Raw genomic sequence first — 70536 nt, 5'->3', positions numbered from 1 at the left:
TGAACTCAGGTTGCCAAGCTTGTGCAGCAGGTCCCTTTACCTGCTGAGCCATCTTGATAGACCCATTTGACTTTTTTTTTTAATTCCTTATTTTACTTATCAAGATTCCCCCAAGGTTCTTCCAAGTTGTAACATGTGTCAGTCAGAGTGCCTTTCCTTTGTGCGGCTGAGTCATCATCCTTGGGGATATGCAGACCACGCCTGGTTTATCCATTTATCTTTGAGGGGAACCCCTCAATTTTGAATGCTTCTCTTGGTTCCTCCCACCCCCCAGTGAGCTGATATAGATCTTCTCGTGACTCCCAGCTACTGCTCATCTCTGCCTCCGGGGACCCCACAGCTTCAGAGCTGTTTCCTTCCCAAAGGGATCAGTGGATTTGAAGAGAGGTCCTGAATTCCCTTCAAAGCCGGAAGTTACGCTGAATGTTCCATAACTTCCAGACAATTTGCCTTTGTGACTTAAGTCTTTAGGCTCATGTCAACCTGCTCATCTCTTTTGGAAAAGAAATCAGCCTAAACTGGGATGATCTGTAGCTGCTCTGGGCACAATTTCCCTTATCTGGACACTTTACTCATGCAGTGTAAGAACGAACGCCCTCCTTTGGCTATCTATCGATTCAGTCATTAAACATGTTCTATGGGTTGTCTGGTGAAGGCAATGAATGCAGTATCTTGGAACTCGACCTTTGGACCCAGACTTCCTAGGTCAGGATTTAAGTTACACCCTTTACCACCTGCCATTACCACCTGTGGGCTTCCATTTCCTTATCTGACCCAGCTCATTGGGCTGTTGGGAAGATTAAATGAACTGGTGGGGTGAGGAGGTAAGAGAGGTCTGGCCCTCTGTAAGTGTGCCGTTTCACTGCACAGGCAGGGCACTGGCCTGGGTGCTGAGAACGGCAGCCAGCCAGGCTGACCAGCAATAGACCCTTCGTGGTTTGCAGTCTACTGAAACGGCAAGGCTGGTAAGCCATTACATGACAGCTTGGATTTAGGCCCAGTCAAATGTGTAATTAAAAGATACACTTTTCATGTAAAGGCTAACCTGCGCCTATTGCACTCCAGCAAATCCTGAGATCAGAGAATTACAGGGTTGCAAGAAAGTGTGAAAATGGAGGCTCTAGTCTTTCTCATTTACCCACTCACCCATTTGTCAAAAATGAACACCTGTTAGGTTTTTACAGTGCAAAGACCTTAGAAAATGTCAGTGAAAGAAAATAGAAGAAGAATCCTTTCCCCAAGGGCGGGCAATACACTATAAACATAAGCAATCCGATTAAATAATGTATGAATCAAAGAAATGCAAATGTATTATATAATGACACATTATTTAGTTATGTGTGTGCATGTGTGTTTCTGTAGTGTATTCATGTACTACATGTGCATATGTATGTTTGTGTAGTGTGTGCATGAGTGTCCTGTGTGTGTGTGTGTGTTGGGGTGCCTGTGCCCAGGCATGTGTTTGTAGAGGTCAGAGGTTGATGTCAGATCTCGTCTATCACTACTTTATTTATTGTTTTTGAGATGGACTCTCTCACTGATCCTGAAGCTCACTGATTGGCTAGGCTGGCATCAAACTCTTGTGAGCCTCTTGCTTCTGCTCCCACTAACTCCCACGATGGGGTTATAGGCACACCCAGCTCTTGACCTGGGTGTTAGCTGGGGTCTCCCTGCTTTCAGGGCAAGCATTTTACTCAGTCCTGGAAGGGAGTATGCTTAGCTCAAGCTAACTTGATTCTTGATAGATGGGGTTAGTGTTTTGTGTGAATGACTTGAGACTGGTGGTTTGAGCTACTAAAAGCAAATCCTGGAGGTTAGAATTGCTTCCTAGGAAAGGCAGCTTCTGTCTTGGAACTAGAAAGGGGATCAGCATTGACCTAGCTGAAGAAAGGCAGTAGGGGCGTCCTAGTGCGCCCTACGCATGCATAGACAATGTGGAGCCCCACCAGTTCAGAACTACTTTGCCCTGCATAACATATTTTTTGTGTTCAGAATATAAGGGGAATGTCTTATATATTTTAAAAGTATTTATTATGCATTTAAATAGATGTATGTATGTATATGCTCATCCATGAGGATGTGTGTCTGTGCATGTGGAGACCAGAGAATAACTCCGGGTATTGTTTCTCAGGTGCTTTCACATTCTTTGAGGCAGGGTCTCTCTTGAGCCTGGAGCTCACTGGTTATTCTAGACTGGCTAGCCAGAGAACCCCAGAGATCTCCCTGGCTCAGCCTCCCTATCCCTGGGATTATAAGCAAACACCACTGTACCTGGCATTTTTACATGGTTTCTGGGAATCAAACACAGGATTTCATGCTTGCAAAGCAAGTCCCTTTACTAAATAAGCTATTTATTTAGCCTGAACATCTTAAATTCTTTTAAAGATTTAAAGACTTTTAACATCCCAAGAAGCATTGTGTCCTCTAAGAGGCAGGTGAGTCTGAAGTCTGGGATGATTTCCAATAGTTGGTTAAATAAACAAAAGTTGATCAGAAACTGTTCAAGGACAGAGTTCTGTGTCATACTTCCCTTCCTGCTGATAGTGTCACCCTTAGTCAACTTTCATTGGCTGCAGATACTCATGGACTCAATCTATTTATCTGGCTTGCATGTCTCCATATTATTCTTTATTAACAGTCCTTACGGAAGGAGATAAGAGACGTGAAAATGCCTGAGAGTTATCAAAAGTTATATAAGCTGCCATTACTTAATGTCTCCCAACCACCCACTCATGGGAGTAGAGAGACCTAGGGATTAACTGAACACACTGCTGTCTTAGGGCAAATGGTGGATTAAGGTCGAAGGGACACACAGCAATGCTGAAAGAGCCTGCCCACCCCCACCTCCCATCCCATTTCTACCTGTCTCAATGGCTAAGAGATAGTATCCTCAAACCTGGGCAGGTGCACTGTCATGAGTAATATGTATACACCTTTCGATGCATCAAATGTAAGTTTCTGGTGGGTTCACATTAGGAGTAGAGATGTGGGTTATATACATGCTCAGCTTTAGCAGAAACTGCCAGACTCGACTGTCTTCCAGATTGGCTGCATAACATTAATGCTGGTTAGTTTTAACAAACGGGTTAAAAATGCAGGCTGTGTTCAACAGCTGCCCTGATTTTTGATAAATGGTCCTTTGTGGGCAGAGTTCCAGGAAGAGACTTCTACAGAACATTCTGCTGCCTAGACCATCTGGGTGAATTTGGGTTACATTTTAGAGGGTGTATTTATTACATTAAGGGAACCCCGTAATTGACAAAGCAGAATTAGAACTCCACAGTTTATGTGTAGTTGGAGCTTTAGCCAAGGGAAGAAGAACCATCCAATTGAGCATACTCTATTGGGAACCTTAGATATTAGATCCACCTCCAGCAGGTCATTTTGGAAGCTTGAGTCTAGGACTCTTCACAGTCATCCCTGTGCTATCCTTTCTTCTTCCTTCCCCTTCCCATCTCTCTTTTCTTTTTCATTTTTTTTTTTTTTGCAAGTAAACAAAGTTTAAAGAGAGGCGGAGGAACAGCTACCTGTAGCAGGGAAGGACTTGAAAAGGGGTTGCCCTTTTTGTTTTGGAAGATTTCTTTTTTAAAGTCTCAATCTCTCTCTCTCTCTCTCTCTCTCTCTCTCTGTGTGTGTGTGTGTGTGCACGAATAGAGGTGATCATGAAGATCAGAAGCTGGTGCCACCCTTGGAGTTGAAGTGTGTGTGTTGGAAATTGAGCCACCATCACCATCACCATTTTTTCTTTCTTCTTTCTTTCTTTCTTTCTTTCTTTCTTTCTTTCTTTCTTTCTTTCTTTCTTTCTTTCTTTCTTTCTTTTTCTTTCTTCCTTCCTTTCTTTCTTTCTCTTCTTTCCTTCCTTCCTTCCTTTCTTTTTTATTTAATTTAATTTTATTAATTACACTTTATTCACTTTGTATCCCCCCATAAGCTCCTCCCTTCTCCCCTCCCAATCCTCCCCTCCCTCCCCCTTCTTCACTAATGCCTCTCCCCAAGTCCATTGATACGGGAGGTCCTCTTCTCCTTCCTTCTGATCTTAGTCTATCAGATCACATCAGGAGTGGCTGCATTGTCATCTTCTGTGGCCTGGTAAGGCTGCTCCCCACTCAGGGGGAGGTGATCAAAGAGCAGGTTAATCAGATTATGTCAGAGGCAGTCCCTCTTCCCATTACTATGTAACCCACTTGGGTACTGAACTGCCATGTGCTACATCTGTGCAGGGGTTCTAGGTTATTTCCATGAATAGTCCTTGGTTGGAGTATGAGTCTCTGGGAAGTTCCCTGTGTTCAAGTTTTCTGGTTCTGTTGCTCTCCTTGTGGGGTTCCTGTCCTCTCCAGCTCTTACTATTTCCCACATCTTACATAAGATTCCATGCACTCCCTTCCTTCCTTTCTTTCTCTTCTTTCCTTTCTTCCTCTTTCTCTCTTTCTTCCTTTCTTTCTTTCCCTCTTTCTTTCTTTCTTTCTTTTAGATAGGATCTCCCTGTAGTTCAGGCTGGTCTGCAGCTCACTGTGTTTATTCCATTTGGGCCTTAAACTCATTACAATCCTCTGGCCTCCATTTTTGAAGGAACTATAAAGATGGTTACCATGGTTAACCCTTCACCATCACCAGAGTCTTTGATGCTGACCCCACACCGCTTTGTCAGAAGGTAGCACAGGGTTTCTTTGCATTCTATGCTCCCATGGATTCACAGCTACTCTGCCGTGGTCCTCCATCGGCAGCTGAAAGTTAGGAGAAACATGCTACACGTAAGAAGATGCTACTAACAGAGAATACCAGCATGAAATCCACAGGTACAACGTTAGGGGTTGGTGTCCCTGATCACCAAGGGATGGCCCCTCACAAGGGCAGCTTTTGGAAGCAGCAGTGTTTCTTTACTTAATCCTGGCTTGTCTCCAAACCATGTGCCTCTGACACTCCTGCCCCTCTGTCTCCATTCTCCTAAGGTGCACCGCTTCTTTGCTCAGTGGTCTTTCTTCCTGGAGGATTGTAATTACTAACTGTCTTATTTATAATGTGGAACCTCAATGTAAACCATCTGGCGGAAGTCAGCCAACATGGCTGAACTCTAATGTGCTGTGTCAGGCGAACTTGGCTGGAGTTACAAATAAGTGGCTATTGGTTTTTAGAGCACATATCTCGGATATGATTAATGACAGCAATGAGGAATCTTATCAGCCTCAGAGTTTATTACAGAGGTGAGAATGTTGACAGGTGGGAGTGGCTTATCTTTATAATTTCAGCAATGGGGAGGTTGAGGCAGGAGGATCACAGCAAGTTTGGGGCCACCCTGGATTACAGAGTGAATTCAAGGCTTACTTGGGCTATAAGTTAAGCTCTTCATTGATACAAAACAAAAACAAAATAATACAAAACAAAATGAAAACTGAGCATATGAAGGAGTTGGAATCCACACCTGAAGTTTGGTACCAACAATCTATTTTGTACTTCTGAACAAGTTACATTACTTTTCCTGGCCTATTAAATGGGATATAGAAAGTAGATTACATTCTAGGTCTCTTCCGGGTCCTCAGTTTCGTAACTCCGTGCTATCCGAAGAGAGGTGGCCTCTTACTTACCTTTTGTAATAGAGACCTTGGAAGAATAAATATGGCCCTTCTGCCTTGTTTCTCCATAATCTGTCCAGAGCCTCCAAACCTGACTTACAGCATGCTTTTTTTTCTTCTACAAACCATTAATGCCAACAATACTTTAAGGCTATTATACAGGAATGTGGAACTCTTTTTCCAAATAAATTTTTATTATGTTAGGAATATTTCTGGTCCACTCGATGTATATCCTTAAGGAGTTGGCCACACACTGAGAGTGGTAAGACATACCTGAACCATACTAAAGAGCGAAAGGTTTACGGAGATAGGGAGAGTAGGGGATAGGCAGAGTCAAGGGTCAGGGCTCATCTCCCTACTGAGAAGTCAGAGAAGCTTCATGGGAGATGGGCCATGTGCCTGATACTGCCAACTGGATACCGCCTGCAGTTTTGATGGGTAAAGATGTGTACGCTTTTCTAAGAAAGCATTAGAAGATGTAGGGGGATGGTGGAGGATAAAAAGCAAAGAGTGGCTATGATTACAATGACCTATACCCTGGCTTTTTCAGAACATTCAGTTTATCTTTTCTGTCCTAAAGTGATTAATGAGGCCATTTTCTTATTCCCAAGAGTGGCACAGTTTTGGGTGGTAAGTTCTAGACTCAGTATGGCTCTAAGGAATGCCATTGCAGAGGCCAGAGACGCTTCTGGCTAATATCTGAGAGGTGAAAAAGGAGAACTAGAAAAATCCTACATTTCCTAGCGTTTTGGACGGTCAAACTCATGTAAAGTGTGTGTGTGTGTGTGTGTGTGTGTGTGTGTGTGTGTATGGGGGGAGTGAGGGGAGAAATAGTGTTGGAAGAAGTTGGTTTCCCAGACCGGTAAACCCAGGTACTTGGGAGGCTGAGATTGAAAGACTGTAAGTCAAGATTTTCCTGGCAATGAAGCAAGCTCAAGAGCAGCCTTGGTACGTATGAGACTCTCTCTCTCAAAATGCAAACTAAAAAGAGGACCAGAAATTTAGCTTAGTGGTAGAATACTTGCCTACTAAATGCTAGGTCCTAGGTTCAATCCTTAGTATTGGAAGAGGAAAAAAAAATCATGGTTGTGGATAAAGGTTATACATTTAGTATGAAAGCAGAACTGTAATGGGCTCTGCCCCAACTGAGCCTAACCCCAGATCAGCATTTTTTTTTAAGGGGTAATACTAGTCAGCACTGGATCCTGGGACCCTTGGATTCTTGCCTGTTCCCCACTGTTTAGAATTGACTCACGTGTCTCCAAATTCACACCCACTCAGAACCCATGAGTATGGCTTTAGGGTCTTTGCGTGTATAATCAAGTTCTGGTGAGATCATGCTAGGATCGGGTAGGCCCTAAGTCCAGTGTACCAGATGCATTTACAAGAAGAGCTGGAAAACCCACAGCAGGAAGGCTGCACAGGAGCCAGGCATTGGAGCAATGTGCCCATGAACTGCCTATGGCCACAACATTTAGTAAAACTCCCCCATTTTGGTTAAACAACAATTCCCCAAACCAAAAGAATTTGGCTTCCAGAACTGAAGTAAGGTGCCATGCTCTTGCCTGCCCACCCTGTTGACCCCCCCTTGTAATGGCTGCCACAGATGTTTATATATCCCCTGGCTTTTTTCTTTTTTTTTTTTTAAATCTATCACCCAGCTTATGCCTTAGCTACCTGTAGCAATGGCCAAACATGAAGAGGGAATTAGTCCCTTTTCCATGTTTCCTTTCCTGTCCTCTAACTACCCCAGCCTGTAAGTAAAAAGGGACTCCCTGGTTGCTCAGAGACTGGGTGGAGGGTTTTCCCAGGACTGAACTGCCACTCTACCTCATGACTTGTCTCTCACGGAGCAGAGCCACGGGGCTTCAGGGACACTCTTCCTTTTATCCTGCTTCTTGGTGAGAAAATCCTCCTTTTTCACTCTTCTCAGCCATAGCCAGCAATCCTCTAAAATGCCTGGCCACTTGCCTTTTACTCACAGAGTTATCAACCTTGTGACTGAAAGGTTCTGTTAAGTCACTATGACTTAACATTAACTCACAATGTTAAGACACAATGACTTAACTTTCTGTTAGGTCATAGTGTTATACTGTATTATTGTCTTGGCCAAGGTACCCCCTTGACAATGCTTACTGCTGGCCAGAGGAAATTATGCCTGACTGTCAGATTCCAAAGAACCTTGAAAATTTTCTCCAGCTCAGTGGAGAATGGGCCAAGGCCCTTAACAGCCTCTGTGGGTCTCTCTATGCTCTACCTTTCAGGTCCTTCTGGTACAGCTGTCCAGGTTCCCCTGCCACTTTCTTAAGCTCTATCCCTCTCTTCTTAATAAGACCACCTTTTTGATTTACCTTTTTTCTTGGACTCTCATCCTGGAGATGAGACTTCTCATCTGCGTCTGCCACTGTACCACTTCTAATGACAGCATCCTTTCCCCTGCCACTCTTCGAGGCCACCAGACTCCCCAGGCCTGGCACTAATTTTTAACCTACCAGCCTCCTCTTCCAAGCCCCTACCCAGCTCTTCTTGCCTCACCCCGTTCTCATTCAACACCTCCTCCTGACCAGGTTTACCCTATTCTGCTCTGTGAGGTCGCCTTCCCTGAAGGCGCTATGCTTGTCCGTATTCCCCTTTATGTCACATGTTCAAGCAGAAACGTGTTTGAAGGCCTTTGTCTCCAACCCAATGCCTGTCACAAAGTATGTTAATATCTTACCCAGTTCCTTGAGCTGACATGACATGACATTTGTCACCTTGACCTCCACCCTTTCTCTTGTCGACAGGGAGTGTATCTGGATGTCAGCTCATGCACATACCAACACTCTTCATGCCCAGGCAGTGGCATGTTTCAGACATCCCCTGGAACAACCATGCAATTCAGATGAGTTCCCAAGATGGCTGCCTGCCCCTCCCCCCCGGGCAAGAATGGAAAAGGCTGCACTTAAGACAGTCACTTATGAAAACAAATCAAAGAGCTTACTCAGGGATCTGGTGAAAATCCAGCTTTCTTTTTCTCCTGCTCACCCGAAACCATGGGCGAATACACTGGTTTGACCCCTGATGGGAGAAGATTACATCTCCGCCTTCATTTTATCTCTCTGCTAGTACCCGCATTAGGAAAAAAACTCCAACCATTAGAGGAATGCCCCTCATACTCTTCAAAGAGACTTTACAAAATAGCCTCTAAGGTCTTTAATAACAGAGAGGAGGACCTTAGACACAAGCAAGATCAGGCAGAATACCCAGTGCTGGCAGGATTCGTCACGTCACGGGGTAACGCAAATGGGGGTGAGACACCTTCCCCACTTAGGACTAGCCCACCTAGAGGCCTGCTTTAAATGTGCTCAAAGGGGCCACTGAGCAAGAACCTGCCCTGGCCTACAGCTGGTGTTCACTCCTGCTCCTAGGAGGGGAGAAAGGGACCCTGGAACTCAAACTGTGCTTCACAAGAAGCAAGTTCCTTTCGCGTCTCCAATCACCAGACTCAAGCTTGGTGAGTTTGCTGAGATTGACAACTGCTGACAACTGACTGGGCCCTGGCAGGAACAGCGTCTGCCATCACCACCCTCACTCCATCCAGGGAAACTCTGTCCGTAGCTGGTAAGACTATCTTTCTTTCTTTCTTTCTTTCTTTCTTTCTTTCTTTCTTTCTTTCTTTCTTTCTTTCTTTCTTTCTTTCTTTCTTTTCTCTCTCTCTCTCTCTTTCTTTCTTTCTTTCTTTCTTTCTTTCTTTCTTTCTTTTTTAATCTCATGCAAGAGTGAATTGTTCAGTTTTACCAGAATTTGCTGGATCTGTATGGGGGACCCCTTCCTCTGTGATGGGGGTAAAGCCATTCCTGCCAAGGCTAAACAGACTGGTCAGTGACTGTGTCATCTTTTGGATCATCCTCTTCCCTGTTCCCAGTTTTCCAGCCACTCTCCTGGGACATGACATTCTGGAAAAGCTCCACGCTTCTTATCTTTCCACCACAAAGTCCCTTCAAAGTAACTTCCTTCTTACTATTTTACTGTCAGCCTTTATTGGGTCCCAGGATACCTTCACTATTCTTTATTCTTCAGTCATCCTCTGGTCTAGGATACTATCTACCAACACAGTTGCTACCTGTCAAACCTCCATACTGATTAAACTGTAGGGATTGTAGGACCCTTTTGTGTGGGTTTTGTTGTTGTTTGTTTTGTTTTTAATGTCAGGCCCAATACCCTTTTACCTCTACTGGCCTCAGCGAACTTAAAACTGTAATTATCAGAGTCCATAAAGCCTGCATTTCGGGACTTACCAACTCTACCCACAACACTCCTGTTCTGGCAGTCTTGAGGCCAGGTGGCTCTTTGTCACCTAGTACAAGACTTGCCTGATTAACTAAGTTGTAAATTCCCCTTGCCCTGGTGACCCTCCATCCTTACACCCTTCTATCCCATCCGTGTTCCCCCTCTCACCTGTCATTTCTGTCCTGAGTTTCACAGATATGTCACTGTTCCTCCTCGTCTGTTTTTGGTAAGACCTTTCTGCATTAACTTGGACAGATCCTGACATCCAAATGTCCATTCAGCTAACCCTGATGGTCTTCCCCAAAAGGATTCCATGATGGCCCTCATCTCTTTAGCCTGTACATTCTCCTTGTGATCTGCTAGGCCTCAAACTCCTTTCTGCACACTTCCAACAGGCTGTCTTCTCTGCAGACCCTCTTTATGACCTGTCTCTACAATATAGCTCCAATTTCCTCAGTTTCTGAGCTGACCAGGAATACCCAGATAGTCTTCTCCCAGGTACCCTATCTTGGCTTCACTGTAACCCCCCTCTTCCAGAGGCAATACCCCAAAGCTGTAAACCATAACCCAGAACATGCTCCCTCCATCAGAAAACAAAACAACAAAACTAAATTGGATCTTTTATCCTTTCTAGGCCTTGTGGGTTACTTTCTTTTTTTTATTTTATTTTATTTTATTTTTTTTATCAGTTACATTTTATTAACTCTGTATCCCAGCCGTGTCCCGATCCCTCATTCCCTCCCAGTCCCTCCCTCCCTCCCTCATCTCCACCGTGCCCCTTTCCAAGTCCACTGATAGGGGGGACCTCCTCCCCATTCATCTGATCCTGTTTTATCAGGTATCTTCAGGACTGGCTGCAAAGCCCTCCTCTGTGGCCTAACAGGACTGCTCCTCCCTTCGGGGGTGGGGAGACCAAAGAGCCAGTCATTGAGTTCCTGTTAGAAATAGTCCCTGTTCCCCTCACTTTGGGAAACCAATTGGTTACTGAGCTACCACAGGCTACATCTGAGTGGAGGGTGGGTTACTTTCTTATATGGATTTCCAACTTCAGGGCCAAATTAATTTATCAAATTACTTATAGTACTCTTTCAGAACCCCTGAACCTCTCCAAACCCATCCAACCTACCTTTTCCAAGCCTAAAGACACCCTTCTGTCTGCTCTGCGCCCCTCCAAACTCTTTGTTCTATTTGTACACTTCTCTCGTAACTTAGCCTTAGATCTCTTATGCTAATGGAGAAACACGCTCCAAATAGTAAACCACCTGACTAACACAGTTAGATCCAGTAGCATAGGATTAGGACTTTCACTAAAAGACACTCAGACACTCCTGTCTTAATGATAAAAGCCCTCAGACTCAAACTCTGATTCTTCATTACTATTTCTGCCTGCAGCAGTCTCCTTGGGATCATAAGCTGCTGATCTATTTTCTTTCCCTTTCACGTTCAGTAGACACATGCACCCTTTTTATCTCTCCGCCTCCCCCAGTCACCTTTCAAAGGTATAAGACTCTCAATCCAGCCACCCTCCTTCCTGAAGACTTTAGTCCTCCAAAGGACTACCAGTCTTCTCACTTTTAGTTACCTGTCAGATGCTCTCATCGCTGAGGCCTCTAACTATGTCATTGGTGGGAGCTCCTTTTTTGTAAGAATTTATCCTTTATTATTTGTAGTTGTGTGTAGGCCTGTATGTATGCATGTGTGTATGTGAGTACAGGTCCCCGTGGATTCCTGAGGCATTTGGATTCCCCAGGGCTAGAGTTACAGATGGTTATGAGCCACCTGATGGTGGGTTCTCGAAACCAAACTCTGGGCCTCTGGGAAACAGCCAGTGCTCTTAGCTACTGAGCCACCTCTCCAGCCCCATGGGAGGAGCTCTCTTAAAGGATCCCAACAAGCTGTAGGCTCTGACACTGTCACCCCCACCACCTCACGTCAGCATGAAAACAAAGGCTAACATCTACATCAATTCCAAAGACGCGCACCACACTCTAATTCTCACGCCACAACTTGACAAGGGACAGAGGCTTTCGCACTTCACAGAGCACCGCTTCGTTAATGTCAGCGTCTTTCGGGCTGCCTTTCAACAGTCATCCACTGCACAGGCCACCAAGGCATTTCTGACCAGACAGCCAAAGGCAACTCTGGAAGCTGACACCCTTATTAGACAGGTAACGTTGGCCTCCGCCTCACATTCTTTCAGTCCTCTGGTGTCTGCTCACCCAAAGCCCATCTTTTCCTTATCCACTCTCTTATCTTTCCAGCCCTTGTCTTCTTTCAACCTAGCCACCTCCCACGTGTGTATGAGTGGTGTTAGGGGTAGTGGTGGTGGGGGTGGTGGAATCCAGTCACCCTCAAAGATTCTAGAGAATCCCATTGTCCCCCTTTCTCTTCAGGAATCAGCCCCCCTTTTCACGTGCATAATCAGTCCCGTGTCGGTATCAATTTCTGCTCACCTTCCTCAAGACCTATCTCTCCTCCCCCACCTTGTCACAGACCTTCCATACCAAGCTCCCTTCCTCACTCACCGAGCCTCAGGGCATCTCCTTGAACAGAAGCAGCAGATGGACTTCCCCCACAGGCTGCCCTCTTGGTTTGGTGGTGTGGTATCTGCTCTGCTGGTAGACTCTTTCTTGGGATGGACAGAGGCTTTCCCCACTGGGTCTAAGAGGACACAAGGGGCTGCGCATGTCCTTCTATTTCAAGTCTCTCCTTGCTTTGGCCTGTCTTCATCTCTACTATCTGATAATGGACCCGTTTTGTTTTTGTTTTTGTTTTTGTTTTTGTTTTTCCTAAGGTAACTCAGCCCTTGACTACCTCCTTAGGCATCATATACTCTCTTCACACTCCCTACAGACCCCAGTCCTCAGGCTAGGTGGACCATGCCGATGCTCTTCTTCAACAACACTTAGCTCATGCTTGAAGTCAAACTGCCCCAGCCAGCTCTTCTGCCTGTTGTTCTCCTTCATCTTCAGGTTCTCCCCAGAAGAGCCCGGTGACCTCAGTCTCTCAGAATTCAAGCACAGCTGGCGAATCACTGCCTTCTCTTTAGCACCACATCCCCGTTTCTGGATGCATGTTTTGCTTTACATCTAACCAGCCACATTCTGCAATCATTCGCCTCACATATACCTCCTAAACCCATGCTCAGCTGATTCTTCTGGGCAGGGATCTTACCAGGTAAGTGTGACTTCTCCAAGAGCTTTGCTGGTAAAAGACAATTCTAACTGGCTCTACTACTCTGAGCCCAGAAGGGCTCCAGATCTTAACTTTAAAACTCTTAACCCTTCTAGCGACCTTCCCCCTACTTATACCTCTTTCCTCACAGGTCTGACCTCTCCACGCAAAACCTGCCGAGCCTGGAGCCACCCTGACTAACCAGCCACCTTTGAACACCCAGACTGAACAAATTTTAGGACTGACGAATCCACAGGACCAACTTCTCTGCACCCCACGCTACTGCTGGCCACTCCCAAAACACCATGACACGCCTTTGGGTCCTCTGCTTTGTCCTTCTCCCCTACTCCCTGTCCTATCCCGAAAGCTGGATGCCTCTTATAAACCTTACTCACCGCATCCTCCGTGATACCAACTCATCCTTGTTTTCCAACTGCTGGGTCTGCTTGTCCATGCAAACCCAAAGGTCCCTAGCAGTCCCAGCCCCTCTGTCCACTTGGACAGATACACCCATGAAGCTTCACCTTACCTACTCAGTCAAGTCCTTCGCCGGCACCTTTCCCATTACTCAGATTGAGAGGCACCTCCGCCTCTTCCACCCGCTGACCGCCTCCTACTCTTTCCACAATCCCGACCGAAGGGCTATTGCTTTTCTTCAGCTCGTCAGCTCAACAGGCATATTCCCCATCATCACCCGCCTGACGCCTGTGATATATCCTGATAAGGACCGCTTCTTCGAAGCGACCCAACGCCCTTTATGGGGACCACTCTTTACTGAGACTCTCCTCATGTCACAGGCCCCACTCTGCATCTCCCGCTTCTTCAAGGTCTCAGCGCATGCCGCTTTTGTAGGCACCCTCTCTGCCTCTCTCTGCAACTACACCCTACACCTATCACCTTCTGCCAGTCACGAGAACCTAGATCTGTCCACCATCCATCTATTCAAACAGGCAATGAGAAGACCCGATGCCAAATGGAGAAACCCACTCCGCTTTTCGGGACCCCCCTCCCTAATCTTCTCGAAACCCTCTCCCTATCCCTGTCCAACAGACACTAAATACTGCCATACCTCCCCAGCCACCCCCTGGATGCGCTGTCCTCGCTCTCCCTCTGGAATCTGCAATAAACTTACCCTATATGAATCTGACAACTTAACCCACCCCATTACTGTGTCGGTGGACCCTATTCACCTCAAGGTCAAACTCCAGGGACACGGAGACCCCTATCCACTCACCCATTATCAGCCCCTCACAGGAGCTGCCCTGTCTGGACAATATTCAGTGTGGGAAAATGAGATCACTCTTCAGGAAAACTGGGATGTCACCTCAAACATATTCTCACATCTTCTTACCTTCTCCTACGCCTTCTGTCTCAACTCTTCAGGAGTTTTCTTCCTCTGTGGAACATCAACTTATGTTTGTCTCCCTGCCAACTGGTCCGGTGTCTGTACCCTTGTCTTCCAATACCCAGATATTGAACTCCTCCCCAATAACCAAACGGTGTCTGTCCCCCTTTTTGCTTCGGTTCATCCCTCAGACTCAGCTTTTCGCGGGAAGAGGTCCCCTCACCTCCTCCCCTTCCTTGCAGGCCTGGGCATCTCCTCTGCCCTTGGTACAGGCATAGCTGGCTTGGCCTCCTCAACTTTCTATTTCCAACAGCTTTCTAAGGCTCTCTCGGACACCCTGCACGAAATAGCCGCCTCTATCACCACCCTCCAGAACCAAATAGACTCGCTCGCAGGGGTTGTTCTCCAAAACCGAAGAGCTCTGGACCTCATCACTGCCGAGAGAGGGGGCACCTGTCTCTTCCTCCAGGAGGAGTGCTGCTTCTATGTAAACCAGTCTGGCATAGTTCGAGATGCCGCAAGGAAACTCCGAGAACGAGCGTCTGACCTCGGCCAACATTCCGACTCTTGGGGACTGTGGCCCGACACTGGACACTGGCTGCCCTGGCTGGTTCCCTTCCTGGGACCTCTCCTCTTCATCTTCTTCCTGCTGACATTTGGGTCTTGTCTCCTAAACTGCCTAACCCGTTTTGTGTCCCAGAGACTCGGCTCCTTTGTCCAGGACACCGCCAGAAGGCATGTGGACAGCGTCCTCCAAAGTTCCCAATATAAGAGACTGCCCCAAGACTCCCCAAATGAGAACCCCATTCCTGTGTAAAAGGGAGAAGTTGTGAGAGCACCAGCTCTGCCCTCCTTTCTATCCGGTTAGTAGAAACAAATTCAGGAGTGTTAGTCATGGCCACAGTGTTTGTATCAGTGACAACTCCAGAAATTAATTAGGCTTCCAGAACTAAAATTACTTATTTTTTTAAAGCTTTGAGCCTTTTCTGCCTCATCAGTCAATACCTTCACCCCGAGATGGCCATGAGAGATGTTTTTCTATCACCTGATGTTCTTTAATCCATCACTTAGCTACTCTTAGGAATGGCCAAGTGGAGGCCAAAGAAGAATGTTTTCAGTGCCCTGTCTGTAAGTGGATAGTGGGCTCTAATTTCTTATACTAGAGATCCCTGATTCCCAGGCCAGTGCTGCCATGAAGTGGTTTGTTCCCTTGTCTTTCTTGCTTTCTGGCCTCAGACAAAAAACATCAATGTAGCAGGGAGCTTACAGAAGCTGGAAGGGACCAGCACGGGTCCTCTATGACAGCTTTCACAGAGAGTAAGACCCTATTGTCCCCTTGACCTGAGACTTTATCCTTCAGAAGATAATAAACATCTGTCACTTCCAACTGTCCCCAAAAGCAGCAGTTTGGTGTAGCAGGCCCAAGACACACTAATCAACTCTGCGCTGTAGCTGTGGTAGAATATTCTGGTAGAGCTGACTGGGAGTTTGTGAACCCAGTCGTGGAGAGCACAGTTCGGGGTAGGATGTAAAACTGAGGTGGGCTTGGAACTTGGGATGGGCAAGAGGCCCACAGGGAAGGGAGAAAAGGATACCAGAGGCCCAGGAGGGACGAGAGGCCAAGTGTGTAGGGGGAAAGAGTGGAAAACAAGGGAGGCTTTCCAGAGGTAGGAGCTAGAAGCTCACGCTGGGATGTTATCAGAGTTGTTAGGGGCAGAGCATGGGGCCCTGGCAGTCCTGTCAAGCTAGGTTTGGCCACTTGTCCTCAATAGGACAATTATTGTCACAATTAATAGCAAAAAGCAGAAAAAGACTTATTCAATGTGGACACATTGGGAAAAGGAACAAAGAGGTCTGTGGAACTCTCTCCCTCCCCACGTCCATGCTCCAAGTTTAGGTTTAGATAGAAAGCAAGAGGTATGAATAACAAGGCAGTCCTGTGCAAGGCACAGTCTCTCCTGAAAGGTGGTCTGACACGTGAAATCTCTTCCTGAGAGGCAAGCTCCTCCAACCAGCACTGGGCCCCACCCCAGCCTTTTTCTTCAACTAGCATGAGACTCCTGGGGAGATCCATTTTGTACAAGTCCTCCTCTTAGAACACCTTCACTCCTGCCAGGACAGTGACAGGAGCTGGGGTCAGGTGCTGACTTGGCATTGAAGTCACCGGTGAACCTCCTAAGACTGAGAACCTACAGAAAACTGCAGGGGGTTAAACATTGCCTTGCAGAGGCTTGAAACGTGTGCCATAAGGAGGGAGGTAGAGGAGATAACTCTTTCAAGGGCTTCAGGATGGGGGAGGGGATTGGCAGCAATTTAAAGTGTGAAACTGGGCAAAGAGATTTTATTAGGTAAAGGAGGTACCAGGATGTTTGTGGAAATGGGCTGGAAGAGGGAAAGATTATAGACGTCAGCTGACACAGTGATGGCTAGTGGATTGCCTACAGTCTAGCACCCAAAGGCACAGGTAGGACATGTTTCAGCCATAGTGCGTTCACTGCTCTGCCTTCCCTGGCACCAGCACTGCACTGCCATCCTATTTGGCCACCCTGGGCCTTTAGCCTGATGGAAGCCTGGCTCTGGAGTGACAGTAAGGGCAACAATGGTGCAGACACATGGGTCCAAGCTGGTGTCTTCAGGTCAAGCAGCATGGGGCAGGCATCCCCAGGAGCAGAACAACAGGACCATCTCTCAGCACTTGGGTTTGGCTGAAGTCAGGAGTCACAGTGATATGTGGAATTTAAGGCAGAGCCAGGAGAAGAGGCAGGCTCTTGAGAGGTAGAATAGGTTAAGAGGTTCCCTCAACATGGGATCCTCAACTCTAATCCCTGCCTGTCAGTACCTGCTATCATAGGAAGCCTGGTTAACTGAGGCACTTCTGTCGCACCTCTTCATTTTGTCTCGGTTTCATAGTCTGTGTCTTGGGGAAACATGCCTGAGGATGAGTCACAGGTCAAGAGTCTATAAATAGTACTGTCCTTGGAAAAGCAAGGGATTCTGGGATTATAGGGATAGACATGTGCAGTTGTGAGGGACTGTATTTGGAACTATGTAGGTTCAGAGGCCTTTGCGGTCTCTTTTTGTTTGTTTTTCGAGACAGCGTTTCTTTATGTAGCTTTGTTTGTCCTGGACTTGCTTTGTAGACCAGGCTGGCCTCAAACTCACAGACATCCACCTGCCTCTGCCTCCCAAGTGCCGTTATTTCAGGCATGCACCACCGTGCCCAGCCAATGTATCCACTTGAGTTAAAATTAGCTGGCATGCGGATGCTTTCATTCTCCCTCCACCAGTGTATTTCACTGAGCATGCGGTTAAGTATCCGTGGCTGTGGCCTTTGGAGGAAGTAGGCCAGTCCAGAGACCAGAGCCTCATTGTCAGTAAATGGTGGACCCAGAGTTGGCACAGACCTCTGAGCCAAAGTTAGAAGCTGTGCACACTGCATGCTCAGCAACTTCCTCTTTCTAAGCTAAGCTTGGATTCCAGTTGACCCGGGGCAGATGGCGTGCTGACATCTCCAGGCCTTCAACAGTCTGGAATTTTTTTTTTTTTTTTCAAGATTCCAGCAGAATCATCACCCTGAGTCTCCCGGCCTAACCCTGGAGAGAATATCTACTCCGCAGGCAATCTTCTGTTTCTGGGTTCCTGGGCTCCTGCCTTTCAAAGAAAGAGAGGCTTCCTCTGTTCAGGGTGTGTCTAAAACACAGGGTTCTAGAGCTGGAATGTGTACGTTGTCCCAACAGGCCTTCCTCTCAAGTGGAGGAGCAGGGCCGGCCGCCGGATTCCACATCCAGGAGTGAGTCCTCCACCATCAGGCCCTTCTATGTTGTGCGTGGCATTGTTGGCGGTGTGGAGAACAGACTCCAGGCTAGGTCTCTGGGGTTAATTCTCAGATGCACAGGCCTGGGGGAGGAGGTGAGGTGGATCAGGAGGTCACAGATGACCCTATCGTGAAGGGACTGGGAGGCTGGTGGCCAGACACTGCAGTGCTATTGCAGAGGGAAGCCACTATCCTCCCCAACGTCAAATGTCTGCAGCCTTCCCAGGGAGCACAAAGCAGCGAGCAGCAGAAAATGTGGCTCTGGTCACACTTCTGCCTTCCAGATCTCTCCAGGTCATCTATTGGTAAACCAGCCCATCTAGACCCCTGGCAGCAAGGCCATCTTAGAAACGTGGCCATTGCAATACAGTGAGTATAAGATAAACATCGGGTACACAGGCCTTCGTATGGAGAAGTAGGAAAAAAAATCCCCCACAAATTTGCAGTTGGGCACAACCTAAATTCTTTTCATATTTTGATTTTTAATATTTATTTTGTGTGAATTTCATATATAAGCTCTGTATTTACATATTTCTCTTTTTCCTCCTTTCACAAATCTTTTTGTTTTCCCTGCCACACACACACACACACACACACACACACACACACACAGAGTCCTCAAATTAATGGCCTCTTATACTTTTATAAAAAAGATGTATATATTTTATGTATATTGTCTGCATGTACATCTGCACACCAGATCCCATTATTGGCAATTGTGAATTGCCATGTGAATGCTGGGAATTGAACTCGGGACCTCTAGAAGAGCAGCCAGGGCCCCTAACTGCTGAGCTATCTCTCCAGGCCCAGCCTCTTACTTCTTATTATTGTACTAACAGTTACATATATACATATACATTTATAAACACAACTTGCTGAGATCATTTCATGATGCTCCTCTGTGTTTAAGGATGACCTCTTGGGACTGGATAGCCTATCAGGGGGCTCATCCCTGGAAAAGACTGAATCTCTGTCTCCTAGCAACCATTAGTTGCCTGTAGTTATTGATGTAGGAGCGGACCCTTGTGAGAACTCCCCCATCCATGCTGTCATGTCAACAGGTGGTGTCATTTTTCAGGTCTTGCTTAGGCAACCATATTGTTGCAGTTTCCTGAGTGCCACTTCCCTGTCGCATGGAAGACACGGTCTCCCAGTCTTCTAGTTCGTATAATCTTTCTGTCCTGTTCTACTGTTCTCCTTGTTCTCTGAGCCTTAGAGGGGTTGTGTCGTAGAAATACCAATTGGGGTTGGGCACCCCATGGTCGGTTGTTCTTTGCCATTTGACAAGCTGTGGCTTTCTGAAATAGTCTCCGTCAGCTTCAAAGAGAAGCTTCTTTGATTAGAGACAAGAGCACCATAATAAATTTTTAAAGAAAAAAACCAGAAATTTTCAGACTCCAAAGATTATAGTCGTATTTACAAGAACCTTTTATAATTAAAAAAAAATTCCCCAAGAATATTCTTAGTCACTGATAAGTTGAATTTCTTTCACCAATGCCACTGTTGTGAATTTGAAATGTTTCTCCGTCCATTAGGAGGTGGTATATGAATACTTTTATTTTTAAATCACAGAAATAACGTATTAGCCGAATTCTGAAAAACAAGACCAAATAGTTGCCTGTAATCCTGTCACCATCACAAGTCATTTCACTTTTTTTTTCTTTCCTGTGCACAAACATCTTGTGAGTGTAATGGCCACAAAACTGTGTTTTGTTTTGTTTTTACCCAACAGTATGTGAATCATTTCCTTTGTGATTGCCTAACAGACAGAACCACAGTTTTTTTAGGGGCTATGTAATATTTCACATCATCATTTCTTCATTTCCCCTCTTCTTGAATATTTACATAGCTTCTAAGTATTTGCTACTACAAATAATGATTTAAAAAAGCTTTATTTGTATCTCAGGTCTTCATGTCTCAAATCCAGAAGTGGAATTGGAATTTCATATGTATTGGTTAGACTTTTTTTTTTTTTTTTTTTTTTTTTTTTTAATGTGTGTGACATATTGAGCTCAGGCTGCTCTGGAATCACCATATAGCACAAACTGGCCTCAAACTAGTGGCGATATCCTTGCCTCAGACTCTTGGCTGCTGGGGTACACTCGTGAGAATCAACAACTGCTGATCAACAGTGGAGCCACACTTCCGTTGCCTTTGTTGAACGGTGGTCTGGTATCTACTTTCATAGTGTTAGGACTCACCTGGAAACTACGAGGGCAGCTACCCAAGACTGGAAAATGGTGCCTTCGGCCTTGGAACCTTTACTGTCCTCTTCAGACGTGCCCGCTGCTGAATCTCGGATCCCTGGGAGCTGCGTGAGACTTTTGACCTGAAGCTTGGCAGGCACAGCATCTACAGGGGTTCTCCGGCCCCCTGAGCATCTCATTGCCGGGCCTTGCTGCTCAAAAATCTTCTCTACATAAGGCAGGGAGGCCCAGGCACTTCCGATCAGCTCTCAGCTCTGGGTTAAATCCTAAAGCATGTAAGGACAGAGCCTCCCACAAGTAGGCCAGACGGAGCAAGGCAATACTAAGTTAAAATAAAACATCTTGGGCTCCAATTCATTGAAGGAGACGGAAGGGATGGTTTTAAAAGAAGTCTTCAGAGACAGGAAGGCTATGTAGCAGAGTCACTTGGGCGCGCCTGTTGTGACATCAAGCCCATCTTGCTGTGACCTTACAAACCCAAAGAAAATGACCCAGGGAGCTTGCTTAGCAAAGGGTTCTGTTCGTGCTACTATTGTCTTAGTCAATTCAGGACAGAGTGGACTTGCATCTTCAAGAGAACATGAAGAACACACTTAGTCCTTCGTTGTTTTCAGAGGAGAACCAAAGCAAAGCTGACTAGAAGGGAGGATCTTGAGTGTTTACTCCCTCGAATGTGTCCTAAGAGCACAAAAGGTGCACCCGCTGATAGGTGTGTCCTTGATTCCAGAACACCCTTTTCCAACGACCACTCCAAGGTCCAAGCATCCTGCTTCCAAACTGACATTCCTGGTAACCGCCCTCCCCCACCTACTGATCCCCAGCCTTAGGAATGCTAAAGCTGGCTGACCAGTGTCTGCAAAACCACCGATCCTGGGGACAGCCCCTGCTGCCGATCTTGCAGCTCTCTCTGTTCATATCCCTTCTGCTGTCTCTCCCCAGGGACCTGACTGCCCCTTGTAGATGGTCAACAACCCCTAGGTAGTACAACTTCCCCGGACACCCCAATGTCTGCTCTCGCCCCCGTCCGGTTGCTTGGAAATGTGCAGCGGGCAGCAACGTCACATAGGGAGGTGGGTGCCCGCTGCCCGGCGCACCAATAGCACGGCCACGGTCGGCCTCTTCTTCTCCAGCCATTGGTGCTTCGGGCCGCTCGGCTCCACCCCTGCCCGCCATGGCGTCAGCCGCCGCAACCCGGGGGAGGAGGTTCCCACTTTAAGAAGTGAAGTTTTCCTCCCTCACCCCCTCCCCCTCCTGTCCACCTCCTGCCGCCTCCCGCGCCCCGCGGGGCCGCGGATGGAGCTCCGCCGCGGCGGCGTGGGGAGCCAGGCTGCGGGCCGGAGGATGGATGGGGACTGCCGCGATGGCGGCTGCGGCAGCAAGGACGCCGGGTCGGAGGACTACGAGAACCTACCGACCAGCGCCTCGGTGTCCACCCACATGACAGCGGGAGCGATGGCCGGGATTCTGGAGCACTCCATCATGTACCCAGTGGACTCCGTGAAGGTGAGGCACGCGGAGGACTGTGGGGAGGGGGAAAGGACCGCAGGAGAGCAGCCGCAGCAGCAGCGCGCGCGTTTGCATCCCGCGCGGCGCCAGACCGGGGGCAGCGCCGTGAAGCCACGCTGCCGGTTCCCCGGGACGCGGCGACAGGCCAGGGCTCTCTCCCGGATTGGGCGCGTGCAGCCAGGGCTCTGGGGAGTGCATCGTGACGCTCCTTCCGCGATGCCCTGGGGGGGAGTGTACCCCAGAACCCACCAGGGAGTCCCGTGCTTCTGGCCCCCACCGCGGTCGCGGGGGACAAGTGCTGAGCACTCTGTGTGCGGAGGTGGCTGTGGCTTTGCGCCGTCCGACTGCTGGGGCGCTGCACGTGCGCGGCTCCCGAGGGAGCTGGCGGCGGGAGAGCGCTCGCCGAGCTGCTCCGAGAAATGTACTCTTTCCCCCAACCCCTCACCCCCGTCCCCTTTTCCCCCGGGCCGGGCGCCCTCTGGCCCCGGCGCGTGCCTGCTGCTCTGGGGTCGTTTAGGGGCTGGGGATGAGCCAGCGGCACCGTCTTTTGGGGTACTAGATCAGCCCATCCAGTTCTACTGGGAGGCAGTGGGACCTACAGGGTCATTTGCTGTCTTTCGCTTGCTGCAAGGTGGACCTGCAGGCTTGTACTATACGGCTATGGCTATGGGTTGTGTAATAGGCTTCCAGTTTGACCTGGTCACTTCCCCCAGGTAGTTTCGCTTGCGCTTCTGTCAAAAGGCGACTTAAGCCGGTGAGATTTGTTAGCCGGAGAGCTGCCTGTGCTGGACCTGGACGGGCCCTGCGAGAGATGCAGGAAGTACTACCTGTACTGACATTTCACTTTTAGAAGCGGAACTCATCTCACTGGGGGGGGGGGGGGGGCATCCCTGGGAGTTAATTTATGAATAAACCGAGGCGCAAGGGAAGAGAACAGAGGCTCTTGCTCTGACGCTTAGCCACTCGAATTCAGGGCTGCAGCTCCAGTGTGCTTTGGGGGAACTTGGGGACCTCATTGAGGAGCAGTTATTTTGTAAGGCAGGGAGCCAGGGCTGTACACGCAGAACAGTACCTTATGGCTGATGCTGGCCCCACCTGAGCAGGTGTGAATATTTGGGTTTTCTCAGAGCTGGCAGTCAGTGGCTGCACAGGCCGAGTCCAGTGAGAGCAAATCCTGGGCATAAGGCAAGGCCTGACTTCCAGCTCACTGCCAGACCTGAGTCATCACTTCTGTCCCTCCAGTGCCCTACTGGGGCACTGCTCCTTGCCTGCCTCTCTTGAGGAGTGAGTAGGGGAAACTTGTCCTAGATTTTAAAATCACCTCAGAAAGGGCTGGGACATATACTAGATGGTATTAGTATAGGAACGAATGGATCAAATGTAATGGCATTTTCTGCAGTCTAATGTGTATTGATTGCTTAGAGAGGGGAGAGCTAGGAGCTATTAATTTGAACAGGCCATAGACTTAGAGATGGCGTTCCATCAAAGGAACCCTTCCACCTGTGAGCCCTGGTGCCTCTTTGCCGTGAATTCTGGTCCAAGTGTCACTTTAGCTTACTTTGAAGGTTAGAGACAATTACTGATGCCTTTTAAATTTGTTTTGACAGTCAAGGCGTTTGTCTCCTCTGTAATACTCTGTGTGCTCAGTTCTCCCACACTTTTCCCTGCCTGCTCCGATTCATGCTTCATGTGTGTAGTCTTTTCCAAAAAAAAAAAAAAAAAAAAAATCCATTTCTAGATGGACAGACATAGGGTGTAAGTGTGTGTGTGGGGGGGGGGAGCGAGAATGTGTGAGCTGTTAGTGTGTGTGAGAGGGCATGTGTGTTTGCGAGTGTGCGAGCTGTGAGCACACACTGTGCGTGTGTGAGAGTGAATGTGCAAATGTTGTGTGTGCGGCTATCTTGACGGTCATAGCAAGTATCCACCTTCTGGGGCTCGCTTGCAAAATGAAGTTTTCGTTGCCAGTCAGCAAGCTCTTCTAGTTCTGAGACTCTGATCCTGGCTGCCCGCAGTGACGCTCTTGGCTCTGCAGTTCCTCGACTCATAGGCTTGGGTGTGAAGTTCCTTCTGTGTTCTTCTGCAGCTTTCTTTGGGTAGCAAGGATTTTTTTTTTTTTTTCTTTCTAGTTTTGAGCAAAGGCAAAAGGGCACAGAGAAAGTAAGTGGCGCAAGCTATCTGACCTGTAGGCAGCCGGGAGCCAGTGTCTACTCAGCGCGTCACAGCTGTGTGGGGTGTCAGGGACACAATTATGTCCTAGTCATGGAAACGTTTCGCATGGGAAGACCACAGCTGCGTTTCTCTTAAAATATTTTGGATGATGAAGAGTGAGTAATTGAGTCTCGAGGCCTGAGTTGGGCTCACAGCCCTTCAGCCCACTTGCTCTCTGCCTCAAGCACTGATGTGTGCCTTTGTTTTGTTGTGGGGGAAATGGGCCCTCCTTCACTTTTAACCCATCCCCCTTTCTACAGCACTCCTATTGTCCTTTCATGGTAATTATTATGACTGAAACCAAATGCGTGTAAATCATACCTCGAAAAGAGAAAAAAGGTTGTTTGTTTGTTGTTTTTTTTTTTTTTTTTGAGAGACACTCCTTTATTCCGATTTGACCTTGTCATTGTTAAATGTGAGTGTTGAGACAAGCTGCTATTTTTCAGATTTGCTCCCCTAGGATGTGTGAGCTGTGGAATCCAGGGCAGGTCCTTTGCAACTCAAAGCCTGCTGAGCTCCTTGGGTTCGTGGTCTTAGGTACAGAAAGAGGACTTACAGATGTATACTGTTCTAGTAATGAACTTGCTTTTTCATAAGATTCTGTCACCTCCTAATGCCACTTCAATGCCCAGTGTTTTCCAAACTGTGGGTTTTGATCTGTCAGTGGGCCGAGCATTTGGGAGACAGATTGGTGACAGTATTTTTTTTTATAAGCAGGTATGGCTTGGATAGGAAGAAACACTGATGAAGTTCTGTCTGGATCATGTTCCCCAGAGAGGTTGTGAAAAAGCACTCTGGCCAGGCCAGATAGTGCATGCATTGAATCCTCTCTAGCACATGGAGGCTGAGATGGGGGAGGAGGGGATGGAGAATGTGAGGTCAGCCTGAATTTCATAGTGAGTTTAAGGCCAACCTGAGCTGCCTAGCAAGGCTCCATTTCCACACAAATTCTGAGCATTGTAGAATTGAATGCACCATAATTTTTCTCCCAGCAGCAACAGCCTGCAGTTAAGTTCCTATTGGGAAGACGTGCATCATTTCCAACCTCTCTTTCTTTAGTCTTCACAGCTTGTGGTATATGTGAATGCTTCATTTAAAGAGCCGGTGGGACTGCCGAGCGCCCCTATGATTACAGCAACCAATAGAGGGATACCAAGTCAGGATCTAGGGTTGTCTGGGTGTCTGCAAACTCTTGTCCAACCGTGCTTCTCCCTAACCTGGGCTGGGCAGCATTTCCCTTGGAGCCTCTAGATGGTGGGTAGTGCTCTGGTAGCCCGAGGGGTGGAATGCTAGGGTAGCCCGAGGGGTGCTATGGTAGCCCGAGGGGTGGAAGCAAGAGCCCATGCCTAGGAGTGCTCAGGACTGTAGGGAGCATGCCAGGTGGGTGGAGGAGGAAATTCCATCCAGATTAGGCAGAGACCATGCAAGTCAGCTTGGTAAGCACCGGGAAGAAAGGAAACAGGAAAGATTTGAAGTGGGGAACTTCCGCTGACCCTTTCACAGCCCTTCTTTGAGTGGCTTGTCAGGAAAGCCCTGCTCCAACTCCCCCTGGGTGAGCCCTCTGCCCTCCATGCACCAGCTAGCTGACACTGCTTACCGTGGCTCCTCAGGTGGCCCTCGTGAGCGTCCGTGGGGCATGGCCTAGGCACGGGCACAGGCTGGACTGCCTTCGGGGACGCCACACAGCCCGTGAGTTTTTCCGCTTGACTGGTAGGGAGTGTTAGCAGCTGCCAGAGCCCCTCTGCCACTTCCTCATGCTTCAGAACAAAGTGTAGGACAGGTGAGACCAGATCAAGAGGTCATGAAGTCCCAAATTACTGTATTCCCTGGAGCAACATAAAGAGTGCTTTCTCCCTCCCTCCGTCTTCCTTTCTCCACCCTTCACTGAGACTCGCTTTTGCACTGGTGGACATCCAGTCAAAAATGGGCGCTCATGAACTTGAGTTCTTCCCTTCTTTCATGACAACTGAATGCACGCTGATGCCTGCATCCCATTGCAAAAATGGAACTTGACCCCCACACACATTCATTTTCCTACCCAGGAATGGAAGGACAGGCTGGGTTGGAGCACAAAGATTGGAGGATAGCACCCAGAACAATAATGAGTAGCAGAGGGGGCTTGGCATTTAAAAATAAACAAAAAACCCTTTATTTTTATATTTTAACATAGACTTTAGTTAGCTAGTTTATATTTAGATAGTCTCTATATAGCCCTGCTTGGCCCAGGACTTACTATGTAGAAACAAGCTGGCCTAAAACTCAGAGAATAGCCTGACTCGGTCTCCTGAGCGCTAGGATTAAAGGTGTGGGCCGTTACACCCAATGTCATAGTTAGGGTTACTATTGCAGTGATTAAACACCACAACCAGAGAAACTTGGAGAGGAAAGGGTTTATTTGGCTTTTCCTGCCACAGCACTGCTCCTTGTCGAAGGAATTCAGGAGAGGAACTCAGGCAGGGCAGGAACCTGGGAGGCAGGAGCTGATGCAGAGGCCATGGAGGGGTGCCATTTACTGGCTTGCTCAGCCTGCTTTCTTATCGACCCCAGAACCACAGCCTAGGGATGGCACCATCCACAACGGACTGGGCCCTTCCCCACCAGTCACGAAGTAAGAAAATACCTTAGAGCTGGATCTTACGGAGGCATTTTCTCAGCTGATGTTCTCTTCCTTCCGATAACTCTTGTGTCAAGTTAGCGTAAGACTGAGCCAGCACGCCTGGCCACTTTAGCTTTTTAATATGGAGTGCCACTTGAGGCCTTTGACTTGTTTTTTTTTTTTTTATTGTTTGTTATTGTGTGTGGGTATGGTGTGGGAATGCGGGTGTGATCATGGCAGGGTGTCCCATGTGGTTGGAGGTCAGGGGACCGCTTTGTGGAGTCAGTTCTCTCCCCAAGGGGATGGACCTTTCAACATCAAGCGCTTTATCTGCTGAGTCATCTTGCTCATTGTGCATCTGGAGTGTGTGTGTGTGTGTGTGTGTGTGTGTGTGTGTTATTGACTGCGTTTCTTAAGCCACACAGGGGCAAGTGTTTGGGTCTTAACAAGCTTTTTTATTGTTTTTTATTGGCCAAGTCTTTGTCACCTTGACCACCTTTTCTTGGAAGAGGCTTTTTGTCTGCTTTGCAATGACCTACATCAGGCATCTAATCCCACTTTGCTTTGCTTTGGGCTTTTATATGTATGTATGTATGTATGTGTTTAAAGATTTTTAAAAAGTTATATGTATGTGTACATGCCTGTGTGGGTATGTGCACGTGGGTGTAAGTGCTCATGGAGCCTAGAGGCATCATTTTCCCTGGAGTTGTGAGCCACCCAACATGCATGCCGGGAACCATACTCATGTTCTGTGCAGGTCCTGTCTCCAGAACCTCCCTGCCCCACCTTTCCTTTAGAGACATGATCGAGACTGACCTGAAGGTCACTAGGTAGCCCAGGCTAGCCTCAAACCCATGTCCCACCGTTGAGTGCTGGGATTACTGGTGTGGGCCACAGGGCCTACTGGACTTTCGCCTTCTGGTTGCAGAGGACTGCTTTTCTGGGATCATTGGGTCAGTTACCTGGCCCTACCCTTCTCTTCCCTTCCCCCTTTTTCATTAAGCCAGTAGGGGCCCTCTCTGGAACCCCAGTGCTTTTCCTATCTTCCTTTTAACTCAGTCTTTCCTTTTGGGGGCACTGGTGTGTGTGTTTGTAATCTGAAGCAGTCTGGCCCCTATCCTTGCTGCCCAGGGACATGGCAGCCCTGTGGTATGGCCTTGCTATTTCCTGCTCTGTCTTTGTTGACCTCTCCGAGGCTCACCTTAAACTGGCCTTTTCTGTTCTTGGAGTTCACATCCCAGTGTTTGGTTTTACACGGCGGAGGCAAAGGTCTTAGATTTCCTGAGTTCTGATTTCCTGAACTATAGAGGGAAAACCCTAATTTCCATCTTGCTTTCTCTTTCCTGGCCCCACTGCCCATTGATTGCTTTGCCCTCATCTGTTCAGCGGGACTCTGTGGGAGTGTCTGGTTGACATCTTTGTCAGTTGAACGTTGCTACCTTCATTCCCATTCTTTTCCCATCTCCCTTTGCTGCCATCATAGAAGGCTCTCTCCCTTCCTAGTGGTCACAAAGTATGAGGACCTTTTCCCTATCTGCCTGTCAATGGGCCCCAGTTCTCATCTGTGTAATCTTGAAATAGTTTCTTAGCCTCTCTGGGCTGTTTCCCCACTTGTAGAAAAATGACACTCTTCTCGGAACTGGAGAGATGGCTCAGAGATTAAGAGCACTGACTGCTTTTCCAAAGATCCTGAGTTCAATTCCCAGCAACCACATGGTGGCTCATAACCATCTATAATGAGATCTGGTGCCCTCTTCTGGTGTGCAGGCGGAACACTGTACACATAATAATAATAATAATTAAAAAAGACACTATTCTCTTGGTCGGAGGGTGAGGTCTTTTCAATGCTCAGGACAGCATTTGGTACAAGGGGAATGTTCTCCAACAGTGAGCCTGCTTCTTGCTCCTCCCCCTCCCCTTCAGTAATGTGGCTATAGTCACTGTTCCTCCTCCAAGGACTTGGACACATGACAATCTGGTTCTCTCCAGATCTCCATGGATATACCACCTGACAGTGCAGGCCATTGTGCCTGCTCCCCATTCTGTGTTTGTGAAAACACATAGGTACATGCATGTGTATGAACCTCATTGGCCTGGGACTTGCTGAACTTGCTGATTCATCTAGGCCCCAGGGACCTGCCTGCCTCTGCCTCCCCAGTGATAGGATCACAAACACACCAACATACCTAGCTCTCTTCTCTCTTCCTCTCACTTTCTCTCCCTCTTTCCTTCTTCCTCCCCTTCTCTCTCCCTTCCTTTCCCTCTCTTTTCTCTCTCCCTCTTTCCCTCCCTCTTCCACCCTCTCTTCCTTTTCCCTTCCTCCTTCCCCTCTCTCTTTCCCTCTCTCCTCTCTCCCCCATTTTATTTTTTTATTTGTTTGTTTGTTTATCGAGGCAAGGTCTCAATGTGTAGTTCTGGATGTCCTAGAACTCACATGTAGATCAAGCAGACATTTACAGACATTTATAGAGATCAGCCTGCCCTTTCTCTGCTGGGATAAAGGCAACAGGTTCTGGAGATCAAATACGGGTCTTCACGTTTGCAAGGCAAGTGCTTTACCAGCTAAACTTTCTCCCTAGTCCCAGTCTCCCCTTCTTCACACCCTGAGGGCCAGTGCCCCTCACCTCCCAGGGTCCTTGTTCTGACCCTTCCTGCCTGCCCTGCCGTCTGATGTCTTGCTCCATTACTGCAGCTTCTGTCAGGCCCTCAGTTTCTCAGCCTTTGCTTCTTTTTACTTAATTCTGGAACACTCCTCTGCCTACTGGGCAGCACTGCCCCCACTGGCCCCTTTGGGCTCTGAGCACTGGGTCTGTCCTCCCCAGGCCCCATCACTGTTTCTGAACACCCATATGCCTCTGCTTTCCTCACTGCCACAGGATGCCTCTCTCCCTGGATTACAGAGAAACCAGGACTCCAGATGGGTTCATCTTCCAGTCAGTGACCTTCAAGTTCTCTTGCTTTCTAACCCCCATTGTGAGGGAGCGGGGGTCTCTTGTTCCTCCTGGGGGAGTTGATAGTGGCAGGGAGGGGTGATGTGAGAACCACCCAGATACCACAGGATCGAATCCTTACTCTACACCTAGGGTGCAGGACTGAATATCTGTCACCTCAGGTCCATTCCCTGCTGACTTGGAGTTGTTAATCCCAGACCCACTTTGTGTAGGGTTACCAAAAGAAAAAAGTGACAATGTGTATAACATGTCCCCTGCTGGGAGGGTCTCAGTAAACTATGCCATGTCCCCTGCCTACTCAGTATACTGGATTCCTCCCTTCCTTCCTTCCTCCCTCCCTTCCTTCTTTCCTTCCGTCCTGTTTTTTGAAACAGTTTTTCTCTGTGTAGCCCAGGCTGTCCTGGAACTCAGAGATCCACTTGCCTCTAGCTCCCAAAGGCTGGGTTAAAGGTGTGCACCACCATTGCCTGATTGGCTCTTAGTAAACTGTTCATGAGGTAGTTTCGCCTTCTTCGGGTGACCCATTCCAGGGTCTTTAGCTCCTCCCTCACCCATTGGATCCTCTGTAGACCTGTTGTCTAAAATAAGGAAGCCCATCTGAAACTCTTCACCTGGGCCCTGTGGACCCCCAAAGTGCTACTTTCATGTTTTCTCTTGTAAACAAACAAGCCCCAGTTGTCCCTTTTCCTCCTTTGAAATAACCAGTGAGGGTGTTGTTTTTCGGCCTTTCCTTCTTCACCTCTTTCTTTCTTCTGTGTCTGTCTTTTGTTTTGAGACGGTGTCCCTCACAGTCCAGGACATCTTTAAGCTCACTTTGTAGCCAAGGATGACTTGATGATCCTGATCCTCCTGCCTGTATCACCTGAGGGCTGGGCTCACAGGTCCTCCGCATGGCTACCCTGGCTTTTGCACCCACCACACTATGGATTCTGTCAGTGAGCCTCTCTTTGTTTTTTGTAGCTGACTTTCTCTTGGGCCTTGCGTACTTGTCCTGTATAGTCCAGTCTCTCAGACACACAGGGAATAATATTAAGGTCTTAGTTTCCATCAGGCCTGAAAACTCCCCCATCTCTGCCTCTCCATCTCCAGTCCTGATTCTCAGGAGTTGAAGCCCCACTGCCCTCGCAGACGTCTTGCATCTCTGCTTGGCGCCAGCTACACAGCGTGTCTGGACATCTTTTGCTCTGTTGGCTCATCCTCCCTTTCCCTCGTCTCAGTGCTCTTCTGAGAGCCTGTCCCCAACTCCTTAGTGTGGTACCTTCAGCTTCTCCCTGACTCCTGTTTGTGCATCTTCAATGTTCTCCTCCCTCCCTGCTGCCATGCTTTAGGGTATCCTGGACTCCCTGGACTCCCTACCTCTCCTCTATTTTGACTTACTATTTTTCGTTTTTTTCCTTCTAACACACATTACCATTTGCTTGTTTATAGGGTTTAGATTTTATTTGCAATTACAGCACTCTTTATTGCTGATGGACTCCCTCATTAGACTTTCAGCATCTGGTATGTGGGGTTTGTGTCCCTTCAATCGCCATGTTTTCATGACCAGAATAGGTGTTGTGAAGCATTTGGTCCATTCTGCAGAGACTACCCCTTCATAAGTGTTCTCGTGCACCTGGCCTCAGAGCCCTGCAGGTTTATCCATCTGAAATCAGAAGAGTGGCAGCACCAGATGTATGTCACATCTGGTTAGTCACTATGGCTATGTCGGGGCTGTCCATGGTTATTTATGATAGTCAAAGTGAGATCCTGATGTTAAGATAAGGTTGGCTCCCTTTGGTCATCTAGCTGGTTTTCATGGTGATAGAAAAACCCTGGGGGATGGACACCTCAGTCTGGTGACCCAGGTCTCTCTACACCTGGGAGCCCATTCACATACAGCAATGCTGAGTGTGGCTTCCTGGACACAGCTTCTGTCCACATGCCAGATTGAGGCCTGGAAAGGCATTCCTGGAATATTAATGGAGGCAAGGCATGGCAGGTTTTTGTTTGTTTGTTTTTTTAATACAGCATTCTGCCTGCATGTGTGCACCAGAAGAGGGCGCCAGATCCCACTGTAGATAGTTATTAGCCACCATGTGGTTGCTGGGAATTGAACTCAGAGCTTTGGAAGAACAGCCAGTGTTCTTAACCTCTGAGCCATCTCTCCAGCCCCAGCATGGCAGTTTTAGAGAGCTATAAGACCCAACTAAACAGAAATAAAACAGACAAATATCTTGTGTTATTAAACAATACTAATGTTGCCTTTGTCTTAGTCTGTATTTTTTTGAAATCGTAATGTATCTTGGCCACAAAAAAATTAACTACCTTAGTAATTTTGTTAAGGTCCTTTCCATTTTTTTTTTCCTCCAGTGGGAGTAACTTGATCCTTCTAGTGACTGAATAAGAATTGCCCCCCACAGGCTTTATATTTGAATGCTTGGTGTCTAGTTAGTAGAAATGTTTGGGAAGGATTAAAGGGTGTGTCGTTGGGGATGGGCTTTGAGATTTCAAAAATCTCATGTCAGGCCTACTTTCTCCCTCTCTGCCTCCAACTTTCAGATAAGATATAAGCTCTCAGCTACTGCTCCAGCACCATGCCTGCCTGCTGCCACTGTGCTCCCTGCCGTGATGGCCACGGACTCACCATCCAAAATCCCCAATAAACTCTTTTCTTTTATAAGTTGCCTTGGTCATGGTGTGTCTTTACAGCAATAGAACAGCAGCTCAGACAGTTGTCATGAGACTTGTCCCTTCAGCTGGTCACTCGTCTTGCTCCGTATTTGCTGGTCCCTCCCATCCCATACCCCGCACTAAACACCAGGCTACAAAAATAAGAATTCCTGGCCCTCATTCTCAGAGTAGGCGTGCCCCCTCCCTGCAAGTAGACCCCAAGCAGGGCAGAGGGTTGGTTGGCTTCCTTTAAAGAGAAAAATCTTGTCTCCATGTAGACAGCAGCCCCCTTTATCCTGGGGGAGGGTGTGGTGATACAATCTAAGACATTCTGCCCATATCTAGAAACACACTGTAAAGAACACTACACACACACACACACACACACACACACACACACACACTGTTTTTTCCATCTGTAATACCTGTGATATAGTGTAGTTTAGAAATTAGACACCTTAAGAGATGAACAATAGCCAATGATAAAAACAAGTTCTAACAAGACACTGTAACCAGTTGTTTAAAAACTTATAAATACAAACCCAACACTTGGGAGGCAGAGGCAAGTGCATCTCTGAGTTCGTGTCCAGTCTGGTCCTACAGAGTGAGTTCCAGGAGAGTCAGGGCTACACAGAGAAACCCTGTCTAGAAAAACCAAACCAAACCAAACAAATAAATAAAATAAAACCAAAAAACTTATAAATTATTTTTAGCATTTTTCATTTAATATTTTCCAACCACCTTGATCCCCCCCCCACCCCTGCTCAAGGCACAGGAACCCGAAAAGGCCAATACTCCATTTGGGCTAGAAGGAGGAGGTGGGAGTTGCTGGATTCTGAGTGGCTACTGCTGCTGTCCTGAATGCTAGAGCAGTGTCTAGAGGAGTGTCACCCCGCTTCCTTTGGGGACACTGTTGAATAGAGACAGTGATGGTTAGTCCTGACTGCTCCTACCCTATAATCTTTAGTCATTCTAGAAGCTCACATTGGCTCCCAGAGGTGCCTTGGAAAATTATCCCCCACCCTGTGTGTAATCCCAGACAGCCCTGGATGCTGTTGGCTTAGTCACTAAGGGGCCACAGCCTTAAACTGGTGTCTTCTTTGCCGAGAAAACAAAACATGTTGAAATTGGGAGAAATCCCAGCCTGCTTGAGGCAACAGTTGCATAACAGGTTTAGGAAATGTCTGTCCTCCGATGGTCAAGCTTAGCCTCTGTCGCCGATGGCACTTCCTGTGTTCCATGAGCTTCTGGGTCCATCAGAAATGTCTGGGCAGAGCCTCAGAAAGTTCCAGGACCCTGAGGTCTGGCTGTCCACGGGGATGTCCAGGAAGGATACTTCTGACATATATCTGTGGGCAGGGCCTCAGAAGAGGTGTGTTCATGTCCTGCTCACGCTGGAGCTGAAGCCATCAAACCAAGAGACAGCCTTAAGTATTTAATTGTCGGTCTTGCCATTAACCAGCTTCAGTGTTGGGCAAGTCATTTCTTTGAGCTGGGTTTCACAGGGAACCGCTTATGAATCTGCTTTACGTTTCTGACAGGGCTATTGGGAGGCTTAGGCAAGATCATGTCCTCAGTGGCTTTGGTAAGCTTGAACATTACAAGGACAAGTTGTATAGGGGTTTGTAATGTGTAAACCCCTATGATTGGAGGCTTATATCTAGGGACAGCCTCACAGCTCTGGGGCCAGAAAGAACCTGACTCCACTTATTCAAACCTTGTGTCTTACGTTTCTCATCTGTAAAACAGAGATAAGAATATGCACTTTGGAGTGCTGCTGTGAGAGAAAGTCTTGACGTGGTGCACGGGATGTTCAGAGCAGAGCCTGGCTTTGCCTCGCACAGAATCCTTAGGGCATCATGGTTATTTCTGAAAACCGGCTTACCAGAATGCCCATCCTTTTTTTAGCTGCTTGTTGCCTGTCTATTGGCTGCGTCTTGCTGATACAGTGGTCTCTGTAGAATGTTTGAATTGTTATTCCCTCCTTTTAACCGTCCTTCCGAGGCATGAAAAGTGCCTCAGTTCATAAAGGAGAGAAAAACGGAACTTCAGAAAACTCAGGTATCCTGGGTACACGGGCCTTCTTCTGCTGCAGAGTTAGGGTAAAAGAACTGAAGCAGGGTGGCAGGTAGGCACAGTATGAGGCGTAGACACCGACACTTGTGATGTGCATCCTGGTGCTAGGTCCTGATGGATAAACAGGAAGGGCTGACATTCATGCTGAAGCACAGCTGCAGGCTTGGGAGGGCAGAACTGGAGGCCAGCAAGAAGTCATGTCACAGACTGTGGGGTTCTGATGTGTGGCTAGTTCTTCAGTCATGTGCTCCAGGAAGGAGGCATGAGGAGGAGGAGGAGGAGGAGGAGGAGGAGGAGGAGGAGGGGGGGGGGAGGAGGAGGAGGAGGAGGAGGAGGAGGAGGAGGAGGAGGAGGAGGAGGAGGAGGAGGAGTGGTTTTTATGGCTGTAAGATATTTTTGGCTCTATTTGGCTTCTCTCTTCTGGAACATGTTGCAGTTTTGGTGGCACTTTCTCATTGCACCAGGCTACTTTGGCACTCAGTATTCCTATCTGGATTTGAGGTTGGTCTGAGAATCCCTCTTCACACTACAGGCAGCCTACTGGGACCAGCACAGTGTCAGAGTTCTGTGGTCCACTAGGGCTGCAGGCTTCTTATCTGAAATTGGGAAGAACGGTCATGCTTGGCCTGCCTTCCTTTTGGTCCGCTCGAATCTCAGTAGATGATGCAGCCAGTTTTGTCAGCCCAAAGGTTTTTGTTTGTTTGTTTGTTTTTTTGCTAATTTAAAATGGGCCTTTGCAATTGTAGCACAGGCTGGCCTCCGACTGTCAGCCTTCCTGTTTCAGCTTTCCAAAGTGCCTGAGATTACAGGTATGTATTAACATAGCATGCAGAGAACACAGTTTTTTTTCCCTCCTTGCCTCCCTTCCTCGTGCAGGTGTTGGTGTTACCATGCGTGCATGTGCAGAGGTCTGAGGTTAACTTTGGGTGCTGATGCTTACCTCTCCTCTTGTTGAGACATTAGTGAGACAATGTTGCTTGTCTGCCATGGCACTCACCAGGCTAGCTGGCCTGGAAGCTTCCAGAGAGATTGTCCTGTCTCCACCGTTCATCTTGCAGTGGAAGCTGAGATTACAGACAGTACTGTGTCTGCCTCTGTGTGGATCTGGGGATCAAGACTCCGGTTCTCACCAGCACGACAAGTGGCTTTTCACTGAGCTGCCTTCTGAGTCTGGGAGCACAGCTTTAAAGCTCGATGCAGGCTGCTCCGCCATGTTATTTATTGTTAAATTGGGCTCTAGGGAAAGGGCTAAAACCAGCCCTGTGCTCCTGTAGGACTGTAAGATTCCCTGTGGCTGTGTAGCCTTAGGGCTTTGACCTCTTACCCAGGTGAGTCCTCAGCTACCTACCTGCTGGACACAAGGGGCCATCAGAATGTACAAGACTGTTGGCTCAGGAACCCTCTATGGATTTATGATTGCATATCCTCATTCTACTTTTGAGTCTGTCCTCTGGAGCACCAGGAAGATGAGTCCGGGATGTCTTGAGGGAGGGATACCCCCAAAGCATCTGGCTTTTGTACTGTGTACTGTCCTGAGTCCTGAGCTTTGTCTGTATAGAGATAGGTGCCATTGTCTCAGGGTCCCCTGACTTCCCCTTCTTTCTGGTTCTTGCTGGTGCTTGGTGTCAGAAAGTGAAGGCACGGGTGAGTGCTGGGTTGTGGGACACAAGAGTTGCCTGCACAGCCTCAGACTCAGCTGTGGCCTGAGTGCAGGGTGCTCTCTGTAGGGACATGGCAAGATGGTTAGGAGTGTCCCCTGGTATCTGGATCAAAAGTGTTGGGTGGCTGGTAGATAATTAGCTTTATGAAGTTGGATCCAAAAGGATGCTGCTTTCTTTGTGTGTGTGCGCATGCGTGTGCACCTGTCTGTCAGTCTCACTTACATACCCATGAAGAATGGAGAGGTGGATTTCCATAGTCATCATCTGTGGATTTGGTTTGCGACTGTGGTCTCCAGTCTGTTGCCTCCCTAATTCCTGGTAATGTCCCTCCTGGGAAGACTTAAGGGCCTCTGTGAAGATGCTTTATGCCCTAGCTGCTGCCGTCAAGCAACACATGGTAAGATGGATGCCTCTCCCAATATGCCCAAGAGGATAGATGCATATTACATCAGTTCTTCGAAGGGAAATGGACCATTCTTGGGGACTCTGAGCCTCAAAGGGAGGGAAAGGGTCTGTGCAGCTTCAGCACTGTCTCGGTGTGTGTCTAGGCCCGAAGAAGTTGTAGATGTTAGTTAGAACAGGGATGTTTGTTCTGACGAATCCCAGCAGGTCCTCCAGATGCCAGCTCTCCGGGATCTCCTGATGATCTGCTTTGTGGACTGATCCCTGGTGCGAGTGCTTTGTTGTTTCGGGGTTGCCGAGGCTCAGCTCAGTTAGAACTCTCCCTCGGTTCCCTGTTGGGAACTTTCTTGGTGCATTGCAGGGACCAGCCTGTCAGGGGTGAGCACCTTCACTGCTGAGCAGGGGAAGGTGGAAATAAAGGGAGGAAAAGGGAAACACTGCTGGATCAGAGGCGTTCCTTCTCAGAACTGGGCCAGAATTAGTGAGAGGAGGAGGGGCCATGAAGTTTAGGGTTTGCTTAAGAGAGCCTTCCTGCCCCAGGTGCGGGGAGAAGTGAGAAAGTTGAGAAGGGTGCCTTCCAGAGGAACCAAGTAGTGGGGCCTTGCCCTAGAGGCTTGGGCTCCTGTGTGGTTCCTTGTCCGCTGGTAAGGTTAAGGTGTGGCCGGGCATACTTTCCTCTTTCAGGTAGCTTGCTGAGTCAAGTGCATGACAACTTCCTGCTGATCAATAATCCTGGGTTAGAGAAGGGGTACCTGAAACAGCATGCACTCGATAGAAACAGAGTCCCATTTCCCCTGGAGGCCAATCCAGCAACACGTGTGTGGACCAGTTGACCACAACACCCTGTAGCTGTGGCATTCCCTGGCACAGGAAGCCTTGGTGACTCAGCTTGTTTTCTGGGTGCTATGGTTGGGAACGGAGTTATCTACTACTTAATCAGAAGAAATGGTAGAAAGGAAGATTCAGCCTGATTCAAGTAGAGTCCGAGAAAGCACCCAAGTGTAAGCTGGGAGTCTTTCTCCCTCACCCCTTCTTGTGCGTATATAAGTGGTATCCACGTGTACATACGCATGTTTGCATGTGAATGGGCACATATGTGTATGGCAGATGCAGGCGTGGTTTTATGGAGGCTCAAGGTTGATATCAGGCAATTTCCCTCAATTATGTATTGAGGCAGCGTCTCTGAACTGATCCCCAGAGCTTACTGATTGATTCAGGTAATCTAGCTAGCCAGCTTGCTCCAGGGGACCACTGTCTCCACCTTCTCCGTGCTGAGATTATAGGTGGGGCCACTGAGTCTGTCCAGCATTTACCTAAGATTCCGGGGACCCGAACTCTAGTCCTGGAGCTTGTGCGGCAAGTGCTTTGCCTGTGGAGCCATTTCCCTTGTAGCCCTAGGGTAACCCTTCCCCCCCTTTAATGAAACTACATCAAACTTTTTTTTTTTTCCTTTGTCCTCTTAGCTTTTCCAGAAACATCTGAGTTCTAAGCACTGTGCATACTGGGAAAAGAGTAAGGGGGTCAACAAACTTACTTCCAGGATTATGGAAGATTGACATATGCACCTTAGAGCTTTGAAGATGTCAGCTCAGAAATGGCCTTCAGATATAAACAGAGCAACCCTCATGAGCTGCAAGTTGGACTAACTCTTAGCTACTTGTTTGCTTCAAATTTGGGTTGGAATTGGAGAAGTAAAAAATGCAGTAGGCTATCGTGGGGTTGCATAGCGCCACGATTACAGGTAGTGGTGGGATTTGTTGACCCTCAAATGTAGGGTTCCTCTCTCAGGCTTGTGACCTGACCCTCCTCAGTACGATGACATGACCCAGACCTCGTTCTTTGTGTTGTATGACAATGACATTCTAAGAAAGTTCCTGAGATTGTCCTTCAGACCCTGGAAATCGAGTGACTGCAAAGCTGGGCTGTCCCCAGAAGCTGCTTCATAATTGAGAGCACATGTCTGATCTCAGAGCAGCAGCCAGAGAGAAGGGACCAGGAAGCACAGGGGAGTGGTTTTTTTCATCCTCTAGGGAGGGACCCCGAGAAGGAGAAGTGAAGCTTGTATTTACTTACAGTGCAAGGTAACTAGGGGTGCACTGACTGAGCAGCAAGTATGACTTGAACTCATGGCCTCTGTGTTCCTTGGGACAGGGTGATAGCTAGGTACTCTGTTTAGGCTTGGCCATAAATGTAGACTCCTAGCCAGAGCAATTCTGCCTTGAGAAGAAAGCTGGGAGGGAGAGTTGCTTGCAATGCATTCTGGGAGAGGAGCCAACTGCTCATGTCCCATTTTGGGCCTGCCTCGTCCCTGAATTCCAGAGTGCCTGCCTCGAAATTATAGCTTATTTTGTCTACTTGAAATCACCAGCAGCCCTTCGAGACTGCAGCCCCTTCATTCAGGCAGCCCTAGAACGTTAAACGCCTCTAGCCCCGCCCTGGGACCTGGGGGAGAATGTCCCAGATGTTTCTGGAGGGCCCTGTTTATAGCTCTCTGACTCTTTCCTGCTTGGGGACCTTTCACAAGTTCATCACCAGGAAGCTGAGTCATTCAGGGGTCAGCTGGCATGATCAAAGGTCACCCAGTGCTGCCAGCAGCACAGTTCGGGTTGGCTGGGCATTTGGGGGGGGGCAGCTTAGGAATGACAAAGTGGATGAACCCATGGGACCCCGTAGCATTGCCCTCTGGGGTGGAGTGGGCGGGGTAGTGGGCCGTACCTCCAAGGTATTTCACATCGAAGAACCCAGTTCATTCACTTGAATTTCTTTGCTTCTTCTCTGAATTCAAGGCCAAGGCCAGAACCAAACAGAAACAGTGCAGAGGATAAAATGCCTTCCTATCCCTCTCGTTTGGAGTTCAGCTCAGGACCTCTATCCCTGCCCTGTGCTCCCAAGCAGGTTTATGGAACTCCAGCCCCTCAGTCACTCAACCACAGTCCCACGTGCCTGAGTCCCTTTCTCCTTCTTGTTTGTGTGTGCATGCACAATTATGTGTGTTTCTAGAGGCCAGCAGACGATCCTGGCCACCATTCCTCAGGTACTGTCTACCTGTGTGTGTTTCCCACACATCAATAACTAGCTTCACCCGCCCGAGCCTCGGTGCTGTTGCTGTTTTGAGGCAAGCTTTTGTTATGTAGCCCAGGCTGGCCTAGAACTCACAGAGATCTGCTTGCTTCTACATCGTGAGTGCTGGGATTAAAGACCTGTGCCACCATGCCTAGCTAGCATTACCTTGTCTACTTGAGACAGACTGTTACTAGGCTAGACAGATTAGTCTAGGCCATTAGGCCAGGTCTACTAATCTTCCCTTCCCTGATGCTGGGATTGCAAGAGTGAGCCACTGTGCCTAGAGTTTTTTGTTTTTTTTTTAAATGTGGATTTTGGGCATTTGACTCAGGTCCTTTGCAAGTGCTTTACCAAATGACTGAGCTATCTCCCAAGCCACATGCAACTTTCTTTCTCCAGCTTAACCTTCCTCAGCCATGGTGTCCACGTGGACATCATCCCCAAATCTAAATTAAGTGCCCTGCATCTGATCTCACAGCACCTCCTACTTAGGACGTCCAGAGTTTGGAAATTATTGGGGGGTTTCCTCTCTCTTCCCTGCTAGGTCATAAATATCTCAAAGACCAGGATCCCACCCACCCTGCTGCTCCCACCCTCCAACAGTGCACTAATAGGTAGTTTGTAGGAAGATTTCTCTGGTAGAACAGCTTGACATTTTCCCTGCTGGGATCTCTGCAAAGTTGAGTCATTCTCATCCTGGTCCCTCATCTGTCACTCCTGGGAGTCCTTCTCTCAGGCAGCTTCAGTTTAAATCATGCACCCAAATTCTTTTCTTTTTTTTTTTTTTTTTTTTTTTTTCAGGGAGAAGAGTTTAAGTTTTTAAGATTTTAAGAAGTTAGCCTCAGCTCTCTCCTGTAGCAGAGGCTTTTTGTTGTATTTGCATCCCAGAGAAACCTTAAATCTGTCTCACTCCAAAGTGTCAGGGGTAAATTGTACACGTCACATAGCTTCCATTTAGCAAGCAGGGGGCCCAGAGGCTGAATCCTGAATCTTCTGATTGATCCTTTCGGGTTTCTTTTCCTGAGGTCTTTGAATGTCATGCTTAGGGTTTCTGAGAGGGTGTCACCTTTTTTGGATAAGAGGTCCAAGGTACTTGAAGTAAGTGTTTAGGTAGCCGTGACTGGCCTGATTACACATGTGTCTCCCTGTGTTGTAGAGATAATTTAATAGCAGAGTTTGTGTGAATTCTGGCCTCAGGAACTTTTTTCTTACCCTCAAATCTTAGACCTCTAGCACCCCCTGAACTCTGGGGTTCAGCTTTGATGGTGCTCATGCCCTTGGCCATTTTCTTGTGTGGGGAGGGCATAAGGCCGTGCTTTGTGGGTGTAGGTGAAAACCCGTTGGGCTATTGTTAGAGTGTTTTAGTGAGGTACAGTGAGCAACAATGGATGATTCTCACAGGAGACAGACACACAGATGCATCACCTGGTATAATTATAAGTAGAGGAATGAGCAAGCGAGGCCTGGCGACAGGACTGCTGTGAATCCTGCTTTTTTTTTTCCCCTCTCTTTAATGGGCTAATCACTGGGCATGCTTTAGAAGGTGTGTGAAGTGAGGGTGTGGAAGCCAACCTTGTACAAGCTGGCCGCACCCAACTTGGAGGCATGAACGGGGTGCCTGGCTCCCAGTCCAGTGTGGATTCCAACTGAGCTGAACCCACTGAGTCCTGGGTCCCCTCCCTTCCCTGGTATCAACGCCGAAGGCCACCAGTCTTGTCACCCACCTGGTCTCTCACACAGACACATAGCTGGTTTTTGTCAGTTCCCTCATGCCTGAGCAGCCGGGATGTGTTCTGGGGAGGGTGTCTTTTGTGGTGGCAAGAGGCTGGCACTTACGGGAGAGGAAGTGCTGTGTCATCCAGCCAGGTTGGCCTGTGGAAGGAGGGTTTTGTGGCCTAAGCATTTTGTCTTCCTTTGCAGAGGCCTGAGAGTCCTTGGAGCTGAATACAGGTATCTTAAAGGTGCAAAGAGGTCCAGTGTGCATTAATGTTAGTAGGCTTAGCCTCCTTCAACGAAACACCCCTACACACTGATGTGCTTTTGTTTATTGGTGGTGCTACCAGTTACATAGATTCTGATGTTTGACATTCTGAATGTTTCCTTCGAGGCAGTGGGAGCCCCATTTGTTTATTCAGCATGTATTTATAGTTGTAATAGACGGTGAACAAAAGCACCTGTCAAGTTTCTGTATTGGTGGGTACCCAGAGAGATGACTGATTGCTCAGAGTCCCTTGGTGGCTGAGGCTGCACAGGAATTTAGGCCTCCTAACCTCCATAACACCTCGGAGGACCACCTGTTTGCAAAGTGAATCCCACTGTGCCGGCATTCACACTGGGCGTGCATTCCTAGAGAATCTCAGGCCAGAGCACCAGTATCTCACCTCTGGGTTATGGGGCAGTCCAGCTTCTCCAGGCCCCAGAGGACATGGGCAGTGGAGGGGGGGTCCCCCTTTATGCTCGGTCCTGCAGCTGACCTGGACTCTCACCTGGCTGCCACCCTGGGGCTGTTTCCCCCGAAGGCACCGGGAAGGCATTGAGGGAGGCCAAAGGCAAAGGCTTGCCATGGGAGGGGACCACACAGCAGTTTAAGGGTGTCTTAGTACTCAAGGACCCTTCTCCAGTCCTGGGCTGGAACTTGAGTACCCGGTAAAGGTGAGCAAGGAGGCCAGGTGAGTGAGCTTCCTGGAGCACTTTTGTTTGTGACTTTTTTAGCCCATGTAAACTGATATTAGGGACAGCTCCCCATCCCCCATGCTAGTTAGCTGTCCAAGTTTCCTTTGTTACATAACCAGGATTAATTTAAGCAGCTCTGTCTCTTCATTCAGAAATGACAGGGAAGAGGAGTGACTGGGAGTGTTGGTGTCCCTCATGGGACAGCCTGGGTGATTCCCCTCAGTTCCCTGGGACTTAGCTTTCCTCCCGTTAAGTGGATGTCAGAATGGAATGGCACCTCAAGTGTGCGGGAGTCCGTAGGCAGTGTTTATGGGAGGGTCTGCTCCCAGCCTGGGCAGATCTTGAGAGCACCCTTCTTCGAGCAAGGAGAGTTGGAGGAAGGAATTAGCACAAATGACAGTTTCTAGGAATCTGTTCTCCCCCCCCAAAAAAAAAAAAAAACCCAAACCAGGAGCATTAGGCAACTGCTTGCCAGATCTAAAGTAAAGGGCTTGAATCGTCATAGCTTTTCTAGAAGGTGGGTGCTGTGAGGAACCCCACACAGACACGGAGACACACTGAGGAGGTAAGTCATTGCCTGAGGTTGAACTTGGTGGAGGAAGAAGCCAGAAGGAGCTGCCTCCCTGGCCAGTGGATCTGTAGTCATCAGGATGTGGAGGTGGCCTAGCATCAAGCTCTTTTGGTCAGAGGATAGGAAATTAATGCTGAGGCCTGGAGCCCCCCCAACCTAGGACCCTGTGGGCGGTGGTTTATCGTCATCCTATTTTGTAGTCTAATGGGACTACAAACCTAATGGGACTGTTTCAAACCTGTCACGAAGTTTTGTATGCCAAATCTCTAGTCCTTTAGCAGCCAGCTAAGAGAAACATTCCTTCAGGCAAGGTGAAGCTGGTCTTGGTGGTGGATCTTGGGGAGAGTCTAGACATCCACATTAACAGAGGTGGCCTTCCCTCTCTCAGGTAGGGAGCACAAGCTCCCTCTCCACGGGTAACTGCAACAGAGACAAGGCCTTAGTGAACACTTGGTCTCTGTGCTAGCTGATCAATCTGCTTCTATTTCCTCCTTCCTGCTTGGGAAGCACAGGTGAGCAGCTGGAGGTCAGAGAGGTGATGTCATTGACCAGGCTGCAGAGCTGAATTAGGCCTTCAGTGACTAGATGGTAGAGGACTGGGCCACCTTTGTATCCTTGGATCTTGATCTAGGTACTCAGCCTCAAATCACCTCTCGCTTTACAACTGATGGATGAGTAGATAAATGGGTAGATGAACTTGTAACTGTCCCTGCCAGGAATGAAGGCCATCTAAGGAGTCTGCCTCTCCCTTTGGCTGTCAGAAGATTGAGACAGTGCAGCCTGAGGTATTGGGATTTCCCCCAGGAGTCTCATGCTGGGAGAAAGGAAGAAGCTGAAGGCTGGTGCCAGCCAGAGGGGGAGCTTGTCTCCAGGCAAGAGATTTCACACAGTTCCGACAACTTGTCAGACCTGCCTTGCAGGAGCCTGGAGTTGAGGCAGTGATTGACACTTGGCCTAGAACTGCTTAACTGTGCATTGCTCTTCTGTTGTGTAAGTCTAAACCCAGAGGTAGGATCTCCCCCATCCCTGAAGATGGACCTCCATGCTTCTCTCCCCATCGTGGCCACATTGAATAAATCCCCTTTCCTCTGCTTTTCCCAATTACTCATTTCTTTAATTGGCTCATTGAAGATGGGTGCCTGAGCCTAGGTTTGCTGGGTCTTCTTAGGGCTCAGGGTCTGTCCTAACTCAGGTAGCAAACTTCCAACTCTTCTCCATGTCCCACTGTCCCCAGCCTTGTGCCCAGTGACCCAGAGCAATGCCACCATCTTGGGCATGAGGCGTCTCATGGTTGACTCCCCAACAGACTGAAATTCCTTGAGAGCAGTGGCTGCCTCTGAGAGGCTTTGTGGGGATGGCTGAAGTCGATTTCCACCAGACTCTTGGACTGGGTTTTCCAATAGAGTTTTGGAGGCTTGGCGGAGGGTAAGATCCCTGGTTGCCTCTGTTATAGGAGGTCCTTGGGTGGCAGATCTCTGTAAGTCAAATGAAAGCTCTCAAGATAGCCCCACCATGACAGGCTTCTGTGGTGCTTGCATGGGGACTCTTGTGTTAAGTTTATTCTCTACTGTGGCATGCCAAGCTTACCTCGGCTTTGCAAAAGAAACATGCCGTTTCTCCAGTTTGTCTTGACATCTTGTCCTTACTTGTGAATGGAGTGTTTACAAGCCATTCAACTCCTCAAGACTCGCTGAGTCAGTGGGAGGCCTCAGAAGTTCACTTTATTAGCAGGTAGATGAGCTGTGTGTCTCCTGGAAGCATTAGCCTTTGAATACTGGTCTGTTTTCATATCCTGTCTGAAAAAAACAATATTGAAGCTGAACTGCTGCTCTTTGTATTGTGGCGTTGGCAAGATGGTCAAGTGTCATGGTCTTCATACTGCCAGGAAGCTTTGCAGTCACCAGTGGGATCCAAAGTGGCATGAAAACAGTATGGGAAAGCCCTCTTGGGCACAGCCCTGAAGGCCAATCCTTTTCGAAGTGCTTCTCATGTAGAGAGAATTTTGCTGGAAAAAGTAGATGTTGTACAAATTCTGTTGTCGGAATGTATCAGGGGCAACTCATCAAGAAAGGCAAGGTCACATTGTTTGTGCCCAGTGATGGATGATTAGACTTCACTGTTGGATTTGGTTGAAAAGGTCACGTGCTAGGTGGTGTTCCTGGAGTCTACTTTAAGGTTGTTAAAGTAGCCAGTGTGTCTCTTTTGGCCCTGTACAAAGGCAAGAAGGAAAGACCAAGACCTTGCATTTTGACAATGGAAACACTAACAAGTTCACACATTTTGAAAACAAAAGAAAAATTAAACTGCTATTATAGCATAGTTGGGAAACAGGTCCTCGAGGGCTCTGACATAATGAATGGATTGAAAGCCCCTGATACGGCAATAGGTTAGTTACCATGGGAGTGGGTGAGTTTCTGATGAGAGTAGCTTTGGCTGGATTTACTATCTTGCATGCATTTGCCCTTCTGCCTTCCACAGTGTGGGGGTCCACCTGTATATTGGGGTATACTGTTGGACTTCCAGGGCTGTATCACTGTGACACCCCCCCCCCATACTGCTGCTGTTACACTTAGTCAAAGGTGTTCTGTTATAGCAGAAGATGGTCTGAGACAAATACTGATTCGACTCCATGTTTTCATCCCTCCAGATACCCTTCCTGCCCCTGACCTCAGTGGACATCTGGCTCAATTTTTTTTTTTTCCAGAGACCATATGTCATGTTGGTACAGTGCTACATCTTCTGTTGGAGATGTGTGGCCATGAGGACTTTGGGGGAAGCGGCTCAGTGCTTGGCCTGTGAGGAAACTGGTGCAGGCCATGCACATAGACAGAGTCCACTAAGGCCTGTCTGGACTTGAACTTGGGGGAACTTTTGACAGTCAGTGTTGCTCTCCCATACCCCAACACTGGGCAAGTAACTTAGTGTGACAGGTATTGTGCGCACAGGCAGGGATTTGGAGCCATGTTGCTTGGTTCATTACGTTGGTTTCCGCATTTATAAAATCATTTTTATTATAGTATTTTTGGTAAATGGAGATACTAAGGCCTCAGAGTCTACCAGTGACAGAAGCAGGTCCAGGGCCCTGTTCTGAGTGGGAAGGAGTGACCCGTGTCTCAGGTTTCCCTTCTATCTCTCAGTGAGGTCACTGGTGCACCCATGAGATCCCAGCCCTGCTATCTGGTATCCTGGGAATTTGCCCCACCTTAAGAGTCGAAATCTTTGGGGTTAATCTTTTCAGTGTGTCTCACATGGGAAGTTCTGAGAGTATCCTGAGTTAACTGGCCTTGGGCCAGGCATAGATTCTTTTATCCTTCCCTGCTTGCTGTGGGTCCTTTTGGATAAAGGGAAGAGCCTAAATCCGGCTTTTGGGGTCAGGAATGGGACAGTAACCTTGGAACCATAGGCATGCTGTGAGCTGCTGCCCTAGGTAGAGGGGAAACCTGAGTGGTTCCCAGCTTTGGATAGGGCAGGCAACCTGTCTGGGAACCCTGAAGGGAGGGCTTCTGTTGTATGTAGCTGCCTTCTGATTCGGGGAACTCATCTTGTCTAGCTCAATGCCTGACATTTCCTGGTGTCCATCCTGTCACTTCTATAAGCAGCATATAGCCATGCATGGAAAGTCACCGGATTAAAATTCTAGATTCACTGGCTCAATTCTGGTCCTCCTCTCTATGACCTGGTCCTAACCTGCCTTTCTTCCAGCCATTTTCAGATGATCATGTAACGTTCCAGCCATTTCTCCAAGTCCTAACTGGTGCTATTCCTTTCCCCATGCCTTCCTGGGCGATCTTGTTTCCCAGATAGCCATATGTCCATAGGGTCCTGTTTCCCCACCTACCCCAACATGTCCATGGCACCCAATCACTAATTCATTGTTCCCTTACTCTCCACAACTAGCTTTCCTTATATTTTTCTCAGAGTAATGTACCCTAAAAAATTAAATGGTATACAAAGAGCTGTAGCGACAGTTGTGTTCTGACAGCTTGCTGTCCTGTCACTTTTCCTAGTTGAAGCTTACGTGGTCCCCTTCTGGCCACCCTCCACCTTGGAGGTGTGAGTCTTTGTACCCTGATGTGCCCCACAGTGGCCATGGGAGGAGAAGCAGGCTTGTACTATGGTTCCTTCAAGCAGCCCGAGGAACTTTGTCATTCTAGCCAAGCTGGAATTCCATCCAGCACGCGATGAAGTTTGTCCCTAGGAGCAGCAAGTATCTTGGCTGGAGGTCTAGCTTAGTCGGTAGCATGTTTGCCTAGCATGCACAAGGCCCTGATTTGATGCCTAGCACAGCAAACAAAACACAGCGGATGAAACAAAACTAGCAGTAATTCCTAAAGCACACCCCTGGTGGGCCCTGGAGCTTTCAGTACTGTTCCTACAGGGTGTGGGGATAATTCCGAGTCATATGTAGCTAGGAAGGTAGGACTGTGGAACAGGGAGAGAGAACACTTCTGAAAGGGGAGATCCCTGATGGCTGTGTATGAAAATGCTTTCTCTCAGCCGCCTCCTAACATCGGGGTCACCTGAAGAGCTTCAGGGACTCTCCTGAGGTTTCAGCATCCTCCAGGCTTCCTCTTTCACTGTTCCTAACTCTGTCCTTATAACTGGTATTGCAGGTGGACTAGCCTTTTTGCTTGCTCCCAATTAGAGGTTCTCCAGAGGGGCATTTCAGCATGCATGGGAGGTCTTCGTGTAGATTATATGTTCTGGAACAGCCATTGTGTGTGCTGTGTAGCTAGGCTATTTTCCACCTTTTGAGAAAACTGTAGTGGCCACTCCTGGGGTAGTCATTTTCTCTTGCTGTTCCCCAAACACCAAAGGAACACAGTTTTCCTCTGTGTGTGTGGTTTCTAAGTTGAATGACGTAAAAATCAAAGCACGGGGTGGGGGGGGGATGAATGAAAACGTGTATTGACTCTTGTGTGAAAGTGCTGTAATAAAGTTCTTTACTTTGTATGCTAATTTAAAAAATCAACTTTGAAAAAAACAGCAAAGCATGAGTTGGAGGTTAGAGCTCGTGGGTGAACTCCGGTGTGTGTGGGGGTGTATCATGGATGTCAGGAAACCTTTTAGTGCACTCCTCACTCTTGGTTAGCGGGTGTGTGAGAATGATGTTGGCTGGCAGTTCCTTACACAGGATTTCAGAGGACTAGGATGAGATCATTAAAGGCCCCATGATGAGTCTGTCTTCTGTAAAACAGCATGAAAAGGGTGTGGGTTCTAATTTAGGGATGCCGGTGAGTTAGGGGTGCTGTTAGGTTAGAGGTGCTGGTGGTTTAGCTGTGTTGACACGTTAGGATTAGGGATGTTGATATATTATGGGCATTGGTCATTTGAGGGCTTCACCGCACATGCTGCCCCTTGTGTTTTAGAATTCCGCATGTGTAGTATGTACTTGAAGGAGTCTGGAAGAAGGGACATGACTCTCCAAGGCTTGGGTGAGTTTATGGTTTCACTCCAGAAAACATTGCTACCCACAGAACACTTGGCCGGAGGAGTCTCTTTCTGCTGACCTTGGGCTTGAGATCTGTAGTGGGCTGAGTCACGGGGAGGCCTCGGTATGGGAATGAGCTCCCGGGCCCCATCCTCTGTGTTGTGAGTGGCTGTTGGCGGAAGCTGGCCTTGTGTGTCTGCAGAGGAGCCTCTGCTCTCTGTGGAGGGAACACAGTACAGGGCAGGAGCTGAGCACGCTTGTGTATATGGGAGAAAGAGTTGGAGGGGAAAGAGAGGGAGGGAGGGAGAGAGACATGTATCTAAGTGGGTGGTGTGTGTATAAGAGAGAGATTATCTGTGTCTAAGTGGGTGGTGTGTGTATGTGTGACTGGACATAGTAACAAGCTTCTGCTGCTTTTTCGACAGCTGGCAGACAGCTAGTGTGGAAGTTACCAGTCTGATTTTGTATTTCCAAGCGGGCCCTGGCAGTAGAAGCTACAGCTGTCTGGCCTTCTTCTAGCGCTTCCCGGGTGCCTTGCCTTACTTGCGTTTATTAGGGAGAGCTCTGGAACACAGGAATGCCCAGCTTTGGTCCCTAGGGAAGTTGTGTGTATGTTCACACCAGGCCCTGGGAGCCTGTACCCTGGCCATATCCCCATTGTTGTTGGCTTTCACATTATCTTTTGATCCCGGACGCACCACATGTACTTTGAACAAGGGAAGGTCCGAGCCCCACCCTCTTCTGAGTAACGTGAGATGGAAGGTTGAAAGTCGCCAGCTTCTCTGGGTCGGGTTAGGAGTCAGTGGCTTAGTGATGGCACGGTGCTGGTGTCTGGGCTGGGCCAGCGTCCTGAGCTGGCTCTTTAGGGAGATCTGAGGCCTCCCTTCCTCCAGGGCAGAGCCTGGCTTGCACAGTCCCCACGCATCAGGTGATGGGGAAAGTGTATCGGGGTGAGGGCGTCCCCAGTTTCCTATCCAAAAACAGGGCTGAACTCCACGGGCTCTTCGCTTCTGGTTATATGATCCATGAGCTCACCTGGGGCAGCAAACACATTTTTCCACTCTCCCTCCTCCTCCCCCTCCCTCTCACAGGAGACCCAGCAGGCTTGGTCTACCTATCTTGCCGTCCTGGGGAGGCTCGGAGAAGGAGATGGCCCCTCTCCTAACCTGTGTGGAAGCTTATGGAAGGAACCTGGCCCGTGCGTGTGCCATTCATTGCCCGAAATACCTCTTATAACTCATGTGTCTGAGCATGCCATACTCTCAATGACAGAGCTAGGCTAGAGCGCCAGAGCCACTTGGCTATTTGATGCCCCCATGAGAGTGAACGGCAGTAGCATAGAAGGAGGCTGGACAACGCTGGGCCGCAGCACAGAGGGCACCCGCTGCTTGCCGCTCCCTGTTGCCTCCCAGGTTGCTGACCATCCTGGTCCTTCTTTTATAGGGGCCACCCGAGGGTCCCTGACACATATATAACCCCTGTATCTCCTGCCTCAGAGGTTCGCCTGGTGACTCCAGCTGTGTTTTCACAGGAGTGCTTGGCCAAGTGTAACTGCTCATTAAATGAAAAAAAAAAAAAAAAAAAAAAAATGTGTGCGCTGCCAAAGACACATGTTTAGGAAGTGCGTGGTTAAAACTAGCTGAGCGAGTTTCCTTGCTGAATGGCTTCTTCATTAGCCGCATGCCGAAGCGTGTGATGAATTCCTAAAGAGGTAGGAATTAGAGCCCACACGTGGAAACTGAGCGCAAGGAAAGGCAAGCCAGGCCTAGTGCAGGAGCTGACATCCAGATGGGACTCTTGAGTGAATAAAGGCACCTGCCATGGTGCCTTGTGGCCTGAGTTTGAGCCTCATTACCCACTTGGTAGAAGGAGAAAATCCTTACAGGTTTGCCTCTCGCGTTCACATGTGCACCATGGCACATGCTTACCCACAGATAAATGTAGAAGGAGAGAATAATAATAATAATAATAATAATAATAATAATAATAATAATAATAATGAAATCCAGATAGGGAAATTCTTTCTCTGAGTTATGTGTGTATGTGTGTGTGTGTGTGTCTTTTCTGCATCTTCTTTGTGCAACCTCATTTGTTTACTTCCTTCATTCTTGTCTTCCTTCTCATGTCTTTTTATTTTAAAAATTTTAGTTTCACATATAAGATATAGGTTATGTGTATGTGTCATATGTACGATATCTAGTTTTTTGGGTTTTTCTTCCTGTCTTAGCCATTTTAAGCTAGGGTTGGAGAGATGGCTCAGTGTTAAGAACACCTGCTTTGCAACCATGGATTTGGATTCCAGCATCCACAGAATAAGACAGTCTTCCTGTGCCTGGCCGTAACCTAGTCTTTGAATAGGTAGGAATAGGTAGAGAGCAATAGATGGCAAACCCTGATGCTCCTTTTGTGGCCTCTGTGCATTTCAAACACACCCACCCCTCCACATGTACACAGGCACACACGTTCACACACACACCGTTTACCATTTTTAGGTACACCGATCGGCATCGTCACGCGCATTCATGTTGCTGTGTAGCCATCGCCACTCTCAATGTACAAAACTCTTCCTGTTGCAGAACCAAAACTCGTGGGCCCATTAAACACCAGTCTCCATCCTCCACTGCCCTCCACCTCTGGCTGCCTTCCCTCTGCTTTGCCTGGATGGATCTGACTGTGGTAGGTCCCTCCTATCAGTGTAGTATCCCACGGAGCAGACAGCCACATTTTTTGCTAACCCTTTACATCTTATAGACAGAGTTAACTGGGAATTCTAAAACAGGAAGTTAAATTGATTACATTCCCTCCATCTCTGGCATCCTTCTGTCTCACTCTTTTCCCTCCTGACTCGAACCCCTCCTCTGAAGCTATGTTTCGTTTTCACCGCTGGACTCTTCTGAGCCTCTTTTTTTTTTTTTTTTTTTCCGGCACCTCATCGGGTTATTCTCTTCCCTTCTTGTTACATACTTTCCATCCCCCTTTCCTCCCCTCCCCCCATTGCCTTTTTCTCTTTCTGTTCCAGTGTCTGGCCTGGGTGTTTGCTCTTTGCAGGTTGGAGAGGCCTTGACTGGGCCCTGCTCCATGCACACAGCCACCTGCTGCACTCCAGGTAAGCATTGCCGAACGTCCCCTGAGGACTGAAACATGCACCAAAGTGCAAAGATACCAGAGGTCCTGGTTGGGGGCCTAAAGGGTCCGGTTGACTTTGTGTTTTTCTTAGGTTGGTGCACTTAGTTTCAATAGTGTTTGGCTTGAGGGCTACATCTTTATCAGAACCGGAGGTGGGAACGCAGAGTCGGTCCCCGGCTTTCCTTGTTGGCGTCCAGTGAGCTGACAAGGATATGCGTGTAAAGGGCCTAGGGGGCGATGCAAAGAGGTGAAGGAGGTTGTTGACCAACAATCATTCCAGTGTTCCCCAGGAGCTCTTTGGGGGAGATTATTACAGCTGAGGATAACCACATGCGAGGGTGAGCTACCTCAGGTTGGTTCTGAAGCCTCCGCTGTCCAGCCTGCTCTCACCCTGCTTGGCTCTGTGCCCACACCATCCCTCAACTGCTAAGGATATTAGAAAGTACCAGGGGGTTGGGTGGGCCCTTGAAGGGACATTTAATGGGTCTTCCTACCCAGAAGTGATTAGAATCATCAGAGGAATTTAGGAAACATATGTTTTGAATTCATGTGTTGGGGTTGGTACTCATGGATCTTGCCGTTACCACAATTTCTCCTGGGTGATTCTGCTAATCGGCCCCTGCTTCACTCTTCCCTTTCATTTTCAAACCAAATATGCTGGGGCCCATATAAGTAACAGAACAAAACAGAAGTCCCTTGTGACTGCAGACTCTTTTGGAGGCGTGGCCAGAGTCATTCTTTTCCATAAGCCTCAGATTCGTCTTTAGGGACAAGCTTGTTCAGCAGGGCACACCACAGCTTGAGGAAATTGGTGGAATGTCGACTTGACATCAATTAGGAATGGATGAATGGTGGTGATGGTGAAGGATGGGCTTAGTCCCCAAGAACACGGTTCTTGCACAGGGAAGGTGGCCCAGGCAGCGGAGAATCCCTTCACCCCTTGCGTCATCAATTCATGTATCCATTAGTTCAGCAAATATTTGTTGGGTACACAGGATTAGTACATCTACAATGCCTGAGTCCTTGCAGGGAATGAGAGCTAGAACCCAGGCTAGGGGTGGTGTGTCTCATGTCTGGGAGATTACATCCTGGATCCATGTTAGTCCCCTTCATATATGGCCCCCCTCTTCCCTCATGGTGACCCCTTTAGCACTAATTACAGAGATGGAAATAGACATGATGTCATTTCATTTCCCCAGCCACTCTCCCAGGGAATGGACACAGGCTTAGAGGAACTGACTGACCAGGGTTGCAACAAGAGCCAGGAGATCTGAATCCACCCTAGTCCCATCCTGCCAAGACCTAGGCCGCAAACCGTACATTGTGCTGAGATTTTAGCTTTTTGTCACTGACAGCCACAGGACACACGGCCTGGTGAAAGACAAGACCCCATTTGCCTGAGATATCGGGTGATTTTAAACCTCCCACACGTTAGTGTCTGAGCGCTTCTTCAGTTCCCAGGGACAGTGGCCTTTTTCAGCCCACATGAACACTGTGTATACCAGAATATCTCTAGGTTTATTATCCAGCAGCTCAACAGAGTGATAGCCATGATTCCGCTCTCCTTTTGGTTGTCATACCCACTTGTTCAGCTCTTCCACCAGGCTTTGTTGGGATATAATGGACTTTCTAATTAGACCAGAAACCAACATTTAAGGCTGTCCACTCTCAGGGGGATCCGGATGCCGAGATCTTCTCAGGGTGGGCCAGAGACTTTTCCCTCAGCCTGTGGGAGGGAACTTCTGGTAAGGCTACATTTAACTTGGCTGTTTTACCAGGGACATAGAGAAGGCAGCCTTCCTGCTTATTTTCTGTGGTGCTGAGGACTGACTCCAGTGCTTGCTGGGCAGGTTCTCTACCACTGATCTGTATACATGGCTTCTTCATTTTCTTTCTAGACAGAGTCTCACCAAGCTGCCCAGCTACCCTTAATCTCACTGTATAGTCCCAGAGAGATCGCTTTGGACTTTAGATCTTTACTTCTTAGCCCCCTGAATAGCTAGGATTATAGACCTTATAACCACTAGACTTGCCTTTCTTTCTTTTTCTTGTTCTTCCCCTTTTCTTTCCTTCTTTCCGTCCTTCCTTTCTTTTTCTATTAAGCAATAAAAAAATATGCACGTATTTCTTGAGGAAATGATAAGTGTTGCAAAATGACACTCCCTCCAAAGGTTGAAGATCCCCCTCCTCTAGGCTGGGGTGGGGATGTGTGGAGGAGGGAGAGAAGGAGGGAGGAAGATGGAACATATGTCCACCGTTTGTTAGGTGTTTTAGGCATCTCCTACTGATGTGACAGAGGACTCTCCAGAGGAAAAGGCCAATAAAGATGATGTGTATGCAGATCGCTTTCTCTGTCTCTCTCTAGAGAGAGAATAAGCCTGAGAAAATTTGTTCTAGGTAACTAGCTCATACCACCCGTAGGGCTGTACATTCCTAGCCTGCAGGACAGGCCAGCAAGCTGGACAGCTACCAACACCACACAAGTGACATGCTTAGTCAGAGGCAGCCGACTTTAAATGTTAACCTTATCTAAACAAAACAAAACAAAACAAAACAAACATTAGAGGATCATCTAGAGTACACCGATGTTTGATCAGGTAGTTGGTTAGCTCAGCCTAGACAGGTTGGAGTATGAAATTAACCCCACTATCTCCTTAAGGGCTTTTCATACCTGTGAAGTGTTGGGAGGGCCAGGGAAGCCATAGCCTATCCTCACACAGACCATTTTGTGCTCAGGAAGTGGTAAGGTGATGATAGACATGAGGCCCAGGGGATCTGGGGGAGATTTCAAGGTAGGACCTGAGGAATAATTGTCAAGAGCACAGAGCACAGAGGTTCAGGTGGAGAAGGGTGCATAAGACTTAGGAACTAGAGTAGACTGGAAGATGCTGGTAGCTCACTTTGGCTTTCTCTAGATGAGCAGCTGCAGCCAGCTGTGCATCATAAATACAGAAAAGTGGGGCTGGAGAGATGGCTCAGTGGTTAAGAGTACTGGCTGCTCTTCCAGAGGACCCGGGTTCAATTCCCAGCACCCACCTCGCAGGCAGCTCACAACTTTCGATAACTGCAGTTCCAGGGGATCTGATACCCTCACACCAATGCACATGAAATAAAATAAAAATAATTAATAATATAAATACAGAAAAAAAATGTGCACCCCTATGAAACAAGTTCAGACTGTTAGAGCTTGCCATTAGTCCCTGAGCAGTGCATGCCTATAACATTTCTTTTAGTGGAGGAAGCTACTTTCTACTTATTTATTTATTTGTGTGCATTGGTTTTTGTTGTTGGTTGGTTGGCTTTGTTTGAGAAAGGGTCCCATGTAGCCTAGCCTGGCCTTGAACTTGCTGTGGAGTTGAGTATGTACTTGAACTTCTGATTCTTTTCCTACATCCTGAGTGTTGAGATTTCAGGCATGCCCAACCATTGCTGGTTTATGTATGTGGTGCTGGGGATGAAACCCCAAGGCTTTGTGCATGACAGGGGAAGATTCTACCAGTGGACACTATATGTATAACACCTAATATATTATATATTGTTATATTTAACAATTTTGTTACATTAGGTATCGTCTGGGACATGTGCATGGGCTGTAAGCATTATAGCATTTCATACAAGGTTAAATGGTCAAATGTTCATGATTTTTGGTATCCTTTTTGGGGACTCCAGAATCAACCCTTCTACAGAGACTGGGGGGCAAGAGTCTGGGCTCATGAAGGACTTTCAAAGGCATCATTTCAATGCTTCCTCATAATAAATATGGCTTTTCATTAAAGATCCCAAGGCCCAGAATGTTTAAAGGCTCATAGCTTACCCATGGCAGGACTCAGCAGGGAACTCATGTTCTGTTCCCCTTCCTCTTTGCGTATCTTTCTGTAAGCTACGAGGCTTTTCAGCAAAGCTGTGAAGACTGATGGAAGAGAGAATGTTTATATATATATATATATGTTTATTTATTTATTCTTTGGCACCAAGAAGTCGTGAGAACCAACTTTCCCCCTTCTATTCTCTGGATTGTCTATTCTGCCTTACTGTACATATTAACTCCCCTATTCATACGTATTTTCTGTTTCCCCACAGACACGAATGCAGAGTTTGAATCCAGATCCCAAAGCCAAGTATACAAGTATCTATGGCGCCCTCAGGAGGATCATGCACACGGAAGGCTTCTGGAGACCCCTACGGGGCCTGAACGTGATGATAATGGGTGCAGGGCCCGCACATGCCATGTATTTTGCCTGCTACGAAAACATGAAAAGGACTTTAAATGACGTTTTCAGCCACCAAGGAAACAGCCACCTAGCTAATGGTATTTTGAAAGCGTTTGTTTGGAGCTAGGAAGCTCGTCAGTACTTGCTCCCTGGGCCTTCCTCCCCCAGGACCCAGCAGCCTTCGTCTTCGGCAGCTTGCTCAGGAACAGAGAACTCTAGGGTCACGTGAATACACACACACACACGTTTTACTCAGTCCCTCTTTTCTCCGGGGGAAGCTGGTGGTAGAGGCGTTTTGGTGTTTATTTGATATTTATTATTGCATTGTCTTTTTTTTTTTTTTTTTTTTTTTGCTTTTTGCTTAAAAAAAAAACCACTCAAAACAATTAATGATCAGTCATAGGAAAAAAAATTCTTTTGAATGCTGGATGCAAAACAAAACACAGGAAAAGGACAGCTTCTTTGAGACTATTTAAAAACTGGTACAGCAGGTCTCTCCAGCGCCAGGATCTAACTAAGCTTTGAAAGGTCAAGACATTTTATGCCGACAGAGGACTTGTGCCACTGCGGAAGGCCTTCCCCACTTTAATCTGCAGGAGAATCGGGCCTTTGACTCCCCCAGCCTCCTCCGTGTGTCTGAGTCGCATCTTTCTGCAAGCCAGGGCCGAACTAGTTTCCTGTGGTTGATCCAGAGGGGGGGGGGGTGGATGGGAATTGGGCATTCGTGGGCCACTCTTATGTAAGTCAGAAGTCAACAGGTCGGGCCCCGTGGCAGCATGGGCCTGGACGTTAGCAAGCTTTTCAGTGGGTGCAGAGCAACATAAAATACGTTTATTTTGACAAAATTCATTCCGAGGCAATGGAGGGGTGGGCGTGATCAGTGGTAGTTCTCTCCTTTGCTTTTTATTCTACCCAGAGCAGAACAGCCACCGTTAGCCACCCCTTAGAGACAAGCATCCTCGGCTGCTTTGCTCACGTCCTTTGGCTTTTCAGCTGGTGACCATTTGTACTTCCTGCTTCAGTCACCAAGAGCCATGCCCTCGTGCTTCTGAGACGGTGGTAACAAACTGCCTTATGTAGTGGTTTGGCTCCTCGAAGGAGACTTGACAAAAACCCAGTCCCACACCAGGGTTGGCCCTGTGCTGTCGCTGCAGCATCTGTGCTAAATGCTGTGGCCGCTGTCATGGGCATGACTGTGTGTGTGTCTATGTCAGCAGCAGGCAGGAGCCGCTCGCTGCCTCCCTGAGAGGTGGCCTCTGTAGCCTGTCTGTCAGGCCCTCCACTGATTATTGTAATTAGCAGGCAGCTGTGGAAGGCACCGGGAAGCCAGAAGCAGAAATTCCAGGACCGATTCAGGCTTTCAAAAGCCAGGCTGGAGGAGATCTCGGATGAAGTCATTCACTCACAAGGCCAGTCCTAAGAGTGCTTGGACTTCAGCTAAGGCAGCCAGCCACATGCATGATATGATCCCCTGCGGTAGCCTGAGCTTAAGGGCGCAGAGTGCTCTCTGTACCCGAAGGCTGGAGACGAGAAGATTAAAATGGAGGCAGTGGGGAACGCCTGGAGTGTAGTTTCTGGGTTCTAACCTTTCCCACAGTTGACTTAAAGGAGATTCCGTGAGCTTAGTGCTCTGGATAGCCTCACTATCCCTATTGCTGCTGAGCATTCCCACCGTTGCTTTGGGATTTTAAATTGTGCTCACCCAGGCTGAGCCGCTAGGCAGTTTTGAGCCTTAGAAAGCTAAGTCCAGGGTTCTTCTGACTTAAGTTCAAGGAACATCCCAGAACAGCAGGTGTCAGCGGGTAATTTTCTGGAGTTTGTTTTGCAGGGATAGCTGGGAGTATGGCCACCCTACTCCACGATGCAGTAATGAATCCAGCAGAAGGTAATGTTCCATGGCTCCAGGGAGGGACAGTGGGGATAAGGTAGAGAGGCCGGAGGAGCTGGGGGAGGGAGGCGGGCAAGGGCTTCGTCGGAGCCTGCAGGAAGATGGCATTCCTTATCACTGGGGGTCGGTCTCCAGAACAGGTAAGCAGAGCTGTCTGCCTACCTGGAGAATCCTGGGAGGAGTTAGAACCTAATCTTCAGGCCCTGCCCCAGGCCCGCTGGGGCAGAACACGTGGGGACTGGTTCATGTGCCTTTGACCCACTGTACCACCTGTGAGTTTAAGGGTGTGTACGACAAGTATCCACACACACCTGACCCTGTTAATTGCTTCACAGACACAGTTAGAGGGAACTGTTTCCACCTCAATCATTGTGGGTTGCATCACCCAGCCCCATTAATATAGAACCTCACCGTGCAGCCCAGGATGCCTTGGAATTCTCTCTGAGGCTCAGGCTAGCCCAAACTCCAAACCTTCCTTCCTCAGCCTCCTGAGTACTGGGATTATAGGTGTGTATCAACACACCCAGCCTTTTTTTTTTTTCCTTCTTCTATTTGTAACGATTGTGGCAAATTTCAAGGAAACAGTAAACATATAGAATCATTAACCCTACGTACTTCTGAAATTAACATGTGGCCATTTTGAGGGGGGATACCTTCTTTTGAATTTTGTGGGGTCCTCTTCCAAGGCAGTGTTTATAACTCACTTGGCATCCTTATGAATACTCACTCCTAGGGTTCAATGCTGTGAGTAGATGTTGTATGATATCCCTTAGGGAATAGTGCTAAGAAGAAGAAGATCTGCATTGTTTGACACAGACTATTTTCTTTCCTGGTTATTTTGATGTACAGGTGGTTGAATCTGTGGATACAGAATCATGGTGTAGAGGAACTGGCTAGCCGTATATATCTTGGGATTCTCTCTCTTTCTCTCTTTTAAAGCTATCCAGACAAGGACTTGGAAGTGACAGTCACTTGGTCGGTGTTAGTTAAAAGCAAAGAGTTTGTTTATCTAAACAAAAAAAAAAATTTTTTTTAAAGACAAGTCTATGTTATGTAGCTCCTGCCTCTCAGCCTTCAGATTTTTGGCATAAGTAAACGCTACCGCTCCTGGATTTTTGTTTATATTTAAATTTTTTTTTGTGTGTGTAATGGGTGTTTTGTTTGCATGTATTTATGTATACCTGGTGCCCACAGAAGCCAGAAGAGGGTGTGGGATTGCCCGGAACTAGCATTACAGACAGTTGTGAGCCTCTTTGTGGGTGCTGGGAATCAAATCCAGGTTCTCTGGAAGAGCAGCAAGTGGTCTTAACATTGAACTATCTCTTCCCCACCCCCATTTTATAAATATATATAAATATTTATATATATGCTTTTTTTTTTATAACACTTACATGAGGCTCATTTCCCTTCCCCCCTTGGCGTTACTCTTGACTCAACCAGGTCTCTATTTAAAGATGGAGCTCATCATGTGGGTGATCTCGGCAGTGTGTGGGTGCCGTTAAAACTCTAGGGAACACATTTCAGTTTCTCTGGTCCCACGAACCATTCGTTTATTTTGTCTTAAAGCCAGGATCTCCACAAGGGGATGTCCCTCAACTCAGACAGATGTATTTCTAGTGTTGTCCCAGGTATACTGAGATACAGATTCAAATCAGAGAAGACAGGTCACTGAGAGGTCAAATATATTCTTGTAGGTTAGTGATTGCTTTGGCTTTGAGACAGGAACTCACTATGTAGCCTGGGGCAGCCTGTGTAGACCAGGCTGGCCTTGAGCTCATAGAGATCTAACTGTTTGTGACTCCTAAGTGCTAGAATTAATGGCATGTGCCACCACGCCCAGCTCAGAGACTCTCTTCATAGATGGGTCAAAGGATAGGTCATGGAGAGGGAGGTATTTTCGGGGCTTGTGTAGAAGGCTAGGATCTTGGGGGTCAGGTCAGCTAATCTAGCCTGAAACAACTGCCTGATTTGGGAGTCACCTCTCATTCAAGCTTCAGACAGGAAATTCTCTAGAAGTGCCCATTTTCCTGGCAAAGGGTCCTGGAGATAAAAATGAAACAAAGCTGAGGTGGGCTGCCTGGAGCTGGCTCTCCCTGGCTTCTTGTCTGGGGCTATATGTGTGCTGACATGGTTCCTGTCACGGTGTGTGTTCTAACATGCTTGTTTCTCTTTATTGGTTGGCTTCCCATTTCACTCCCATCTGGGATGGGGGCCAAACCAACCTCCTGCCTGCTGGTTGCTCATCCCCCACCCGGACACAGTGGTGAAACAACGCTTACAGATGTACAACTCACAGCACCAGTCAGCCCTCAGTTGTATCCGGACGGTGTGGCGGACCGAGGGGTTGGGGGCCTTCTACAGGAGTTATACCACACAGCTCACCATGAACATACCCTTCCAGTCCATCCACTTCATCACTTACGAGTTTCTGCAGGAGCAGGTCAACCCCCACCGGGACTACAACCCCCAGTCTCACATCATCTCAGGAGGCCTGGCCGGTGCGCTGGCTGCAGCTGCCACCACCCCGCTGGACGTCTGCAAGACCCTCCTCAACACGCAGGAGAACATGGCGCTCTCCCTGGCCAATGTCAGCGGCCGGCTGTCAGGCATGGCCAATGCCTTCCGGACCGTGTACCAGCTCAACGGCCTTGCTGGTTACTTCAAAGGTATCCACGCTCGAGTCATCTACCAGATGCCTTCCACCGCCATCTCCTGGTCCGTCTATGAGTTCTTCAAGTATTTCCTTACGAAGCGGCAGCTGGAGAATCGAACTCTATACTAAAAGGAACGCGGCAGTGGGAAGTGGTCCCAGCATCTTTTGTTCCTGCCTCATCCCTTCGTTCTCACACCCAGGTCCTGTCCTGCAGGGTGCTCGCGCGTGCGCGCCGGGCCCTCCGATCCCTGGTGCCTTAGAAGGGGAGGACCAGCCTCCACTGGTCAGAATGCTGTCTGTGGGGACATCCAAGGTGATGGTCGGTTGGGGAAAACTTGGGGAGAGCGAGAAGTCACTTTTTTCTCCTCCTTCCTCAGGAGAGGAATGTAGCTTTTCTGCCTCACTGTGGCCTTCTCCTCCCGAGATCTTTACACCAAAACCGCGGAGGAGAACAGTGACATGGTGAAGAAAAAGAGTTTATGTACATAAAAGTACCATTACCCAGTCTGAAATAGGTGGATAATGTTTATACTTTATTTTTCTACATAGAGATTTTTGAAATTGTGCGTGCTTGTGTGTGTCCATAAATAGTATTAGAGTTGGGATGATGGACCTGTTTTTTTTTTTTATTTTTGTTTTTGTTTTTTTTTAAATGAGAGAGTAGAATTCTTCCATCGTGAGAAGTAAAACAAACAAACAAATGGAAAAAAAAAGGCACCAAAGTAATAAATGGCTTTATGTGGCCGGTAACTGTGTGTAGCGCCCTCCTGTGGGAGTTTAACTTGAATGTAAAATAATAAACACAGAGTTTATATTTTGAATTTCTCTTTTCATGGGGGAAAAAAGGTACGATGAAAACAAGTCAAAATAATTAGTCTGTCGCTTGGACTTTTTTTTTTTCTTCTTAATAGTCACGCCCTGTGCCTTTCTGACTTTTCCTAAAACTTCCAGGACCAATGATAGGGTCCTGGAGCATTTTCCTCCCTTCGTGGACACACCCGTACAAGACTTGGCAGCCTGGTTGTCCACACTGTTAGGGTAGTGACCCCAGCAGAAGAAGAATGGCTGGTCTTAACCTCTTATGTTAGGGAAGTGAGTGTGTGTCTCCCTGGGCAGCTCTTAGCACTGGAGATACCACCATTTGCCTAAGCGCCCCCATTCTCAGGCACTTCAGCTAACCTGATCTGTGTGTGTTTTTATTAGTCCCCATGTCCCCTGCAGTCGAAGGATTTAGAAAATCCTAGAAGATTTCTGACACTCATCTGTCCCCTGCCCTGCTCCGGCCCCGTGTCGTTCTTATCACAGCCTCTTTCTGCACTGAGGCCGGCCCTCCAGCCAGGACGGAAGCCTGCTATGACGGAAGCCTCTCTGCCTCTCCAGAGCTGCTCAGTAGCCTTGTCTCTTCCTGCACCACCTTGAGAACCTGTGTCCCCTCTGCTCTGTTTTCGGAAGTGGAGTCTGAGAGAAAATGCAAGCCCGTGTCTGCCACTGTCGTGGAGCTGACAGAATGGCCTCAGGTTCCCTCTTCCAGCTTTATCTATGAATGAGCAGGGGGCACACCAGTGTTTTCATTTCAGTGGCCCTGGTCTCATTTGGAAGTCATGGCTGGCACCCTCCCTGTCACAGGGGAGCCTTGGACCTTGGGTTCCCGTGGATGGTCCCACTGCCTGGGAGGAATTCAGCTGGTACTGGGAGAATTTTCATCTTGGAATGATGGACCACCCAGTGCTCTTGGACACAGGGCACTGTGTTTTTTTGTCCAGCAGCTGAGAGAAGTTACATGATCAGCTGACTTTTTTTTTTTCTCCCGAGAGAGCCACCTCAAGCACTTACTTACATGTACGCCACGAGAGCTTCCTGGCTGGCTGCTGAGCTGTCATTTCGTGGGGTAGCAGGTTTCTGGGTTTAGTGGTGTCTTAGGCTGGCTGATGTTCTGTTCCCACTGAAAATGTTTCTGCTCTCACCCTGCTGGTGTTGAGCAATGTTAACTTCTATAAATGGAGGGGAAGGTCAGGTCGTAGAGTCTAAAGTAGAATTTAAATAAAATTCTAACCATCAGCACCCTCTGATTCATTGGTGACCAGTCCTGCAAAAAACAAAAACAACAACAACAAAAAAACAAAACAGTATTTCCTGTTGGATTTCCTTTATAGTTATCTACTGCTGGGTTAGCCCCCTTTGGTCAGGGTGTGGACCAGGACTTGAGGACTCTGGGCTTGAAGTCCAGGGGTCCACTCGTGGCTATCCCTTCCTTGTGATGATTGGTGGGTTTGCAGGAAGGCAGCTTTTTAACCTGCCTGCCCCATCCAGTGACCGGAAGGTTGAGTGAGTAGCGAAAAAGTTGTTAAAAGTTGTGAAGCACTGAACAAAATTGCTACGTCTGTGGGCGTGAATCCCCCCGCCCCCACCCTTAGCTCCAAAGCTGGGATTGTCCTGGACCCTCATGCACATTATAGCCTGTGTGTTGATTGCGATTTTTGACATGGAAAAGTTCTAAATAGGAAAATGCTTCCTCCACCCAGTGACCAGGTTAATACTTGGTCATTGGCATCTTCAGAGCGACATTCAGGGATGGGCCATGCCACCTGGGTACAATGTTAATACCCTAGCTCTGTGTGTATGTGTGTGTGTTCAGACCATGTGACAGTCAACCACTTAATAGCTGAGTGTTAATTTATTATGCACTAAAACGTTGATCTTTTAAAAATGGGACGTTCTTGATTCAGGACTATTTTTTTTTTTTTTTCAAAAATTTGGATTAAGTATAGCTACTTTCATGTGCGCTTGTCCCCCTGCCTCCCCCCGCCCCCATCTCTCTGCCTTACGTCTTACAACCATCATGCTCCAATGTCACTCCAAGGCTGTATCTCCAACACACCGCTATGCCATTAAGGTTTTATTTAACTCTATTTAATGGATAATTGTGTCTGTGAACAACAAATGTGCCGCTGCCAGTCGCACAGTGTGTGGGATGAGGGTGGCCCCAGTGTTACTTTCTGAAGGTCTTAAAAATGCCTGTGGTCAAGATTGTTCGTTTTTTTTTTTTTTCCTTGTGACCTCTGCGTACGGGGAGCAACTGTGTTCACGCGTGTGTGTTTGTGACCGTGGCGCTGCTACAGTTTTTGACACTGGAGCTGGAGAAAATAAAGCATTGATCCTGAAAGCGTTGTGGGGGTCTTTGTGGGAATGGAGAAGGGACGGAAAAATGGCCTCAGAGGAGACGAGAGAGAGAGAGAGAGAGAGAGAGAGAGAGAGAGAGAGAGAGAGAGAGAGAGAGAGAGAGAGAGAGAGAGAGAGAGAGAGAAGGAATTAGCCGAATTGGAAGCAGAGCGCCTCGCCACCTTGCCAGCAGAGGGCGCGCACGCACATCACATTTAGTGAGATTGTGTTTCAAAAAGTTAAAAAAAAAAGGGGTGGTGGTGGTGGCGGATGAGAGGCGTGGCTCAGTGACTTAAAGCACCTACTCCTGCCAAGGACCTGGGTTCGGCTCCCAACCCCATAGGTGGCTTACCACCGCCTTGATCTCCGGCTTTAGGGAATCTGATGCCTCTGGTCTCCTTTTCATCCCAGCCTATGGTGCCTGCGCTCGGGCCTGGTTCCCCAGCGCTTTTCTTCCCATGCGGGGATGTTAACGTTGGACACGCGATCTGCGCCGCGCCGGCGGGGCTGTATTCACCACAGACACGAGCAGTTTCCACAGATCCGGGCTTGAGCTTCTCCGAGAGCTGGCAGCACACAGATTGCCACAGCACGTGTCCGGTGTGTGGCAGTCTGGTGAGTGGCGAGCGATAAAGCTGGTTTTCACCTTGGGGTCCTGGTTCTCCTAGCTCCGGGCCTTTCTTCTATTGCTCAGGGCCCTCTCCGGAGCACAGTTCTTGCCCTAAAAAGTCCTTAAAAGGAAGGTTTTTTCTTCCCCCTCCCCTCAGCTACCATGTCCTGTTGTGACTTCGTGGGCTAACTAACCACTCTCCTGGGAAGACCTCCACGCTATCCTTTAGGGGCGCCCTCAGCGGGGTGAATGTCTCGGAGGAGAATACTGTCCTAAATGCTGCCCACGAGACTCAGCTGGGTGCGTGCGTGTGCGTGTGCGTGTGCGTGTGTGTGTGTGTAGGGGTGGGCGGAGGAGAGGAGGATTATTGCCCAGTGAGCGTCCTGTCTGGTCTAAGGCTGAATGCGGGTGGTAGCTTTAGGGTGAGTGTGGGTTGGGAGAAGAAAGGCCCGGACATGTTGGCCTGCATTTTTAGACTTTAGAGCAGCTTTGGGTATGTGGGGGAGGCATGTATGTGCACGTGAGTGCAGGGGCCAGTGGTGTCCAGAAGACTGCTGGAGTCCCCTGAAGCTAGAGTGACAGGGTGCTGGGAGCCATCCGGTGTGGGCACTACAGACCAAGTGAAGTCCTCTGCAAGAGCTGTGTGCGCTCTTATTCACAGGGCCAGCTTTCAAGACTCTTGGTTGTTTCCTCTTTTCCATCCTTGTGCCCTTTCTCACCTCTCCTTTTCTTTCTCTCCCTCGCCTTTTCACTGTGATGAAATACCTGGCTAAAGCCACTCTTTTTTTATATATTTTTTCTTTTTTTAAATTTATTTTCTATCCCTCCATTCCTCCCAGTCTCCCCTCTCCCTTTTCCCCCAGAAAAGAAGAGCCCCCCCCGCCCCACCCCTCATCAACCTTCTCCAGCACATCACATCAGGACTGAGTACATCTCTATCCCCTGAGGCCAGGCAAGGCAGCCCTGCCAGGGAGGAGTGATCCAAAAGCAGGCAATAGAGTCCATGTTAGAACTCCCTCCACTCCCAAGCAGCCCATAGACTACATGCGTGCAGGCAGCCTAGGTCCAGATCATGCATGGACCATGCATGCTCCTTAGTTGATGTCTCAGTCTCTGAAAGCCCCCATGGGACTGGGTTAGTTGTCCCTGTTGGTCTTGTGAGGTTCTTGTCCCCTCCAGGTCCTTCCATCTTTCCCTCAACATTTCCACAGGACCCCTGGAGCTCCGCCCCATGCTTGGCTGCAAGTCCCAGCATCTACTCTTAATGAAGGAAAGATTCATGGTTTAGGGAGATGTGATCCATCAGGGCAGGGTAGGCAAGGGTGTGTGGGGGGCTTGCTCACTTCAGAGAGAGAGGGAGGGATGGGGGAGAGCAGAGGGAGAAGAGAGCAAGAAGTAAAGAGCAGCCAGAACCCTTGGTGCAATCCCTATCCCTTCTTCCATGTAGGTGCCACCTACCCCCAAGGCTCTACAGCCTCCCGAGAAGGTCACCAGCGGAAGAGCAACAAAAACTTGAGTTGGGGACATTTTCATAGTCAAATCATGCTTTTGCCTTGGCAAGAAGTTTGACCCTAACTGGTTATAAGGTGATGTTGAGGGTCTTTCGAGAAAGCCGTGGGACAGAAATCACAGTGGGGTTGGGTTGGTGGGCGTCCTCAGTTGTTTGGTGACATAATGATATTTCCTAGAAGAGTGGCTAAGAGGCAGGCAAAGAAGACTGGAATTGAATGTCAAGTATTGAGCTGCCTGGAGGTTTGTTTAGGAGCTGGGGCTAACGGGCTAGCTGAGAAACACCGCTGAAAGGAAGGACCTTACTGAAGAGGGCCAGCAGGTGGCAGCAGAGGGCCTGCAAGCCAGGGCTCTCTTTTGGTCTGTTTCTGTTTTGGGGTAACACTTCAAGGTTCTCCCTTTAGCTTTCTTGCCCTCCTCCAGACCACCCGTGGCTGGGATCAACTTCTTCGTTCTTCTCACTGGCTTCAGGTGCACCGAAACCACTCAGGCATAGCTACGTGCTGGGGTTCTGCCGTCTCCGTCCTCTCCCAACACTGACGGGCTCCTCCTGGAAGCAGTGCCCTCAGATGGGCCATAGCGCTCAGGCTCTTGTCCTGAGCCTCACATCCGCAGGTCACAGAGCCACTGGAGATCTCTGAACTTGTCCCGCTTTCTTGAGAAAACACGACATTCCCTTGGCGGAATGTCTAGTCTGAGCCGAGACGGCCATACGTGCATATCCTAAGGCATGTTTGGACTGTGACCTGTTGAAGTATTGCAGTAACCTTCCCTGCTCTTCTTTTGATTGCCTCAGTGTACAGTCTGGGCCGACATCATGTTCCAAACACTCCTTTTATTTTGTTCACGTAGCCCAGGCTGGCCCCCGACTCCTGATCCTCCTGCCTTTGACTCCTGAGTGCTGAGACTGCAGGCATGCACCACCGCCTGGGTTGAGAAGCTTCTGATTTAAGAGAAATACATGTGACTGTGGGAATGGTTATTTTAGTATTACTTCATATTCATCGTCCGCGTGTTCTGAGTGGGGTGGGGAGGCCACAAGAACAAAAAAAGGGACAGAGGAGGGCTGAGGAAATAGGAGAGAAGAACCACGAAACATACTTTGTTCAAAAATACCATAATGCTATCTCATACATGTTGAATAAAATATATAATTTGGAAGTATTTATTTTGCGTGTATGAGTTTTTTGCCTGCATGTATGTGTGTGCACCACTGGTGAGCCTAGCACCCTAAGAAGTTAGAAGAGAAAGTTGAGTTCCCTAAAACTGGAGTTATGAATGTTTGTGAGCCACCATGTGGATGCTGGGAAAAGAAATATATGGGTCTTCATCAAGAACATCTCTCCAGCCTCATATACTGAGTAATTTTTTTTAAAAATTGATCAGAAGTGCTCATTTGACCAGAAGTGCTCATGAAAATAAAACCTGCTGACATAACAATTTAGAAAATGCACAGCATTTATCAGCATATTTTGCTGAATTTGTATACCATTCCAAATATGAATTCTTTTTTATTAAAATGTTCTGAATTACTCCAACCTCATTATTTCATTTAGCCACCTTGTTGGAGGATAGCCTATTCCTTTGCCCCTGAGATGTTACACACTGAAATTGTATTACTCCCAGTTTTCTTTTTTTTATTTAAATTTACTTTAAAAATTTTATTGCCTTTACAGCTCCCAGTTTTTATGGAAGCATGAGTAGTGTCATCTTTTTCACAGATGAGCGTCCTCCCTGAGTATTTGTCGTGAGTAAATCCTCGCAGGTGTAAGTAGAAGCGATGACCACAGATGAGGGCAGGGAGTTTTGGGAGCTTGGAAACGTATGTGCATTAGGAATCAGGGCTGTAAGGGGGTGCATATTAAAGACATTTAATTTTTTTTTAAATTTATTCTTTGTGAGTTTCACATCATGTACTCCAATCCCACTCATCTCCTGTCCCTTTGTATCTGCCCTCCGCCCTTGCAACCCCCCAAAAGAAAATTAAAAGCAAAAATAAAAAAAAACAAAACATTAAAAGAAATATCGTGTAAGCTGTAGTGTGTCACAGTGCCTCCCACAGTATACCCGTTTGTCTACACAGCTTTGCTTGCAAATGTTCACTGCAATGAGTCATTGGTCTGGTTTGAGGGCTCTGTCTTGTGCGACACCATCAATACTGAATCCTCACCTGGACTCATCTTAGATATTCTGTTGTTGCTCTGTGTCAAGGAGATCCTGCAGGTTTGAAGGACTGGCCCTTTCAGGAACTCTAACAAACAGTTCATAGATGAGGTAGATGTCGGAGAGTGAGTTGGTCAGACCGCTAGCTCTCAGGCACCCACACCGCCAGGGCAAACTCTCCAGCACTGCCCCAGCTAGCTCACCCAGCGTCCCAGCTGGCAAGGATCAGGGCCAGCTCTCCCTCTCTCATGCCCTCAGGGCCGCTCACCCTCGCCCCCACCGCTAGGGCCAGCTCTACCGTGCTGCCTCGGTGAGGGACAGGGCTGTAGCTTGTGAGGGGCAGGGCCAGCTCTCCTGACCCCACGGGCCAGCTCTCTGCACTGCCACGGGTGGTGAGGCTTGCGGGGGTGGGGGTGGGGTATCTCCTCCGCCCTCACACCACCTCACGGCAGATGAATGGTAGGGCCCATATTTAAGGTTTTAATCTGCTTATGTACTATTCTCACTGGGCTAGTTAGTGCATGTAGCTTATGAAAGGCGATTTTATATCTGCTTCCCGACAATTCTGTATCTGGCCACAAGGGGGTATCTGATCATCACTAGCGCCAAAGTCAAACAGCTCATCATTTGTAGCTCAACCTGGGAACCCACCCAAATCCAACCCACTTCTCTGTTTCCATACCTTATTGCACCAGATTTTTGTTTCTGTTTTTCCAAGTGGCAGAATTTCTAAAGAAAATTTGGTTAACATGTGTTTGTCAAGGAGACCCAATCATATCTATGGTGAGAAACGCATGCGTACTTTTGGTGTTTTTTTTCACCCCTGATCGTCTATCACAGTCCTTCTCTTACAGCCTAAGATAGGAGCCGCATATGGTACTTTTGCAAGTGCCTGTCCTACACAGGCTGTACACCAGTTAGCTTTCGAGTGGAAAATTCCAGAGGAGGCTGCTCGGAAGTCGACGCTCTTGCTGGGTATACTCGAGACACTTGAGATGACCACAGAAGGAAGCACTCGAGTCCAGTTGTCTCAGTTCTAGGCTTGGGTTCAGCGTGAAATCACTAGATCCATGGGGGATTAAAAAAATTAGACCAACTTATTTGTGTATGAGTTTTTTGACTATGTATGTATGTATGTATGCCATATACATACTGGCAGAGGTCAGGAAAGAGCATCAGATCTCTTGGACTGGAGTTAAAGATGGTTATAAGCTAACGTATGGGTGCTGGGAACCGAACCCAGGACTGCCGCCTCCAGCCCCTCCCCCTAATTCTCCCACCTCACAGGGATTAAGATTGATGTTTTACATGGTAATGTTATCATATGGGACTGAAAACAAAAATAAATGGACTGCATCACCGAGAAAGCTTTCACAGTGGGGGTTGTTGATTCTGGTTTAAAATAATGGCTGTGCCCCAGTTTCTCTAATGCTGGGATTACAGGCAAGTGTTACCACCATGGCCAGCTTTGATCTAGAAAGGAAATTTTGGACAAGGAAATATAGACCAGGGAGAACAAACAGCTTCTAAATGTCATAAACAGAGCTATGAATGACAGAGGTATGAATGGGAGAGCATTATGTAATCATCGAGGCAGGCTGATCTTTTTCATCTATACACCTGTGTGTGCATTTTCACAGGTATGTGTGTGTGTGTGAGTGTGTGTGTGTGTGCACACGTAGAAGCCAGGGACAGCCTCTGCTGCTGGTCTTTGGATGCTGTGATTCTTGGTTGTCAACCTGACATACTCGGGGATAATGGACGCTTAACTGAGAAATTGCCTCTATCAGATTGGCCTGTAGGCTTGTCTGCAGGATATTTTTCTTGAGTGCTCATTGATGGGGGAGGGCCTAGCCCACTGTAGGTAGTGCTACCTTGGGCAAGTGGTCCCGGGTTACACAGAAAGTAGGCGAGCTGAAGCAGGAGGCAAGCCAGTAGGCGGCATTCCCCCCTGGCTTTGCTTTAACCCCTTGCCTTGAGCTCCTGTCTTGGCCTCTCTTGACGAGGAACTGTAACCTGTTACAACAAACCCTTTCCTCCCCAGGTTGCTTTTGGTCACAGTGTGTGTCACAGCAACAGAATGCAAACCAGAACAGTTGGTCTCCACCTTGTTTTTGAGACAAAGTCTTTAACTTTGGCTTCAAGCTTGCCAAGTAAGCTAGGCTGGCTGACCAGTAAGGCCCCTGCAGTCCACTGTGTAGGGTGTATAAGTGTCACACTTTGTGTGTGTGTGTGTGTGTGTGTGTTTTCTAGATGGTTCTGGGTCTTGAACTTTTGCACATGTGGCAAGTACTTTCCTGGGTAAGCCATCACCTCAGCCCCACAGCCCTCAAACTGACCAAACTCTTTCTAACTAAATGTCCTGAGACACAGCTCTGCCCTTCTGCTGTCCCTGCAGGAGCTGGGACTTAGTTAGCTATTGGGTTTGTAGCCATGGGACTTGGGCCTGAATGTCCACTCTCTGGTATAAGAGGCTTTGGGCAAGTCATCGTGAATTTCTGTGCTTTATTTTTCCCCTGGGCACCACAAGGATAATTGTTCCCAGCTCGAAAGTTTGTATCATCAAGGAAGATACTACAGACAATACAAGTGCAACCATTTGACTTTCTTTTGATTCAGAGGTGTGGGGTCACAGTAGGCTGAGCCACAGTGAGCTAACGGGGCCTTGGAAAGGATCCATTTCTGGGTTCTTGGGGCATTTTGTTTGCCTTGTGTACCAGAGGTTTAGCGCTTAGGAATAACAGTTTTACAGAGGAAATCAGGAGTGCCCTAAAAGCCACAAAGAAAATAGCTGGGTTTCAAACCATGAAAACAAACAAAAATCCAAACTTATGACCCTCTCATTTTAGTGCACATGAAACATTTAATCAATTAGATAACTGTGAGTTATTACGTAGCCACATAGAAATTGTATTCCATGTGAGAAATGGGTAACTTTTAAAATGTTGCTTTGCTGTGAGACCAGGACGCCAAAGTAGAAGACCCATAGACCTATAAAAATTGTTCCCATCCTGTGGTTGGCAGAGGTCAATAGATTAGTTTGGTTCCCAC

The 70536-nt window shown here is 48.1% G+C and overlaps 2 protein-coding genes and 1 pseudogene across 5 annotated transcripts; all 3 read left to right on the top strand.

Moving 5' to 3' along the window:
- Positions 1-13318: 13318 nt before the first annotated feature.
- LOC132656655 (syncytin-B) lies at positions 13319-15175 on the top strand. The gene has a single exon (XM_060391753.1). It carries the CDS (start codon positions 13319-13321, stop codon positions 15173-15175), a length of 1857 nt encoding a protein of 618 aa, XP_060247736.1.
- A 6329-nt stretch (positions 15176-21504) lies between these two features.
- Positions 21505-63207, top strand: Slc25a37 (solute carrier family 25 member 37). Of its 4 annotated transcripts, none has more exons than XM_021647848.2 (4): positions 21505-21882; positions 55373-55601; positions 57332-57388; positions 59653-63207. In XM_021647848.2, the coding sequence occupies exons 1-4, from the start codon at positions 21673-21675 to the stop codon at positions 60171-60173; spliced, it is 1017 nt and encodes a 338-aa protein (XP_021503523.1). In that variant the 5' UTR covers positions 21505-21672; the 3' UTR covers positions 60174-63207. The 4 variants fall into 4 exon arrangements, with proteins under 4 accessions (XP_021503523.1, XP_060247356.1, XP_060247357.1 ...); XM_060391373.1 differs by lacking the exon at positions 21505-21882 and adding an exon at positions 42341-42729; XM_060391374.1 differs by lacking the exon at positions 21505-21882 and adding an exon at positions 51251-51272.
- Positions 44540-45126, top strand: LOC110554934 (small ribosomal subunit protein uS12-like; annotated as a pseudogene).
- Positions 63208-70536: the final 7329 nt, after the last annotated feature.

This window comes from Meriones unguiculatus, chromosome 9 (genome assembly GCF_030254825.1).
Source record: "Meriones unguiculatus strain TT.TT164.6M chromosome 9, Bangor_MerUng_6.1, whole genome shotgun sequence".
Taxonomy (NCBI): domain Eukaryota; kingdom Metazoa; phylum Chordata; class Mammalia; order Rodentia; family Muridae; genus Meriones; species Meriones unguiculatus.
Note: the sequence above shows the minus strand (reverse complement) of the source record. Positions and strands in the feature narration are given on the sequence as shown.

Bases quoted from the DNA above. Each gene is read 5' to 3' on its own strand.
- LOC132656655 (XM_060391753.1), top strand. From the start codon at position 13,319: ATGACACGCCTTTGGGTCCTCTGCTTTGTCCTTCTCCCCTACTCCCTG.
- Slc25a37 (XM_021647848.2), top strand. From the start codon at position 21,673: ATGGAGCTCCGCCGCGGCGGCGTGGGGAGCCAGGCTGCGGGCCGGAGG. The intron at 21,883-55,372 runs GTGAGGCACGCG...GTTTCCCCACAG, and splicing joins ACCCAGTGGACTCCGTGAAG to ACACGAATGCAGAGTTTGAA. The intron at 57,389-59,652 runs GTAATGTTCCAT...ACCCGGACACAG, and splicing joins AGTAATGAATCCAGCAGAAG to TGGTGAAACAACGCTTACAG.